At 44.1% G+C, this 72,089-nt stretch overlaps 3 protein-coding genes across 8 annotated transcripts in view; all 3 read left to right on the forward strand.

Annotated features, from left to right (window-relative positions):
• Nucleotides 1-10,267: 10,267 nt before the first annotated feature.
• LOC143109138 (GRAM domain-containing protein 4-like) lies at nucleotides 10,268-52,811 on the forward strand. Of its 6 annotated transcripts, none has more exons than XM_076271784.1 (20): nucleotides 10,268-10,530; nucleotides 14,382-14,598; nucleotides 17,711-17,825; nucleotides 34,365-34,485; nucleotides 35,310-35,368; nucleotides 38,649-38,787; nucleotides 40,538-40,563; nucleotides 40,880-40,971; nucleotides 41,846-41,937; nucleotides 42,448-42,496; nucleotides 42,693-42,764; nucleotides 43,222-43,265; nucleotides 43,520-43,629; nucleotides 44,791-44,945; nucleotides 45,497-45,514; nucleotides 47,358-47,505; nucleotides 47,760-47,853; nucleotides 48,010-48,100; nucleotides 48,294-48,362; nucleotides 49,453-52,811. In XM_076271784.1, the coding sequence occupies exons 1-20, from the start codon at nucleotides 10,502-10,504 to the stop codon at nucleotides 49,558-49,560; spliced, it is 1,848 nt and encodes a 615-aa protein (XP_076127899.1). In that variant the 5' UTR covers nucleotides 10,268-10,501; the 3' UTR covers nucleotides 49,561-52,811. The 6 variants fall into 6 exon arrangements, with proteins under 6 accessions (XP_076127899.1, XP_076127932.1, XP_076127916.1 ...); XM_076271817.1 differs by having other exon boundaries at nucleotides 10,268-10,378; XM_076271801.1 differs by having other exon boundaries at nucleotides 38,652-38,787; nucleotides 49,453-52,810.
• A 9,182-nt stretch (nucleotides 52,812-61,993) lies between these two features.
• On the forward strand, nucleotides 61,994-63,859 carry LOC143109182 (shaker-related potassium channel tsha2-like). The gene has a single exon (XM_076271840.1). It carries the CDS (start codon nucleotides 61,994-61,996, stop codon nucleotides 63,422-63,424), a length of 1,431 nt encoding a protein of 476 aa, XP_076127955.1. The 3' UTR covers nucleotides 63,425-63,859.
• Nucleotides 63,860-70,914: 7,055 nt separating this feature from the next.
• Nucleotides 70,915-72,089, forward strand: part of kcna1a (potassium voltage-gated channel, shaker-related subfamily, member 1a) — a 1,476-nt gene continuing 301 nt past the window's right edge. The window contains exon 1 of the mRNA XM_076271830.1: nucleotides 70,915-72,089. This exon is cut by the window's right edge and continues 301 nt beyond it. Within this exon, the coding sequence (XP_076127945.1) occupies nucleotides 70,915-72,089 (1,175 nt within the window).

Consider the following 72,089-nt stretch of genomic DNA (forward strand, 5'->3'; position numbering starts at 1 on the left):
CGTCCTACTATCAGTCCCTCTTGAGAAGACCGAATAGTTAGGAAGGTAAAGTTAGTTACAGTAATCAGTTAAACATAACCATGCACAGCACATTCAATCCAAATGTGTCTTTGGCAGGACTATTCAAATAGTGATTTGCATTTAATGTCTGGTCATGTTTGAATTCTTATTTATTTATGTTGTATATGTGACATGAAGAAGTGCTGAACTTTTTTATTTTTCTTTCATCTGAATATCAGGACATTTTCATATAAATGTGCTAAACATGTAACTGAACATGCTAAAGAAGCATCCCACAAGGCTAAAGGAGTGATTGCATCAGCAAAAGAACCAAATGGCACAGTCAAAAATGTACATTATAAACTCGTCAAACTATTTTTATAAGCCTATGGATAGTTCAGTCCTCAGTAATTGTAGGAGTCAGCTGCTAGTGATAGGCCAAGATTTGTTCAGCATTCTGTATTTTGGTTGCACATTTAGATTATTTGTGCTCTGTGCTTCTGTAGGCCTTTTTCAATACAGTGTAGTTTGACTGAAATAGATATTATACAGAGAAATATAAATTCCCACCTGCCCTATCAGTTTTTTAAACCCTTAATCCTGAAGCCTTTTGAAATGTCAGTGAGTGCCAACCAGTTATCTATTACTGTACCAATGCTGTTTCATAAACCACAGTGTTCTTGCTTAATAGAGACATTTTTGAAAGCTGATTCCAACTCCATTTTTATCCATCAATGCAGTGATGTATTAGGTTAAGCCTTGACAAGATTTATTATGCTTATTATTACCATGGAGACAGTGTTAAAAATGATTAAGCACACCACGGTGCCTTCGTCATATTAAGTCTGCCGCTGAAAGTGCTTTCTTTAGATCAAGCACCCCAAAAGGAGTTAAATCCTCCCTAGTAGAGTTCCCTAGATTACTAGAGCTCCCTAGTAGAGATCCCTAGATTAGTAGAGCTCCCTAGTAGAGCTCCCTAGATTAGTAGAGCTCCCTAGATTAGTAGAACTCCCTAAATCCTCCCTAGTAGAGCTCCCCAGATTAGTAGAGCTCCCTAAATCCTCCCTAGTAGAGCTCCCCAGATTAGTAGAGCTCCCTAAATCCTCCCTAGTAGAGCTCCCCAGATTAGTAGAGCCAAAGTCCTTTTAGGCAAGTCCCTCCACTCAGCGGCCATTTGACAACGCTTTTTGGGCACTCGTCGGGCATCCATTTCGGCAGAAATGCGCGTGCGCAAGGCTTCACGACACCAATCTTGCTCCATCGGCGAGTTCACAACACATGATTGGCACGATGTCTTCACAACACACCATATGAGTGGCTCAATGTATTCACATGTCGACGTTTTGCTGAGGAAGGGGTGGGATATTTGTAGACAACGGCCATATTGGCGTGACAAACTAGCCCCATGCATTTCTATGGAGTATTTTTTGAGTGCTGTGTCTCCACATTAGAAAGTCTCTGGTAGAGCTCCCTAAATCCTCCCTAGTAGAGCCCCCCAGATTAGTAGAGCTGCGTTTCCTGCTGTCTCGCATCTCCAGTCAAATGTGCTAGCCAATCCCCAGATGTACTGCCAAACCAATATGCTTCTTAGAACTCTTCTCACCTAATACACAAGCTTACATCAACATCTATGTATCAGAAAAATCACTTCAGATGAGTAGGTAAGGGCCAGAAAAATCACTTCAGATGAGGTAAGGGCAAGACCTCTGGGGCTACAGCCCAGGATATGGCCATGATGATATGAAAATGTATCCATACTCAAACATCACACTTTTCTGAAGTCATTGTTGATATTGTTACTTGGATCACAATTTTTATATTTCAGACCATGTATGACTGCAGACACTGGAGAAATACAATACATGTAATAAAAAACTATTTATTGTTTTGTCTTTAGACACTGGAAGGAACACCACTGTAAAATAAAATGGCAAACGTCTTTTCTTTAAGATTGCTCAGTTGCATGTATTTTATTATTTAATTATGTGCACAATAATTTATTGACTAACTTGACATAACAGTAAGCAAAAAGGAAGAGTTACCTTAATTCATAACTGTCAACATTTAGCTTTCCAAAAACGGGAGATTTTTTTTCGGGGGGGGGGGGTGTCAGTGTTTATACCGGATCTGTGTTTGCATATTTAATACGTTTCATACACGTGTTTCAACACTGCATTTCGGTCGTTGCTTTTACCTTACCATTACCTTACGCATGCCAGTTATGTATCCACCAGCTGCCTGCCTGCAGCCTACTTCCAAAACTCCAAAGCTGCTTGCTGTCAGATTTGGTTCCGAGGGAACAAGTTCAGTGTATCAACAACACTCAATAACAGTTTATGTGATGTGTTAATCAATTAAATTCCCAACAATTTCACAACAGCTAGTTCTGGAGTAGGCCATTCAACTAGCCCGCTTGCTTACGACGAGACTCAGGCTGCACAGTCGGCACCCGCTTCCTTATTTGGGTTTTGGGTTGCCAGGTTTTAGCCTATGACAAAACGGTTGAAATTGAAACTAAGTGATCATGTATGTGTAGGGTGTATTTCATACACAATCTGGCAACCTGAATGCATCAATGATTTTAAAATGAAGTTTGATGGCCATGCAAATTACGGGAGTTTTCCGGGAGAAATTACAAAACGGGAGGGTGCTGGGAGATGACCTTGAAATACGGGAGAAACCCGGGAAAAACGGGAGTGTTGGCAAGTATGCCTTAATTAAGTTGCATGGCTGGCCTCATAAGCCGGTGAAGTAGCCTACTCTGTTATAAAAATGGATCTCATCACATCCCCTTGGCTATCCCAGATAGTGGGGGGCCTTAAGCACATAAATAGGTCGTTTCGCGCAATTTCTTCTAAAAGCGCCAAATTTGGCACAGATGTAGCTCAAGTTATACTGAAATGATTTAGCTAGGGCGCCGGAGCCACAGACCCTCGGAGCCAAGATGGCAGCCAATCCAATATGGCCGCTGCCTGAAAAGGGTTTCGACTAGCTTTTAACCACGAGCTACAAATACAATTTATCTACAAGCACCAAATTTGGCACAGATGTAGCTCAGGTCATACTGAAATGATTTAGCTAGGGTTCCACAGCCAGCGACCTTTGGGGCCAAGATGGCAGCCAAATCCAATATGGCCGCTGCCCGAAAAGGGTTCCGACTATAACTTTTGAACCACATGAGCTGCAAATACAAACTTGATGTCTTTTTCAGCTTAATTGCTCATGGGAAACACATATAAATGTTTATATTTATGACCCAGTATATCTGGACCCCTTAATCCTCCAATTCCAATATGGCCTTACACCCCATTGTTTTCGGCAATTTATCTACAAGCACAAAATTTGGCATGGATGCAGCTGAGGGCATACTGAAATGATTTAGCGAGCATGCCGGAGCCAGTGGCCCCTGGGACCAAGATGGCTGCCAAATCCAATATGGCCGCCACCTGAAAAGGGATTACTGTAGGCTGCATATTTTGAACCAGATGAGATACAAATGTAAAATTAATAAATATTTCACCTTTTCTGGCTATGGGAAACACAAAATATATATTTATGATTGGGTATATCTGGACTCTCAAAGTCCCCAAATGCAATCTGGTAAAAATCTCCGAAAAAGGGTTTTGACTACAACTTTTGAACCGAATAAGCTACATATGAAAACTAATTTTTTTTACCATGACCACACATTAAATTACCTAAGCTTTCTCAAAAAATAGAGTCTGCTCTGACCCTTCTTTGGGGCAGCCGTGGCCTACTGGTTAGCGCTTCAGACTTGTAACCGGAGGGTTGCCGGTTCATACACCGACCAGTAGGAACAATTGAAGTGCCCTTGAGCAAGGCACCTAACCCCTCACTGCTCCCCGAGTGCTGCTGTAGCAGGCAGCTCACTGCGTTGGGACACCTGCGCTACTGTGCTTCACCTCACTGTGTGTTCACTTTGTGCTGAGTGTGTTTCACTAATTCACGGATTGGGTTAAATGCAGAGTCAAATTTCCCTCACAGGATCAAAAGAGTATATATATACCTCCAATCCAGTTTATTGTCTATAAGAACCCGCACATATTTGTAGTTCTCAACAACTTCCTCACCCAGTATTGAAATGGTATATAGCTCAGGCCTGGCCCTACGAAAGTCCACCACCATTTCCCTTGTCTTAGCCACATTCAAGACAAGGTGGTTGTTTCTGCACCATGTCACAAAGTGGTCCACCAGTTGCCTGTATTCCGTCTCCTCACCATCACTGACACACCCCACAACTGCAGTCTGTGAACTGTCTGAGAACTTCTGCAGGTGACATGACTCAGAGTTGTCCTGGAAGTCTGAGGTGTACAGTGTGAAAAGAAAAGGAGACAACACAGTCCCTTGTGGTGCTCCTATGCGACTGACTACCTGTTCAGACACACACCCTTTCATTCTCACAACCTGTGCTCTGTCAGTCAGGTAATCAGTAATCCATGAAGTTGTGGAGGTGTCTACTTGCATCCTTCAAAGCTTGTCACATAGCAGCATAGGCTGTATGGTGTTAAAAGCACTTGAGAAATCAAAGAACATGATCCTCACAATACTGCCAGCCCCTGTCAAGGTGAGAGTGTGTTCTATGAAGCAGGTAGATTAAGGCATCCTCCACAACCACCTCTGGACGGTATGCAAATTGTAATGGGTCCATGTAGTGGTCACCTGTGGTCTCAGAAGATGACCAACAACAGTGTTTAGCCAACTACTTCCTTTCCTACCAACTTCCTTCCTAACCAGGTGTACTTTTTTCTATAAGTGTTTTGTTCTTATGACTACAATTGTGAGAGAGACCATGAGAATGAGAATTCATGAGAGAGCAAACAGTTATTGTGTGCACATCCCATCTTCTGGCAGGTGCAGGACAAATTAAAACGTACTCAATTGAAAAAATATAATGTCTACAACACTGCTTTTGACTCCCATATATTTAATGCACATCAGGCAACGTTTCGACCCTGCTGGGTCTTCTTCAGGCAAAAATTCATGAGAGCGACCATGAGAATTCACTGTTGTTATTTTTATGTTATTGCTGTTTTTTTGATATGCTAAGCAAACCTTTGAAGAGTTTTGGACAAATTGACTATATTATTCTTTTAACAATTTGACATACTATAAATATTGCCTTGCAATAATAATTATGTCTTATTCTTTCTTATATGATTACATTTCGAAATGTATTCACCTGTGGTACACTGAAAGCATTCCACTTTTATAAGGAAATTAATCCACCTTGAGAATAACCTTCAAAGTTGTGGTAAAAAAAGATTTTCAAACAAAGTCTTGAAAAGAATACAGGTTCCAGACTTACACAAGCATATATAAATATGCCAATGGACTTCCTGTGGTCAATAAACTAAAAGTAGACACAACATCCTCATTTGTAGCGCATTTGGTTCAAAATTTGAAGCCAAAACCCTTTTTCGGACAGCAGCCATATTGAATTTAGGGAATTTGGGGGGTCCTGATATACCCAATCATAAATGTAAGTATTCCTATGGGTTTCCCATCATCAAAAAAGGTCAAATAGACATCAAGTTTGTATTTGTATCTCATCAGGCTCCAAAGCTATAGCCGAATCCCTTTCAGGCGACAACCATTTTGGATTTGGCTGCCATGTTGGTCTCAGGGACCATTGGCTCGGGCGGCCTGGCTAAATCATTTCATTATGCCCTCAGCTGCATCTGTGCCAAATTTAGTGCTTGTAGATTAATTTGCTCAAGCAATGGGGTGTAAGGCCCCATACTACAGCCAAAACTGCTTTTTTGGACAGCGGCCATATTAGAATTGGAGGAATAAGGGGTCCAGATGCACCGGGTCATAAATATTAACATTCCTATGTATTCCCCATGATCAATTAAGCTGAAAAAGATATCAAGTTTGTATTTGTAACTCATGTAGTTCAAAAGTTATAGCCGGAACCCTTTTCGCGCAGCGGCCATATTGGATTTGGCCGCCATCTTGGCCCCAAGGGCCGCTGACTCCGGCGCCCTAGCTAAATCATTTCAGTATGACCTAAGCTACATCTGTGCCAAATTTGGCGCTTTTAGATGAATTTGCGCGAAAATGTGCTTAAGGCCCCCCACTAAGAGGAAGATTCTCTAAATATCCCTAACCCTTAAACTGACTCTATAAAAAGCCTTGTGAAGAGCTTTCAGTGCTCTGTAATCAGCTAAGTGAAAGTTGTGGTCAGTTTGACAATGGAGGTTAAGTCAGCAAAAACAGTTAACATTGCTGACATCAGCTTCAATGATTATTTATCTCATCTTTTGAAGTAAGGTTTCATGTTAATTCCTGGTCTGACAATGGCTTTTCGAAATAAAACAGTTTATCAGGCCTATTTATATTGACATAGGCCCGATACAAATCGAAGTATATTTAATTTCAGATTCACTCTATGCTTCTATGGACTGTATGAAATACAGATACAGTAACCTTTACTGAACACATTAAATACCAAAAGCTTGGTCTATGTCTACTAGTTCAGATGCATAATAAACTTTACTGAACACATTAAATACCAAAAGCTTGGTCTATGTGTACTAGTTCAGGTGCATAATAAACTTCAGTGTAACAAATAGGGCATTTGGATATGTTTTTAAAAAATTGCAACAAGAACACAAAGCAGTTTGTGGAAGATTTAAACTGTAACAAAGAGCAAAGGGTTAAAATTCTTAGTACAAAATGAAGAAGCCATTGACTGAACATTATCTAAACTCATTGCATTGATCATTACGTATCAAAGGTTAAAGAAACTGCACTGGCTTCTGGTTCAGTTGATTTGTCCTTAAATAGCCCCTCTTTGCTTCTCAAGAGTACTGTACTGCACTGTTCTCCCTGAAATGGATCCCCGAGATGACATTTCCTCAGTACCGTAAGTGGTATGATAAATTATGATTCAACTGATGGTAGATGCTATACACAATTCAGTTGAATCTAAATTCTCAAGGCTATATGTGTTCTGTGTGTTTGTGACTTTATATGGCAGGTTAGATCAGTTTGATATATTTTGCCTGCTATGATGACTTCTACCAAGAACAGCTTTTAGATGACACACAAGCAAGCTGGAGCAGCCACCCAGTGCTCTAGATGGACACTCCTCACAATGCTCTGGTCAGCCACCCAGTGCTCTAGATCAGTGTTTCCCAAAGTCTGGGTCGCGACCCACGGGTGGGTCGCAGGAGATTTTATTTGGGTCGCCAGCACAATTTATGTTGTGTTATAGGCCTAACTGATACCATTTGTCATTTGATACCAGGAAAGCTAACAGTTTTCTATTAGGATGTATTGTTAACTACCACAGTGTTTCTCAAAGTGTGGTCCGGGGACCACTGGTGGTCCGCAAGCTATCCCAAGTGGTCCGCAGGCAGACGTGGTAAAATATAATATAGATGAGTTGTTTGCCATATTAAACCAACTTGTATGTAAATCTAAACAGTTCTGCAACACTGCCTATGTAAGATATGCCCGTTTAAATCATATGAATCCTCTGACACAATAAGCAAGGTGCAAAGACAATAAGCAAGGTGGTGGTTCAGTGAGTAGGCCTATTGTGTACTGTTGAAGTAGGTCTAATCTTTAGCTAAGTGGTCCGTGAGTTTCTTTTTATTAGTTAAGTGGTCCTTGGTCTGAAAAAGTTTGAGAAACACTGAACTACCACAGTCACGGTCATAAAAGCTCATGAAACTGGCGCATGAAACTGGGGGACGAACGCATCGCAGAGGGGGTGCCAGCATGGATATCTACCTCTCAAAATGAAACCGTTATGTGGGGCGCCTGCCACGTACCTCGCAGTTGCAAACTGCAAGGGACATGAATCCGCCTATTTGCACGAACATTAAAGTACCAGCTCCTCAACTTTACCGATTCAAATCTAGTGACCGCGCTGTCAACTAAAGCAGACATCCATAGACCGGACATAAGGCCATTAAATTTGCATACAGTTTCGATTGCAGATGCAATCTTTAAAGTTAATAGCAACCTCCTCACATTCTTATTTCTGATTTAAAATGCACAACAGTGCATTATAGTCTACAATTTAAATGGGCATTTTAAACACTATTCCTCTCGTTTTCTACCTCGCTAACTCCAACGTAAAGGCGCATTCTTCCGGCTATTGCGCAAACGCCTCTTGTTCTGATATAACGACTATACAATATAATATAATACAACAATACAATATAACGACTTGAGTTATTTGTTGTTTACATTGGAATTGACGTCAGTGTTATGGACCAATTTGTCTGCAACGCAACGTAGCCTACAACATTTTTTTTTTTAGAAATACAGGAACAGCTTACTATGCTGACGAATGACGACTGCACAACATGCAAAAATTTCCCCTACTCTCGGATGCGCATTAAAACGTATCTTTTCAGTATTAATTTCCAACTTTTCACGCTGATGGTGCTCAAAATACAACACAACCGTGTTCAAAGCAAGGATCCTATAGCAATGTATGATTGGGGGAGGCATAGAAAAGTTGGAGAACCTGTGGCCTAAAACAATATTGGTGGTTGCAGGGTAGATTTGAAGTGAAATGGGTCGCGATGGTCTGTCATTTTTAAAAAGTGGGTCGCCAGAAAAAAAGTTTGGGAAACACTGCTCTAGATGGACACTCCTCACAATGCTCTGGTCAGCCACCCAGTGCTCTAGATGGACACTCCTCACAATGCTCTGATCACGGCTGTAATTGTTAAGGCAGCAGAGATGAAAATATTGGCCTAGCCTACTTACTTGCGCTCAGTGGTCTTAGTTATAGTGTATATCAAATGGTGTTAGTTATAGTGTATATCAAATGGTCTTAGTTATGGTGTATATCAAATGGTGTTAGTTATAGTGTATATCAAATGGTGTTAGTTATAGTGTATATCAAATGGTCTTAGTTATAGTGTATATCAAATGTGTTACTGTAGTTATAGTGTATATCAAATGGTGTTAGTTATAGTGTATATCACATGGTGTTAGTTATAGTGTATATCAAAGGCAACAAGTTGAAGCTGTAATGGAGTAGTGAAGGGAAATATGGAAATGTGGAAGTGCATGCTGGATATAGCTGTTTTGGGGGGAACCACTTCAGAGGAGCATGTTTCATTGCCTATCACCACTGGATCATGGGGGTGAGAAGGCATAGACTAGACCACAGCATGTTGTGAAACAGTATTTTATGTATTGTGCCAATGCATAAACTATGTTTCAGTGATGTAGCAGGGGGGTCACTTGCGCTTCAGCCTGGTTGGTGCTCACGGAACAGGACGCAGAAGTCAATGAGGAGACCCAAGGTCTATCTAGGACCAAGGAGCAGGACCGGAGCACACAAACCTTTTAGTGAATTTTATTAGTGCAAAACGACTAACGTTTCGATGCCCATGCGTCTTCTTCAGACTCAGAGTCAGTATGTTTCAGTGATAGTTACAGTGTTGACCAAATTAATAGAAATATCCATTCCTTGGATGCTTTCTGATCTACAATGGTCTGAAATGCATTGTAGTCTACAATAAAATAAAATAAACAAATAAACTAAGAAAACCCTAAATTGTCAATAATTTACTACTAACACTGTAGGGTAGGCTACCTTTGTCCTTCTGAGACAGTATTTGAAGGTCGAAAGGCATCTGCATATGGCCGTCTTCAGCAGAACTGTGCAGGGTCCAGGATGGATTAGATTGACCAGACAAGAGTTAGCCAGGACAGGAGTGCTTCATGCGCATGAATGACGGTGAATACAGATTACTGATGTGGCCTGCTCAGTCACCAGGCCTCAATCCAATTGAGCATCAGTGGGAAGACAAGGCATGGGGCTCTCAGAGGTGAGGTGAGGTGAGGGCCGCAACATAACCATACTTGCATCACTCTTGGGAGCATTACACATTTGGTGTTCCTCTCACACAGGCTTGACGAATCAAGACTGCTTGCAATGATCTATTATAGCGATTATCATATGCATTCCGTCAACATAACCGCAATTTGAAGTCCACATTGTTAAAATGCTGACAGGGAAACGTCGAGCGAATCTGCTTGATTTAATCAGCAGTGTATTTCCATGCTTGTTCAGAGGTTAATATTGATGTAGACTTTAGAACTTATACCGGTTTGTCTATTTAATAGGCTAACATTCATGCAATATATCTTGGCTGCTTATGATTATGCTACATTATTTATAGAGGCTGTTTACGGGCCTAAACGTTTCCTTAATAACTTCATAACAATTAACGTCCCCTTTAAGAGACTCAGTCGCTGACATTGACGAAATTTCCTGGTGTGAAGCTGGTATGTCTCTGTGAAAATCAACAACAGATAGAAACAGGTTACTCGCAGACTTGGGTGGACTTCTTCTAAGACTATTCAAGACAATATTGAAAAGGTAAACGATTAGAAATAAAAACGAACCGAGGTGCTTGAATGCGAGAGGCCGACTTACAACGCATTTCTCCGCGTGCTCTGAGCTGGCTGGCTGGCTGAAGGGGGCGAACCTCGCTTACTGTTAATGAAACTTTGTTTCGAATTTCGGCCTGGGTAAGAGCACATTTAAAAAAAAAACAATCTTATTAAATCTTTTGTGGAATGTTTTGTCATTTGTAGTTCTATTTGAGTGTTGACAGAAAACGCAAATATGCTCGTTGCATGGACAATGCAAACCAGTGTTCTGTTGTAAAGTAAAATGTGGCGCATAAATTAATACCTTTAAGGGGTGGGCTAGGCTATGTAGGATTAGCCTACGATGTCACTTTTACCTGTAGCCTTCCTGTACGTTCAGTCTACGATAACGTTACTTCCTTCATCTGGGTGTTTGTTACAGTGTGTCGTAAGGTTGATCCCAAGCCAACACCTACTGTTGCGCGCTTTGTTATCTCGCACCGTCCCATGCGATGTTGGCAGCTGCTTGAATATTTGCAAGATTAGGAGGCATTGCTGTTCAATAGCCTAGTACTTTTTAATATGACGAGGACAACAACGACAGTGTGGTGACTCCGGGTTAGTCAGACTCAGTAGTCTAACAAATTGACAGACACAATGGGGGTTCAACTGCCACGGAACATCATCGGAATGGCAGTCTATGGGCATTGGGCACAGATACGGTTTTAACAGGTAGGCAGTAATGAATATTTTTAAAAGATATTTTGAAGCCTTTGTAACATTCATTCTAAACAGTATTGTGTCTGGGCTCTTTTTTGTCATTTTTGTTTACGATCTGGATTTATATCCACCAGTGAGTTCATTCTATAAGCTTACTCCTATGGCGCCGTGTTCGGTTCAGCAGATCGGTGGCTTTCATTAATAAAACATGAGAATTCTATGCCACAGCCAGACGTAGCCTATATCTAGAAAGGCGAGGCAAGATAATGAATCAATGTAGCAGGTAAACGGAAGTGCCAGACACAGTGAGAAGGCAACAGGGCAACGACTTCATTCGCCAATTTGTAGACTGGTATCCTTCAGTTTGAATTCTGCTGCTACACCTCACAAGAGCGGGAGACCGTAGAGATTCAACTGAAGGACACCTGCAAAGCTTCGCTGGAGGGGGCAGGGTTCAATGAACCCATCTCACACACCGAGTTCATCGATCCATTCGCTATTTTGTAGGCTACTGCAGGATTAGGTTGTTGATTCATTTCATGAATGTTAAACGCCCCAGTGATGGAGTTCCTAACATGGCATGCTTATAGTATCTGCTGTCTATTATTAGCCTATGCTTCATCTGCACCCCACCCACCCACTCTGACGGTTTAAGACTTGCTCCATCTCTCTTGGCATTCCCATACTCAATTGCTCAACTGTGTAACTTGCATGACATGGGCTTGCAACTAAAAGCAGATTTTGGGTTTGAGTAGTCCTTTCTCTCCATGTCTCATTTGGTCTTTCTGGTGTTCTCATCCGGTCTTCCCTCAGTACTTCTGCGCTTCATTCCGTTTAAGATGGAGCTGCAGCATATCAGCCCTTTCTCATGCTGCAGAAGTATCTCTCTCGGACTAGTTATACCAGAGTAATTTATTCATTATATCAGCCCTTTCTCATGCTGGAGAAGTATCTCTCTCGGACTAGTTATACCAGAGAAATGTATTCATTTCTGCAATACAGTGCTCTTTCTGCTCTATTAGAAGCAGGCTGGGGCGGATGTGTGGGTTTGAAGTGTGTCTCTCTGGAGTCGGCTCTTTTCTACAAACACAATAAGCACGTCTCTGGTGGCATGCAGTCCATCTGCACCGTCCAACTGCTTTGTTTGTGGGCCTTTTCTGTGAGCCCGTCTGGCTCCAAGCCGGTTATGGTGCTGCAAGAAAAAAACAGTATGAACGGATAATGGGTTTCCCTTCCAGTGGAATAGTAGACTGACAAAGGATTAAGCAAGCAGCTTCAGTCTCAGCACCATCCCTTTTTAGTGATGGCACCCTATTAAAAAGCTGCAGTTTTTAGTGATGGCACCCTATTAAAAAGCTGCAGTTTTTAGTGATGGCACCTTATTAAAAAGCTGCCGTTGATGTGCCCTTCTCGATGAATATACCTTGTAAAGTAAACCGCAAGGAGACGCTTTGTGTAGGGAGTAGGGGAGTGGTGATTTGAAGAACTGAAGAGGTGAGTGTGCAGGACGAGCTGGATGAGAGGGTTTGTTTGGATGGTATTTGGTGGCCGGCCGTGCTGAAGCCAACCCATAAGGACTTGGTGGCACAGGGCTGAAGCTAACCCATAAGGACTTGGTGGAAAAGCAGAGGTCTGTGATGTAGCCTAATCCGTAACTGTCAGCTCAAAAATGGCTTCACAGAGTCACAAAGATTGAAATGGTCGTGTGAACTCCGCCCACGTTTCCTGTTCATCGTTTCCTTTGATGTTTTGTGTGCATTTTTGAGCACCTGCAGGCATAATTCAGTGTTTAGGTTGCAAAGCAATTCATGTTCAGTATAATGAAAATATGGAAAGTAACAATTTCTAAAGCACCTCCATACCATCATGATTTTACTTCTCTGAATGTCTCTGAAATATATGCACATTCACAGGCCACAAAGCAGCGTGGTTGTGAATCAATGTTCCGTAGATGATTTGGTTAAAGGCCTGTGGATGATGAACCTCATGAAAGGACTTTAATCAGACCAGTGGGAAGTCCCTCAGTCCGAAGCACTTGCTGCCGTGTATAAGCATGCCGTGGAGTAATTAGTGACTGCTCGCTGGAGGTGCTGCTTTCTGCCCATTGCTGCCCGGCCTGGTCCTCTCGTGGTGCCCCTCTGCCAGCATGTCCCTCTGTGCCCCCCTGCAAGGCCGGTCCTCTGTGGCCCACCCTCTCACTCTCTCTCTCGGGCTGGGGAGGTCATCGCTGTTGCCCACCCACCCTCTCACTCTCTCTCTCGGGCTGGGGAGGTCATCGCTGTTGCCCACCCACCCTCTCACTCTCTCTCTCGGGCTGGGGAGGTCATCGCTGTTGCTTTTCATCTGTTGTGTTTTCACTTTCTTCTTTCCTCCCCTCCCTCCCTCCCTCTTGCTGTTCCCGAGGGGGGCGGGGCTTGAGGCCTGCTGGGACCAGGACCCCCGGCCTGCCGTCTGACCTACATACAGAGCAGGGTGCCAGGCCAGTCCCCAGATCATTCGAGCCCCACGTCACAGAGTTTCTCACTCTGTTTCTTTCTTTCAGTTCCCCAATCTCTCTGTGACATTCTCGGTGCCCCCCCCCTCTCTCTATCTCTCTCTCTCTCTCTCTCTCTCTCTGTAGCTCTGTCTTTCTCCTCATTCTGTCTCTCTCTCTCTCTCTCTCTCTCTCTCTCTCTCTCTCTTTCTAAATCACTTGGTGCTGCATTTCTGTCTTTTTTTTTCTTTCTTTTTTTCTCTTTTGCTCTCTCCCTCTCCGCTTCTCCCTCTCCGCTTCTCCCTCTCTTGTTGTCTCACACACTCACTCTGTGCCAAGTTCACACGGCTCATTGTGCCCTCTAGGAAGGGCTGTACCACTTCAGAGAGTCTGAATGCAGTGGCTTTGAGACAGGGCCTACAGTGTGCTAGTCCTTGGTACTGGTAACTCCTAGAGGGAGGATTGTGTCTCTAGTGGAACAGAGCAGGACAGCTCAAAGGCTGTCTGGGGACTTGCTACACTCTAATGTCTGTCTTTACTTTTGTTTCATTTTTAGTTGTCTTTATTTGGATTGTAAACAATAGCCCATGGTAGGTTTAATCCTGGAAACTATGCTGTGAACAAGACTTTTCAACAAGAGCTTGCACACAATAACTTTCAATTCATGCCACATGCCACAAATGCTGAGTTTCGTATAAGAATCAATATAATAGTAGCAAGTAGCTATTGACATTGTTTACATTCATTTGTGGATTGCCTGCTATCTCATGGAACCAGCTGAGTAAATGTGACATTTCATCTCTTGTCTCCCCCACAGGATTGTTGTCCGCAATGTTAAGATAAAGACGAGAGGATCGGTGTTAAAGATGCTGAAGCGCCTGGACAAGATCCGGTTCAGAGGGCAGAAGCGTGATGAGTTCCTGGACCTGGCCGAGTCCCCCAACGCCTCAGACAGCGAGTGTAACGATGACATCCCCCCGCCAATGATGAGGCCTCGCCACTCCATCAAGGAGACGGAGGAGCCTCGAGACCCTGTGAGCCCCCCCCCCCACCCCCACCCCACCGAGAACTGCTTCCTGTCACTTCAGAACTGTGCCATGCTCTCGACAACTCATGCAGAGAGCAGGACTAACGCTCCCAAAAGATCTCCTAGCTCATTATCTATCACTATCCAGTGATTTCCATTACAGCCTTTTACTCCTCTGGGTCTGTGGAGGCTCTTGTAATGCTTTGAGGCGTCATGGACATGTAGATCAGTCATTTATTACAATCTTTAGGGTACACATGCCCTTCCAAGTTACTATTTGGAGTGTAAAACACCTTAATTGTTCACATTTTGTTTTCATGAATTTCTAAGTTATAGCGCTCCGTAATTAAAAAAGTGATTTTAGTGCATATGAGTGCGATGGTGGGGCATTGCCATTGCGCTGTGATTTTAGTGCATATGAGTGCGATGGAAGGCGGCGGGGCATTGCCCCTGCGCTGTGGTTGGCAGCAGGGCAGCGCTCCTTTTGTTTTGAAGTGCTCTTGACGGCTTCATTAAGTCTGATGGTGTACAGAAGCCACCAGAGGCGCCCGGTTTCCAAGAGCCTCCAGCCAAACATCCCTTTGATGCGTCCCGCTCCTGTTTGGCCCTCCTGCGGGTCTGCATCCAGATGAGACTGGTGGACAAGTGTGTGTTTGGGAGGGGGGGGGGTATTACGGTGGCATGACTGAGTTGAATTCTTCCTGTTGACCATAGAGATGTGTTGTTTCCATGATGATTTGATTGAATGTCCAAAGAAAAATTGAAGTGGTCTCGAGTCCAGCTTCTCCCATTCATTCCATCTCGTATGAGGTTAATGTTTAACAGTTAACAGTATCTTAGTCACACAGCAAGCCCAGCATGGAAAATAATGTCTTTGTTTATGCTACTCGTGAAACTATTTTCCCCATGCTAATGCTTTGCTATAAAATGCAGTAGTAGTAGTTGGCACTCATGCAAAGACCCACAAGAGAGGTGATGGGCCGTACTATCTCAGCTCCACGGTACCCTTTTTGAAGTTGAAATCCTTATACGGTAGTTCTAAGCACAGTTGAAATCCTTATACGGTACTTCTAAGCACAGTTGAAATCCTTATACGGTACTTCTAAGCACAGTTGAAATCCTTATACGGTACTTCTAAGCACAGTTGACTGCTTTTGATTAAGTTGTCTAATTGCTAAATAATTACTAGCAGAGTTAGCTATCTGTGTTTACTGGAGTCCATCTTGGCCTGAAATCTAAGCTTATGGCAGTGGAACGAGGCCATGCAGGTCAGATTAGACGGAGCCACTGACCCTCGTCCAAATGATGCTGATCTCAGTCCACTTTCAGGTGACTTCTGTCCCGTCTGCCCCGATGGCCTCTGGCTGGAGTCTGGACTGAGCCTAGTGAGACATGAAGTGATGACCGAGGCAGGTGCCCCCGCCCCTTGTGTCCTGGTCAGCAGAGTTCAGAGCCGCCACTGGAGGTCCGGCAGGCCTCAGGGTGTCGGGTGTCGGCCTCAGCGCTGTGCTCTTTCAGGCCCCTCCACGCAGGCTTGAGCAGGGGCCCGTACGCACTTCGGCCCGTACGCACTTCGGCCTCACGATTTAACAACATGGTTGTTGTAAGGGGAAAAAAGATAAGAATTGATGTGACGCCCATACTAAAAGTAAACATTATCTTTGTCATGAGTTGTGACCCTCTGAAACTGGAGCACTAATCATAGATGATCTACCTCAGCTATGTGAGACTAGAGGGGTCAAGCAGTGAAACTTGCTTTCTGTCACGGTTTTTAAGATTGAAACATTAAAACTGAAGCAACCTCACCGGCTCCCTGTACTAAGGTTGGGTGATTCAGTATTGTGTGCGAGTCCATTGCCAAGCAGTGTGATGATGGAGTTTAGTCTGATGTAAACTGGCCCACAGAAGGGGGAGTGGTAAAGAGCAAGTTGCAACACTGAAACTTTTGTTATTGTGTTAAAAGGTTGCTCATTGTCATTTGTTTTGTCAGTGAAAGCCATCTGTTGGCACCAACTTTGACTCCACTTTGTATTTAAGATGGGTTATGATTGGAAAGAATGGGGTGGGGGTATGAGCCAATGGGTGCACCACTGACACGGAAGGCTGCCTGCTCTGTCTTCTGTCTCCATGGAAACAGCTCGAGAGATGACATTGTTCCTTTTTTCTTAAAATAATCTCGTACTTCCATGAAGGTGATGTCACTGATGAAAACCGCCCCTCCCACCATCACACATGAGACATTGGAGGCGTCTGATATAAAAAAAAAATCAGTCTTTGGTGTTAAATAATGCATTCTCTCCGCTTTAGGAGCTGATCAGTAACTTATTCCCTCTGATATGTGTTTCACAAAGGACTGCTTCCTGCTAGACTATTATTGTTGAACATTAAGTAAGCTCTGCAGAATATTAAATGTCAAAGGATATGTGCTTTTGCACATTTATTATCAACACTTCCATTCCCAATGTGGCTTTTTTCTGCTGGTTTCCCTGGACTTCATACAGTGCTTCACTTGAATTAAAAACCTGATTTTTGTGATGATCTGTACCCAGGGTGCTGAAAGCAGTTTGGTGGTTGTAAAATATGCTGAAGTTATTTCTGGAGAATGTGTTTTTAGTTATTTTGTTGTAGTCTGTCCTTAGGGCAACCTCTCTCTCATTGTCACTGTCTCAGTCAGCTTACCTGCACTATATGTACATGTACAATACAGTAGTATGTTGACCTGCTATGTAGTCTAAAACCCTATTCACACCAACAACGATAACTATAAATAAATATTGTTCTTGTTAATATGAATGACGATGTTCACACATAAACTATAACGATAACGACATGAAGAACGATATCGTTGGGGATCACTTTCAGAGCGATTTTCAGAACGATAAAAAACTAATAGCCAATCAGAACCCATCGAATTTTAACCGTCACATTCATTAACACAAGGAGAGACCTTGTTTATCGTGGTTCAGTGTGAACGCTTTTATCGTTATGGTTATAGTTATCGTTATTGTTATCGTTCTTTGTGTGAATAGGCCTTAAGACTATTTGCCTTCTTTGTCAGTGGGTTGTGACCAGATGTCTAATGTGTCACGGAAGTAAAGCGTCTCCTGTCGTTTGTGTAGGCTGGACAGGGCTCTCTCAGCATGGCCATCCAGGACTTCCAGAGGACCGACTCCGAACGGCTCAACGAGGTCAAAGGTCACCTGGAGATTGCCTTACTGGAGAAGCATTTCCTGCGTGAGTACCTCAGACAGCCTCCATCCTTGTTCCTCTCTCCTGAGGTTGTGTGGCTGGCAGTGCGGGGTTACTGTGGCAGCTGGCGTCGGCCAGACAAATTGAACTGTGTGGCACAGCGGAGTCAGCGCTACAAGGGAATTCTGGGGCATTTTTATGAGACGCTTCAGTGAGTGGACGCAGTCGCCTCCGGCTCCTGTGACTGAATTGGACTCCAAGTTGATTTCTGCTCTGAGTGGATTAAGTCAGCACCAGCAGTATCTCCCTTTGACACACTCAAGGTTATCAGTGTCCAGTACGGTCCTCAAAAACACCTGTGCATTACACAGGCATGCACAAATGTCCAGTACTGTCCTCAAACACACCTTTACACAGGCATGCACAAATGTCCAGTACTGTCCTCAAACACACCTGTGCATTACACAGGCATGTACAAATGTCCAGTACTGTCCTCAAACACACCTGTGCATTACACAGGCATGTACAAATGTGGCCTCTTGTACTCTTTAGTGCAGCTCACTCTGAATGCCCTCGCATGCTGAATGCACACTCTACATTTACAAGATTAATTCAATATAATAGTTTTTGTTCTTAAACACTATTTCATTTATGGCTAAATGATGGTGGTTATAATATGTTTGCGCTTAGCAACACAACACAAGTATGTGGGGCACGTTTATCACTGGCTATTGAAATCTCCCCTGCATAGCAGAGCTGTACTTGGCATATGCAAGGATGACGTGTCCACTCCTCTTTGGTCATCTGAGTTAGCGGCTGAGATATTTGTCATTGGTGTGACATTTAATTTAGTGGGCCCTGATTGCTCTAACAGCATGGACTGTGTCCGAATGTTCCTGCAGAGGCAATGTGTTTTAATTAGGCAGGCAGTGGTTCCTCAACGATGGCATCGTGTCAGAATTACTTCAGTATTCCGAAATTTCCAGCCGAAGCTGTGTGATTTGAAGGGCTTTCATATGATGGTAGTATGACTAAAAGCTGTGTTGTATAGATTTGAAGGGCTTTCATATGATGGTAGTGTGACTAAAAGCTGTGTTGTATAGATTTGAAGGGCTTTATATATATATATATATATAATATGATCTATCATAATATGATCGTGTTGCACTTACTGAAAAACACCTTCATCTTCCTGTCAGAACGTTCATGTTCTACCCCCATCTGCCATTTTGTGGGGTAATTACTGTGCCGCTCCGCTCCCCTGACCTGTAGTGGGCTGAGTTTGGTGGCATTATGTGGTGAGCACGGCCAGCTTTAATTGCTCTTAGTTAGACCTTTTCAGACCACGGCCACTGAAGTCTCCCTTTGTTTGTGCAGACAAACGTACATAATCTCTTAGACTGGCACAGGCTAAGCTGACCAAAGCCAGCGATTAGCTCTGCGGCTGTCACTTACAGATGAACACACACATACACACTCTCAGATACACACACACACACACGGTATATAGACCCACAAACAAGCTTCATTGCCTGCTCTTTTGCAGAATTAGTTGCAGGTCACAACATATATGCACTTGGCAGAATCTACTGTAGCTGGGTCATTCTACGAAAACGTGCCATTTTATGTCCCTCAAACAAAAGTGTCTTGCAAAGCTGAATTAACAATATTTTTTTCATAATTATTTTATATTTTAGGAAATATAATAATGGTAAAAATAAATTATTTACTTTTTAAGAATACATCTTTTTTTTAAAGGATTTTAAGCACTTTACGTATTAGAAATATTGCAAAAGCTGTAAAAATGGCTTGTCCCTCGGTATGACTTGTCTAGTATCACTGGCTATTTAGGATTAAAAAAGTCAAATTATCATAAAAATAAATACATGTACAAAAAGCCTCAAGTGTTTGTTCATGGATCATTAAACAATTTTATTTGGAATGTTTTTAAAATTATGAAAAAATCAACATTTTACATTTGTCCCCATGTTGTCGTCAACCCTGTTACTTTTGGATAAAAACCCCTTTGGAGAAAATGAACTGTGCCAAAAGTTACATCATTTTCAGGAAGTGATATCCCCTGCCTTCCAGGAAGTTAATGGTGAAAAGACCAGAAAAGTGTTGCTCTCTTTTAATGACTTTTATTACGGTTTTGCTCCGTCTGACAGAAGGGGACAAGCTAGTTTTGTCAACCCTGTTACCACAAAATCATGCATTAAAAAATAATTTGATTGAAAATGTAAATGTAAATATTTAACAGCATTTTAACCTCTCTTGAATGCACACTAGTAATGGCTGCCGATTTCATCAACCCTCTTACTGTCAATCCTAAAATCTAATAATTCATGTGTTCAACTCCAGAATTATTTATGTAACACATAATTATTTGTATAATATTCATGAATAGTTACAAGAGCACTCATTATTTTATAATAATATATGTTTTTTTTTTGGTAACAGCTAGGGTTGACATAGCACACATACCTCCATTGACTATTTGTTAAAGTAAATAAATAAATAAATAAGATAGCCTGAGATGGCACCGCATGTTTTTCTGAGAGGTAAGAATCTACTTCATCCAAATAGGTGCTTCAAGATTTTAAAAACAGTACTTTGAAAATTAGATATTTTGAATGCAAAATGGCACGTTTTCGTGGAATGACCCAGCTACATATGCTGACATGTTAGGGCATTTCTGTCTCTTGAGAACACCGGTAAAAATGTTCACACGCAACCTATTAACCAGCCTTGTACATAATCTGTAATGGCAGTAGGGCTATAACGATATACGATTCGAAACCGAAATCGCGACATTCATATCCACAATACTGTGTCGCAGTGTGAAAAGGCAGAATCGCGACACACCCTTTCTAGTGTTTCACGCAGTGCTTTGCAGCTTACACGGCTGCAAAAGCAACCCACATCTCCCGCTTTACTTATCGGTAGCCTACATTGTCCAAAAACAAATAAATAAATAATAATTTCATACCTCTCCTTGCTTTCATTGTAGACTATGTGTGCAACTTTACCAAACTGTATAGAAGTAAACCCCCTCTCCTTGCCCAGCTCTCTCTCGCGCTCCCTCCCTCTCACTCTCCCTCCCTTTCCTGCTCAATGAACACACGCGACTTAAATAAAACGCATAGAAGACGACTAGCTAAATTACTATTAAATCCGCTTAGCATCATTAGCATGCTGCACATATTTGTTTAAAACTCTTGCATTGAAGTTCACTGATCATCTCAATACCAACGTTTCCCAAAAGGGCCTGTCCCAAGGAGAACAAACACAGATGGGGAAACTGAACAGTCCAATCAGTAGACTATGATAGGCTAACTAGGCTAGCCAACTATGCTACTTTGTTTACAATATTTCCAGGCTTCAACCAGACAGCTGAATTAAAGAGGTAGAGTTGTAATAAAAAATAGTAGGCCTAGGCTATTAGGGGTTTGCACTGCGTGTCATCAGATCTGGACGTTGCCATATTGGAGATACTCGCCTCATTAGAAAGCATTAGGCACTGAAGTAAATCCCTAACACAGAGCTGCCAACTCTCACGCATTGGCCGTGAGACACACGCATTTGATTAGTTTCACACGCTCACACGCCACCCCCCCGATTTCTATGAAGGTATATTGGGTGCAAAAGTGGCGAGCACATTTAACTGCAGATTTTGCATGTGCACACTAAAGTCGTGAATGTGTAACAGTAAAGTTGTCGTACATATAGGGGCTACGGGTTCACAAATCCTTTTTACAGGTACACAAATCCTATCCTGTCAGTCACAAATTTCAAGAGTCATGCACTCGACACTTTTGCTCCAAACGTTGCAGCGCAGTTGGTGCGAAACACATTTGCACATCCGTGTTTCATAATCTGAGAACATGCACAACATTCGTGCATTTGTAAACCCAAATGTGAACTAATGCATCCGAAGTTGTGCATCTGTGAAATAATTTCTCATTAATAAAATTCTACAGATCGCTTTGATTTTCTTGCACGATTACAAGTCAATTGATACAAGTGCTCGAATCTGCTTCTACGAGTGACGAGTGACTTTTGCTCCTGGCTAGGTGATATAATAGGAGCAAAAAGATTTGTATGTGTGCACGTCGAGCAGTCGATCGAGAAAACAAGGCGGCCGGATCTGGATCCTAGATCGCGCTCAGATTACCATTGCCTGCTCATAAAGTAAGTAACCTCAGCATGTTTCCTTATCAATGAAGGACACACGATTTATAGTTTTTCTTTGTGTTCGAAAATTGAACGATTGTGTCAGATTATGTGTCCTAACGATTTTGGACGGGCAGTGTTATATTTCTGTACTTCTAAACTAGTTATTTATCTAGCGATAGCTAGCTAGCTTGATCTGGCACTGGAGGATTTAGCAAGCAGGTAAGCTAAGCTAAACATAGCTGTCATGATAATGTAAACCAACAAACAAGATAACTTTCTTCATATTATTATCATGTTACTTACCTTATGAGCAGGCAATGGTAGTCTGAGCGCGATCCTGGATCCAGATCCGGCAGCCTTGTTTTCTCGATCGATTCGCTCGACGTGCACACATACAAATATTTTTGCTCCTATTATATCACCTAGCCAGGAGCAAAAGTCACTCGTCACTCGTAGAAGCAGATTCGAGCACTTGTATCAATTGACTTGTAGTCGTGCAAGAAAATCAAAGCGATCTGTAGAATTTTATTAATGAGAAATTATTTCACAGATGCACAACTTCGGATGCATTAGTTCACATTTGGGTTTACAAATGCACGAATGTTGTGCATGTTCTCAGATTATGAAACACGGATGTGCAAATGTGTTTCGCACCAACTGCGCTGCAACGTTTGGAGCAAAAGTGTCGAGTGCATGACTCTTGAAATTTGTGACTCACAGGATAGGATTTGTGTACCTGTAAAAAGGATTTGTGAACCCGTAGCCCCTATTTTGTGTTAACAAGATATAAAAAAATATGTACAACTACAACTTTACTGTTACACATTCACGACTTTAGTGTGCACATGCAAAATCTGCAGTTAAATGTGCTCGCCACTTTTGCACCCAATATACCTTCATAGATTTCTCACGCTGAAGTGTCAACCCGGTCGGTCAGATGCCTGAAAAATTAGTTTAGCTGTTTCTACCTGTTGAGCCACTGATGCTTTCAGAGACGGTGAGAGGGTTCAAGAGCACCCCTGTCTGTGGAATTTTCTAAATTTTCTCTCCTTTGCGATGCTACTTCAGAAGCCATCCCAGGCGCATTTCCCCGGCTTCAGGTATGCTTTGAGTATTATTGAGTATTTTTCACGCTGAAGTGTCAACCTGGTAGGTCAAATACCTGGCAGATGAGGTTCAACTAAACTAAACCTATACATATGATATCACACATCATGTGAACGTGCGGAATCTAAGCTTTCCAATGATATTAGCGCCAAGTTGCTGTGATAAATGGTTCGCGTGAAAATTAACATTGAACCGACGTGCAATTTAGGCTAATCATATTTGCATTTTGCACACAGTGCACACCCATTACTCTCGGTTAAATATCTCACTAACCCTTCACACAACACGTGGCAAACCCAATATCACAATAAACAGCAAACCATACCGAATACGAGGATATAAAGCATGCCTCTGTGCAATAAGTGGTTCCTGAGTAATTCGGTTTTGAAATTGCAACACATTTCTACATAGCCTCATTAGGGCGAAATTATAATGTATTCTAATGTAAACTATTTGTCAGTAGGCTACATACAATTTTGTAAATTGCTCAGCCATAGATTATCCCACTATCATGGTTCTTATATTGTCAAGTTCCAGCCAATCCCACTACAGATAAATGAATATATTTATATTGGCATGCTTCCTAGTGACATTAATGCAAATAATCAAATAATGAGACACACATATTGATTTAAAGCCTGACATAAGCCATATGCAAACATTCACATCATACTTTCCCAGATATGGGTACATGCTGAAAAAGGAAGAGCATGTAGGCTATAGGCTATGGCCATTACAATGACCAATATATTATCTTAAATGAACTAGCTGAATAACACAGGTGACCACTTCTGCATAATTTAATGGAGTGCTGAAATGTACACACATTTTTGAACATTTCTGAACTGTGAAATGTATCATATGTTTTGTGGTTGTGAACTTATTGCAATATCACCATAACTATTCCACCTGTGTGTGCATGGTTATAATTCTGAAGTGCAAAATAGCTTAGGCTACAGCACAAATATTTCCATAAAAATAAGCAAGTCTGACCTCTGAATTTATTTTGAAAGTGCACATTTCTTAAATTCTTACAAAACACCCACACACTTTTGAAAATTGTTAGTTTGGACCCCCACACTTTTGCCGTGCGAAATACCAGTGCTGTTTTTTAGCATCTGTTTAGTGCTTCATTGTCATTTTCATTGGATTCTCCCATTTGCGCGTAAATCGCTCGTAAGCATTCTCCCACACACACAGTGACAAGCGCCAAATCCCCCGCAGTGTTGAAGAGATCCGTCGTCATCGTCACTTTTGATAAGGAAAAAAGCCTTATAGATACGCCAAATAAATAATAACCTATAGGTTTACGCTAGGCTATGTAAAACTCCCCATTAACAGCATCACGTCACTAACCACAGCTAAGACTGCACAATCTCGTATTCACTCTGTTGGATATCTGAAGCCAGTTTGTCTACTTAGATACTGTAAATCCTCAAATTATGGCCGGGGTCTTAAGACAAAGTACAGGCCTTTAGGGCAGGATTGTATTCGAGACAGCCCTTTATTTCTTATGGAGGTTTTATTTAGATAGATAGATAGATAGATAGATAGATAGATACTTTATTGATCCCCAGGGGAAATTCAAATCCAAGTTTCTTGGAGCGGCATACTGGTAGGCCTTCAAAAGCATGACATTTTCGGTTTAGTTTGATATTTAATTTACTTTTGGACTGTTTGATTATATTGTTAAATGTTGGGACTGATGGGCACTGAAATCTGGGGAGGTATTTGATGATCACTATTACTTTCCATGTTGAAAGAGTGTCGGGATTTCAAACAAACCATCCGCTTTCATGCGTTCATTGAACGTCCGTGGTGCTGTAATGGAAACCTTACTGCGTAGCCAAGTAGCCTATATATTGAGTTATTTTTAAATTATGCATGATTTACTTCTTATTAATTTCGTAAGCTGGCTTTATTTTGTTATATAGAAGTATCTAAATAACCTGTTAAAATGTACCAGAATTCAGGAAATTGCATCTAGTCCAAAAAAAGAATTCTGGCGGACCCCCATACCCCCCCGCTGAAATGTCCCATCCACTTTCAGAATGCCTCCGACGCCCATGGTCCTACAGTAGTAGTAGATCCCTTTGATACCAATGTTAATTAAACTCTAGGACCCTGGTCCCAAGGATGGATTACTGCACGGGCCTACCGGGCCCCAGGCCCAAGGTGTCAGGGGGCCCTGAAGCCCAAGCCTTTGCATGGAATCATTGCCTCAATATCAACACATCAGGACGTAGGCTATGAATCTGATTGAATTTAGTATTGGCCATCCCCAAAATGCACCAGAATACAGGAAATCACATCAAACAAATTCAAAAAATTCTGGGGGAGGACCCCCAAACCCCCCTTCCACATATGCGACAATTAGTGGGGAGCCCTTAATACATCTGGGCCCAGGGGCCCGAAAGTTCACAATCCGTCGTCCATGCCTGGTCCCTACACCTGAGAACCACTGATGTACGTTTTTTTTACTGTACTGTAATAATGCTAATTGAGCCAAACAAAAATTTCCGCAGCAAAATTTTGGTTGGCCCCACCAAATCTCACTCCAAGGTTTTTTGAAAAGTTGGCAGCCCTGCTAACATCGTCAAGGAAAATGGTTAATTATTACCGTGTTTTAGGTTGTACCAATAGGTCAGACTGAGAAAAACATCTGGTGTAGGTATCGACTTCCAAAAGTTATTAAAAAACCAGGGAGAAAGGAGAATAATGCCAGAAGTTATCAGAAGAAGGGGGGCGCTTGTGGTCGAACTTGGTACTTCGTCTCCCTCACCCAACTCATATGGATCTGCGCTGCCAATAAACTGTAATTTCTCGAAACATCGCGCCTTTTCTTGTGGTCCAAGTCCTGCCCTATATGCCTTTGCATCTTAGACGCATTTTGATGTTGTTTAGACACGGCTACAATCACGCAAGATATCCAAAGTGCATAATACTCCATTGTACTTCATTCACCGAGTACCGCCAATATGGCCGCGCGTGCTGGGTTACCATGGTTACCGGCCAAAACGTGACGTCCGTGCAAACCCCTAATAGGCTAATCTGCATAAAGTGTGCTGTCATAAATATCAGTCATTGAGAAAAATATTTTTATATCAGGATATAAAATAATAGATATATTATATTGTAATCCTCTGGTGTTCTAAGGGAGGCTATTAAAATGTTATTTAATAAAATGTCTACCCCCCCCCCAAAAAAAAAAATCGAGATTCGTATCGAACCGTGGGTCAAAAATCGTGATACAAACTGAATCGTGAGCCCTAAATGGCAGGTTTTTCTTCCATGTCTGACCCCTGCCAAACACGTAAATGCAGCCTTTTCTCTGTTCAGCTGCAACATCACGAGACCCTGATGAGATCAGTAGCCGCCTATTTAGTCTATGCAGCCATCATGCTCCCGACCTTTAGGCATGGTAGTGGGTTCTATTTTTAAACGTGTGTGTGTGTGTGTGTGTGTGTGTGTGTGTGTGTGTCACCTCATTGGTGCTGGAGGGGCTTGACTGTTGTAAAGGGTAGCCGGGGACCTTGTTTCTGGGCTGTAAAGTGCAGACAGTCTGTGTACACTGCAAAAAGTGATATCTTACTAAGTTATAATCTTATATTAATATAAAAAATCTAGTTAGTATTGTTTTTAAGTATAAAGATACTTACTTTTGAGCTTTTTTATTTGGCTTAAAATAAGTCAAAATCTTAAATTAAGACATAAAAAACAAGCAAATTTATCTGTCTAGATTAAGTCAATTTGTCTTAAAATTTGTCTTAAATCTTAAATCTCATCTCAAATTAAGGTACTTCTTAATCCATTGGCAGATAAATTTGCTTGTTTTTTATGTCTTAATTTAAGAAGAGTTTGACTTATTTTAAGTCCAATAATCTTACAAGAAAGCTCAAAGTTAGTATCTTTATACTAAAAACAATACTAACTAGATTTTTTTTATCTTATTATAAGATTATAACACTTGGTAAGATATCACTTTTTGCAGTGATTAATAGTCTGTCTCAGACGCACCTATATGCCCCCCACACACACACACACAAAACAGATGCGCGGTGCATGACTGACTGCATAGCTGCTGTGTATTCAGCCCAACGCTGCAGGACTCTCATGGGCTGGGATGGCCTGAGGTTTGCCTTGCAGTCAGAGACACAACTGGTTCTGTGGCATCGTGTGTCCACACCTCACCTTTGCTAAACAGGAATCTTGCTCTCTGTAGCCCTCTGGGCTGACCTGTCCAACCCTAGCTGAGATGAAACAGACCTGCAATAACAAAACCAGAGGATCAATATACTGTAAGCATGATGATTTGTCTGGATTTTACAAGAAGAACATTTGTTATGTGTTCACAGGCACCTGGAATGGAGTGTTCTTGTATTTAGAGCTAGCTGCTATGTAATGAAATGTGTTTGGCAGGATCATTACTTCGTTTGCATAGTCTATCTCAGTAACATATTTGACTGTTGTACAGCAGTAGGCCAACATTCCTGTGGTCACCGCTTTGCCTGGGGCCCGGCAGCACACCCTCCCTACTGTTCTGTGGCCGTGAACCGTCACCGAGTCTCCACGCCCGCAGGGACACACGACGCAGCGTACAAGAGTGGCCAGTAGCTTACACAAAATGACTGCTGTAAAGGCACGCTGCAGCCCCCGACATCATATGGCTCCAGAGTGCTTTAAATGACGCAACCGAGCCCGAGGAGGGACTCACGAATCACAGGAAGGAGTGAAGGGGCTGGAGCTGAAGGCTGAAGGGTGTTTGTGTGTTTGTGTTGGCACTCATTCGTTGCCAATGATTAAACGTGGCCTCGAGATTAAGTGGCACAGTATTTGCTCTGGGCGTGTTCTCCCACCGGAGGATGTGTAGCCTTGCAGTGGCCGTTTAAATCGGAGATAAGACCCTCAGCCCTTAGATAAGAGGTTGGCGTGGGTTTCCAGGCCGGCTTGCCACTGGTCGGCCTGCCAAAGAAACGACATTAACATGAACAGCAGCAGTTTCTCAACAGCGCTCTGGTCTATCCGTTGGACATACGGCCATATCAATATTGTAACCTGTACAGAAGTATGGTTGGACATACGGCCATATCAACACTGCACTGTAACCTAAAGAAGTATGGTTGGAGAATGTTTGCTTGAATTCTTGAATTTACCCTTGGGGATCAATAAAGTATCTGTCTATCTATCTAGCTTTTGCCTCTGGCCTTTTTGGTTAAATACACAAACGATGCATACAGTGTGTAGTACATTGAAATTCATGAGTAAAAATTGTTGACCAGTTACTTGGCCAGTTGAATACTGGCCCAAACACTACCTTCACTGGTTCAGTTACTTGGCCAGTTGAATACAGGCCCAAACACCACCTTCACTGGTTCTTTTTGAGTTTTTTGGAAGAGAGGCCTCCATAGTCATGTGCGCATCATAAACAGGGCTACTGGTCATCCATGGGTGGTCACCATTGTCTGGTTCCACTGGGTTAGAGGCAGGCATGGGTGGGTGGCCATGCATACAGAAACCGGCCGCTGTTGCCTGACTAAAAGGGTCCTGTATAGTGTGTTAATTGCATAAACGAATGACCCACATAGTTATGTCCCCAGCTGGCACTGTGAGCAGGTTTGCATGCATCCCAGAAACATGTGACATCTATTCAGGGGAAGCCGAATTCATTAAAGCTGAATTTGTTATTAAGTGAAGCGTCTTTGCTGAGCTTGTCTAGATCTCGGATGGACAGTGTTCCACAGCGTGTGCTCCCTGGCTTGTCTAGATCTCGGATGGACAGTGTTCCACAGCGTGTGCTCCCTGGCTTGTCTAGATCTCGGATGGACAGTGTTCCACAGCTTGTGCTCCCTGGCTTGTCTAGATCTCGGATGGACAGTGTTCCACAGCTTGTGCTCCCTGGCTTGTCTAGATCTCGGATGGACAGTGTTCCACAGCTTGTGCTCTGGCTGACTAGTTGCATTTGTTCTGAGGGGCCATCGTGGGATGAAGATGCTCTGTAACTCCACACAACTCTTTGACTGATGTGCTTTTCAGCCAGCCATGATGTTTAGACTCCGCTAAGATTCAAAGTGTATCAGCTTCCAGTCACTGGTCATTTTTGCAGTTGGGCCCGGGTCACCAAACGTTTATTGTACTAAAGCAGAAACCTTTCTGTGGTAAAACACAGCCTGGGTCAGTAACGGTCCCTTCTTTTATTCCAGTCAGGGCTGGAGTGGTCTTACAGGCAGTATGAATATTTATAACCGGTCACCACGCTGCCAGTGGGCCGCAGGTTGTGTTGCTGTCCTAGCAGTTTTGCTAATTAGACCAACTGCCCTCTTGTCACACCAGCGGCCATCCTTTTAGTCCAGTACAAATGTGCTTTGAAGACTTCATGCATACCAATCGCTACCAAGGAGGAACAGGGAAGGGCTTCCGTACGAGAATACTTTGCCTTCTCATTTGTGCAGTATGTTGAACATGATCATGAGTTTATGCAAAGTTGAGAAACCACTTCATAGCTCAGCATTTGCATGTGGTTAAATTCATTTGATTATCTCGCTTTTCTGCGAATGATCAATGGGTCTTTACAGTACTGTTCAAATACTTCTACATGTAAAGATGTGTGTGTTCTACACATCTTAAGTGCCTGTAGTCTTGCAGACACTAACATGTAGCCAAGTTAAAGTCTTGGTCTCATTAAGGAGCCTAAATGGACCTTGTCCAACCCACACACATGCCACTGTGAACTGAGGGACAGCACTGACCATGAGTCTTCTATCATGTCACTGACACATACCACAGAGTTATGCAGAGCAATGGATTTCATACTAACATCTCCCTGTGATGCTCGTTCAGTTCTTGTACTGACTGTTCCAGTCTCTCTCTCTCTCTCTCTCTCTCTCTCTCTCTCTCTCTCTCTCTCTCTCCCCAGTTTAATTCAATTCAAGCTTTATTGGCATGACAAATATTTCTTTGCATTGCCAAAGCAGGACATCAAACAATACAATACAGAACATACGATAGATAAGACATTTATACATATAAACGTGTGTTTGTGCTGAAAATGGTAGGTATTTCATGTGTATAGTGTGTATAGTGTCTAATCACTGTCCCTCGCTCTATGGCATTCAGTGACATATTTAGCAGCAAGAGCTGCTGTCTGTCCTTGCTGTCCAAGTAAGACAGGCAGTACTTCCTGTTCTCCCAGGTTTCGGAATTCCGGGATTAGGTTGGTAAATTTATCGAAGTAGGTATCTCTAATAAATTCATATTTCTTACATTGAAGAAGAAAGTGCACCTCCGTCTCAACCTCACCTGTCGTACAGTGACCACAGACTCTTTGCTCTCTTGGCAACCATGACTTTCTTAGTCTGCCTTTTTCTATGGCTAGGCTGTGGTCACTGAGTCTGTATTTGGTCAGGATCTGTCTCTGCTTTATATCTCTGACAGTAGAGAGATATTCTTCTAATTCATATTTAGATTTTATGGACCGATAACATTCTAGTTTGGGACTTGTTTGGAGATGCATCCAGAATTTAAGTGCTCTCTTTTGTATGTTGATGGCCAATGGGAATCTGCCTAATTCTGCCCTACATGCATTGGTTGGTGTTTTCTTTTGGATTTTTAAAATTAATCGACTGAATTCTGCATGTAGGGATTCTACAGGATACCTGTCCCATCTAGTGTAGCTGTGCACACTGAGTGGACCCCATACCTCACTTCCATATAGCGCAATAGGCTGGATAACACAGTCGAATATTTTGCACCAAACTTTAATTGGTATGTTTATGTTCCAGAAGTTTCTTTTTATTGCATATAGCGCTCTGCGAGTCTTTTCTTTTAGAGCATTCACTGCCATGCTAAAGCTCCCCGATGCAGTTATGATCAAGCCGAGGTAAGTGTACTGCATCGTGTGATCTAGGGCGGTGCTGCCTAGATCTCTCTCTCTCTTTCTCTCTCTCTCACTTTTTCTTTCTCTCATGTAGCACTTCCACATTCCACATTCTCTTTCCTCCTCTGATGTCACGTAATCTCTCTCTCTCTCTCTCTCTCTCTTTCTCTCTCTCTTGCTCTCTCTCTCGCTCTCTCTTTCTCTCTCTCTCTCTCTCTCTCTCTCTCTCTCTCTCTCTCTCTCTCTCTCTCTGGGAGTGAGTATTGTGATCCATTCACTGCCCAGCTGATATGATGCATTGTGACATGGTCTCACTCTCCACAATGCTGCGTTCAATAGCAATTACCCCAGCTTGGGGGGGTGGGGGGTGGACGGGGTGGCGAGCAGCACTTTAGCAGGGGCCAAACTAGCCGAGTGTGTGGGTGTGTAGTGGGTGTGTAGTGTACACAGTGAGGCAGAGGTTAGGCCAGGACAGATCTGACCACTACTGCTCATGCCCTGTGGAGGTCCTGTTAGCACTGGTCTATGGGTTAGCACTGGTCTATGGGTTTGTAATGCTGTAAGCCTATAGTACAGTATACCCCCAGCCATCATCTCTGTGGGGAGAGAGGACCTTTGAGAACTGTTACAGCAGTAGTTTGGTGTAGAATTGACATGCAAAGGGGTCATAGCTGACTGAGTCTGTTTACAGTGCAAGCCACATATTTACTCTGAGCTTCAGAATCATGTTAACAGTCCCTGTGCTAGGAGTTCCCATGGCTCATGACCTTTTGATAAAGTCTCATTCAAACAAGGACAGTCAGGGCACTTCATCATGTGTGGGGATATCCCCGTCTCCTCCTCATCGACGCCTCTCCCTCCCCAGCCCTGGGGTTGTTCTGATGGGGGTGTGAGCGGCAGGCAGCATGTGCAGTGTGTAGGGATATATATATATATGTGTGTGTGTGTGTGTGTATGTATGTATGTATGTATGTATGTATGTATGTATATATATATATATATATATATATATATATATATATATATATATATATAAAGCAAGAAGCGTCTGTGTGTCTATGGCACGCATATCTCACTGACCGTTTGTCAGACTGATTTCAAACTTGGCAGGTGTCTTGCTATGGGCATGAGTAAGTGCAGTGCCAATTTGACGTTGTTTGAATAAGAAATGCAAAAGATATCATTAAATATATCGGTAAAAGAAGCACATTGGCTTTCGCCGCTAGCCACTCCCCCTCCCACACACCACTGTACTGTAAGCTACCAGTGAGTATAGAAGCAGGGCTTTGGCAGAGCTGGATCAGTGTAAGTTACACAGGTAAAAACGTAACATGTCTGACCTCAACAGTACAGTGAACTCCGCGGATTTTGCAACAACACGCCAAGACACACAGGTATGCAGTGGCTCTTCAAAATGACGTAAAAAATGATGTGCAATAAACGGACACTTCGAATAGCCCAGGCTACTTTGGACTGTCTTTAAACTTTGAATAAGCAAACGACATTTCCAACTGCAAGGTCTTAAATTGAAATGAGCGATAATGGTCCCGAATTAAAGAACGTCTCAGAATGCCACACATGTTTTCTCGATCATCAAGTTATTCAATAGGCTAAGCATATAGCCTTGACTGAAAACAGCTGTTAGGATTATGTAATTTTAATTTGTAAAAAATGTCACATGTAGCCATGCTTAAATTCTGCTCACTTCACATTTATTATATTATTATATTATCTGTAGGCCTATTCATTATAAAGAATGCTTACCTGGAATTATGTTTTTCCCTACTCTATTTTCTAAGCAGGCCTACCTGCAGGCATGTAATTGGGCTACAGGAATAGCATGTTTGAACGGGCACTGCACTAGTGTGTATGTATATGTATATATATATATATATATATATATATATATATATATATATATATATATATATATATATATATATATATATATAATGTGTATGTATATGTGTGTGTGTGTGTGTATGTGTGTATATATATATATATATATATATATATATATATATATATATATAATGTGTATGTATGTGTGTGTATATATGTGTGTGTGTGTGTGTGTGTGTGTGTATATATATATATATGTGTGTGTGTGTGTGTGTGTGTGTGTGTGTGTGTGTGTGATGGAAAGCACACATACTGCTATATTGAGATCCACTCCTGTGCCTTCATGAGCGCTCCACTCCTGTGCCTCCATGAGCGCTCCACTCCTGTGCCTTCAGCCCAGTCAGGCAGCGGGATGGCAGCGGGCACTGAAACCCTCTCATGTGAACATGAGATGTCAGTTTGTGGAGGAACCGTCGAGCATCTTGAGGGAGACCTTGGGGAGAGCGACGTTCCTGTGCCCGCCACACCACATCCCCCTCTCCCACTCAGAACAAGGTGGTGTTCGAGAGGCTGACTGAGATGCATGCCATGTGGAGCCTTATGAGATGCATGCCATGTGGAGCCTCATGCTGACTGAGACGCATGCCATGTGGAGACTTATGAGACGCATGCCATGTGGAGCCTCATGCTGACTGAGACGCATGCCATGTGGAGACTTATGAGACGCATGCCATGTGGAGCCTCATGCTGACTGAGACGCATGCCATGTGGAGCCTCATGCTGACTGAGACGCATGCCATGTGGAGCCTCATGCTGACTGAGACGCATGCCATGTGGAGACTTATGAGATGCATGCCATGTGGAGCCTCATGCTGACTGAGACGCATGCCATGTGGAGCCTCATGCTGACTGAGACGCATGCCATGTGGAGACTTATGAGACGCATGCCATGTGGAGCTCATGTTGAAACCACCCGTGCGTGTTGCACTGAGAGGACTCGACTGCTTGTTTATCTCTGACTGGCTGCGTCCTTATGCCGGGAAGTCCTCCACGGGCACATAAATACTTCCTGCTCCTGGAAGGACTCTGCTAATGATCCAGCAGACGAAGACCCTGATGGCAAAGCAGCAGATGTTAATATTTAATAGCCTGTAAACAGGTTGGAGAGGCTTTTTCCTCTCTTATGACGCATCCCCTCCTCTCACAAAACCACTTTCTCTCCCTCCCCAAAGTGTTGAGCTGCTTCTGTGTCTATAGCCTGTCTTTGTGAGTCTGGCTAGAGAGGGAATCAGGGTTTTGTGATCTGTCTTTGTGAGTCTGGCTAGAGAGGGAATCAGGGTTTTGTGATCTGTCTTTGTGAGTCTGGCTAGAGAGTGAATCAGGGTTTTGTGATCTGTCTTTGTGAGTCTGGCTAGAGAGGGAATCAGGGTTTTGTGATGGAAAGCACACATACTGCTATATTGATTTCCCCTATTAGCATTCCATCTTATTTCCATCTTATCCATATTATTATTTTTTCATTTGATATGACCTCAATGACCTGATCATATGATTTGACTGAAATCTTGTCTGTGGTGTTGATTTAGAGGAAGAGCTGCGGAAATTCAGAGAAGAAACCAACATCGAGACGTTAAAACAGGACCTGGAAAAGGAGCGACAGAGAAGGCTGGAGCTGGAACAGAAACTAAACCAAGTTCTCAAGCCAAGGTATGATCAGCTGTGGAGTCCCCACAAGGTATGATCAGCTGTGGAGTCCCCACAAGGTATGGTCAGCTGTGGAGACCCCACAAGGTATGGTCAGCTGTGGAGTCCCCACAAGGTATGGTCAGCTGTGGAGACCCCACAAGGTATGGTCAGCTGTGGAGACCCTACCATGTAGAAATGCTGTTGACCATCACTGCAACAATGTAGAAATGCTGGTTACCATCACTGCAACAATGTAGAAATGCTGTTGACCATCACTGCAACAATGTAGAAATGCTGTTTACAATGTAGAAATGCTGTTGACCATCACTGCAACAATGTAGAAATGCTGTTGACCATCACTGCAACAATGTAGAAATGCTGTTTACAATGTAGAAATGCTGTTAACCATCACTGCAACAATGTAGAAATGCTGTTAACCAGCATGGTTAACCATCACTGCAACAATGTAGAAATGCTGTTAACCATCACTGCAACAATGTAGAAATGCTGTTGACAATCACTGCAACAATGTAGAAATGTTGTTTACAATGTAGAAATGCTGGTTACCATCACTGCAACAATGTAGAAATGTTGCTTACCATCACTGCAACAATGTAGAAATGCTGTTTACCATCACTGCAAAGGCTTCTAAATATACCACACCAAGCCCACAGCTAAACAACACAGGATTTGTAGAAGACACAAGAGGACAGGTTGAAGATAATCACAAATTGTTATTTTATTTCAGTTTGCCATTTTTTAATGTGCTCTGCAACCTGCTGTTAGTTCCTATAGACCGTGTAATGCAGATGAGCTATTTAAAGGTTTCCTCTTGTTGGTCGCAGAGTGGAAGATTCCCCACCACAGCCGCCTAGAGCACAACCTCCTGCTGCAAACGGAACAGGTCAGTCATCCTCACTAGCACTGAGAGTTTCATTTGCTGCTACCAATCTAAAAGATATGCCAGGCCTTGCTTTTGCTGCTACCAATCTAAAAGATGCCAGGCCTTGCTTTTGAAACGGAAGGATGCGAAGGTGTTGGAAACAACTGTCACAACTAGACACATACACACACTCTTCATACACAGGCACAGTCGCGCACGCACGCACGCACGCACGCACGCACGCACATACACACAAAAGACACACACACACACACACACACAAAACACACACACACATACATACACTCTTCATACACACACACACACGCACGCATGCATGCACATACACACAAAACACACACACACATACATACACTAAACACACACACACCACACAAAACACACACATACACAAAACGAACACACACACACGCAAACTACACAAAACACACTCACATACACATGAACACGTCACTTCACCGGGTGTCCCAAAAAGAGACCGAACAGGGAACGTTCTCTTAGCTCCCTCTGAGTCTGTGCAGAGCTGTTCAGAAGAGATCCAGATAGATCTGTCCACCTTTCTGAGCCTGGTCCATGAGTGTGTGTGTGTGGGTGTGTTTGTGTGGGTGTGTGGGTGTGTTTGTGTGGGTGTGTTTGTGTGGGTGTCCATCCCTCCAAGGAGAAGTCACAGAGACGAAGATGAATCTCATCTCACTCTTGCATTACATTTTTTTTTCTCATGACCCTTGAGACAGAGTGCTAGATTGCATTTCTGAGACTCAGGTACACACACACAGGTACACACACACACACACAGGTAGGTACACACACACAGGTACACACACACGTACACACACAGGTACACACACAGGTACACACACGTACACACACACGTACACACACACGTACACACACACAGGTACACACACACGTACACACACACAGGTACACACACACACACAGGTCTGCTTCCTGCACTGGCCTCCTCTACACACCCCCCCTACACTACATCTACCCCCCCCCCCCTACACTACATCTACCCCCCACACACACTACCTCTACCCCCCCCCCACACTACATCTACCCCCCCTACACTACCTCTACCCCCCCCCCTACACTACATCTACCCCCCCCCACACACTACCTCTACCCCCCCCCCCTACACTACATCTACCCCCCCCTACACTACATCTACCCCCCCTACACTACCTCTACACCCCCCCCTTACACTACATTTACCCCCCCACACACTACCTCTACCCCCCCCACACACTACCTCTACCCCCCCCTACACTACATCTACCCCCCCCTACACTACCTCTACACCCCCCCCTACACTACCTCTACACCCCCCCCCCCTACACTACATCTACCCCCCCCTACACTACCTCTACACCCCCCCCTACACTACCTCTACACCCCCCCCCCCTACACTACATCTACCCCCCCCTACACTACCTCTACACACCCCCCCCTACACTACATCTACCCCCCCCCACACACTACCTCTACCCCCCCCCCCCTACACTACATCTACCCCCCCCACACACTACCTCTACCCCCCCCCCCCTACACTACATCTACCCCCCCACACACTACCTCTACCCCCCCCCCCTACACTACATCTACCCCCCCTACACACTACCTCTACCCCCCCCCCCTACACTACATCTACCCCCCCTACACTACCTCTACTCCCCCCCCCTACACTACATCTACCCCCCCTACACACTACCTCTACCCCCCCCCCCTACACTACATCTACCCCCCCCCACACACTACCTCTACCCCCCCCTACACTACCTCTACCCCCCCACACACTACCTCCACCCCCCCCTACACTACCTCTACACCCCCCCCTACACTACATCTACCCCCCCTACACTACCTCTACACCCCCCCCCCTACACTACATCTACCCCCCCCTACACTACCTCTACACCCCCCCTACACTACATCTACCCCCCCCCCTACACTACATCTACCCCCTACACTACACCTACCCCCCCCTACACTACCTCTACACCCCCCCCTACACTACATCTACCCACACTACCTCTACACCCCCCCCTACACTACATCTACCCCCCCCTACACTACCTCTACACACCCCCCCCTACACTACATCTACCCCCCCCCACACACTACCTCTACACCCCCCACCCTACACTACCTCTACACCCCCCCTACACTACATCTACCCCCTACACTACACCTACCCCCCCCTACACTACCTCTACACCCCCCCCTACACTACATCTACCCACACTACCTCTACACCCCCCCCTACACTACATCTACCCCCCCCTACACTACCTCTACACCCCCCCCTACACTACATCTACCCCCCCCTACACTACCTCTACACCCCCCCCTACACTACATCTACCCCCCCCCCCTACACTACCTCTACACCCCCCCTACACTTCCTCTACCCCCCCCCCCACACTACATCTACCCCCCCCTCCACTACATCTACCCCCCCTACACTACCTCTACCCCCCCCCCCCCCTACACTACATCTACCCCCCCCCTACACTACATCTACCCCCCCTACACTACATCTACTACCTCTACACCCTTCCCCCCCCTACACTACATCTACCCCCCCTACACTACATCTACTACCTCTACACCCTTCCCCCCCCCCCCTACACTACCTCTACACCACCCTCCACTACCTCTACACCCATATATGGAATGATATGGAATTCTTGAATATAATATATATGGAATTCGAATTCTTGTTACAGTGTCTTCTTTTGTTCAAGCATTTCTGGTTGTTTTGTTTATAGTATACATTCATTTTGCTTGTTAGTATCTGGTTGTTTTACTCATAGTAGCCTTCTCTGGTTTCCCCCTATAACTATACTAATCTGGTTCTCCTTTATCTCCTATAGCTATACTAATCTGGTTCTCCTTTAACTATACTAATCTGGTTCTCCTATATCTCCTTTAACTATACTAATCTGGTTCTCCTTTAACTATACTAATCTGGTTCTCCTATATCTCCTATAGCTATACTAATCTGGTTCTCCTTTAACTATACTAATCTGGTTCTCCTATATCTCCTTTAACTATACTAATCTGGTTCTCCTATATCTCCTTTAACTATACTAATCTGGTTCTCCTTTAACTATACTAATCTGGTTCTCCTTTAACTATACTAATCTGGTTCTCCTATATCTCCTATAGCTATACTAATCTGGTTCTCCTATATCTCCTTTAACTATACTAATCTGTGCAGCTAGTTGTGCAAGTGCACTGATGTATCTTTCTTCTCCCTCTCCCCATCCACCAGCAGCAGAAAAACACAGAGAGACCCTGAGCTCTCGACTGCTGAAGTGGATGTACGACCGCTTCGGTGTTTACATTGAGGACTTCCGCTTCCAGCCAGAGGAGAACACCGTCGAGGCGGAAGAACCGTTAAGTGGGAAACGGTAAGAAGGCAGACTGCCACTGCCCCCCACACACACCACCACCACAGTAGTTATGATGGAATACCCAGCAGCACATGTGGCCAGGTCAGGTTTGGATTGGATGGAACTTCTGACTCATGATGAGCTCATGTTCACCCGGTGAGCCCAGTGGACCATATTTCCTTCTTGTCCTCTGATCCCCCGCCCCCCGGCCCATCTGATTGGAGCATGGGGGGGGCAGGGGTAGTAGTCATCAGGTTAAATGGCTCTGCTCAGCAAAGGGTCGTCAAAACGGATAGCTCCTTAATGGTGCTGGGGGCCGGCGCAGGTCCATTACTCACTAAGCCGCTGACCAGGCGCGGAGGACCACACCACAACGGAGGAGTCCAGCCGGGTCAGATGAGCTCTTGGAGTCCAGCCGGGTCAGATGAGCTCTTGGAGTCCAGCCGGGTCAGATGAGCTCTTGGAGTTCAGCCGGGTCAGATGAGCTCTTGGGCAGAGTGGGAGTGTTTGCGAGGGTGGGATTTGGTAGAGGGGCGCCAGGGATGATTTGGATTGTGTCTGCTCCCCAGTAGTGTTGGGGTGTGAGGTTTGTGCCCATAAAAACAAATCCTGTGTGTCTGAACTGAGCTGGGTTTTGGGGCTCGTTGTTGTGTGGTGCAGTACTGCGATGCAATGCTGGGTTTTGGGGCTCGTTGTGTGGTGCAGTACTGCGATACTGTATATCAGATTCCTTCTCGCTTTGGTCAGGCCCACATCTAAAGCCGTTTGATTGGAACACGTCCACTAATGGTTGACACTGTTCCCGAACCCGTCTCAAGCAAGCTGTCAAGTTCATTTTTTTCAGTCTCTAGAATTCTGCAATGTGCGTGAGAGGAAGTGAAAAAGTAGTTCTCCCATCTCCAGTGATCTCCAAACACCCTCTGTGTCTCTAAAACAGCTAGCATCTAACCTGACTCTCGCCAGATGAATTTCGTTCCGCCTAGCTCCGCCTAGCTCCACTCACATCCATCTGGGACCTCTTCCATTGAGAGTGATTTCTGCACCAGATTGTATGGTAGAGCCAATCAGGACGCAGGGCGGGAGTTTCATAGACGTGACGTAGCGTAGAAGCGACTGCGAGACTGTTATCAGCGTCACGGGTTGGCTTTGATGTGAGTGGTTGAAGTAGCACGTCAATAGATGACGGACAAGTGGCTTATCCAATCATATGCAAGCATTTTTTGATTAGGCCCAGCCTTCTGAAGCAACACTTCAATGGATTGATCCCAGATGGATGAGTGGAGCTAGGCGGAACGAAATTCATCTGCCGAGAGTCAGGTTAGCTACAGTGATCTCCAAACACCCTCTGTGTCTAAAGCAGCTAGCATCTACAGTGATCTCCAAACACCCTCTGTGTCTAAAGCAGCTAGCATCTACAGTGATCTCCAAACACCCTCTGTGTCTAAAGCAGCTAGCATCTACAGTGATCTCCAAACACCCTCTGTGTCTAAAGCAGCTAGCATCTACAGTGATCTCCAAACACCCTCTGTGTCTAAAGCAGCTAGCATCTACAGTGATCTCCAAACACCCTCTGTGTCTCTAAAACAGCTAGTCGAAGAGACCAGGGACAACTCTTTTCATGGCGAGCTGCTTCTGTCTTTGCCAGAATCACTGAATGACACAGGATCGTTGAATAGGACCACTTCTCCTCCTCTATGCCCGTGGAGGTTGGGATGCAGTGGGCTCCTCACTCCTCCTGACCCTGCCTGTTTTGTTCACTCTCTTTCAGGCTGACGGAGAACATGCGGCGACTCAGTGAGTATTAGTTCTGCCTGTCTGTCATGCCCTACTCTGTAACAGGAGGGAAAAGTCTACTTTTGTGGGTAATGTCAAGTATATTTGAATGGTACAGGTTGCTGTTTTGGTGTAAAAACACCATTTGGCCTCTAGACTGGCAGTAATGATGAAATGTAACAGTTACACAGAATTAATCTAATTTCATATTTTGACAACAAGAACTGCAAACTATGCCTCTTATGTTCTATATGTGCCTATATGCTTTATGTTTGTAGTTTGTGTGTTTTTTAGATGTGTTTGTGTGTGTGTGTGTGTGTGTGTGTGTGAATCTCAGAGCGAGGTGTCAAGCCTGTGACTAACTTCATGAGGAACCTCTCTGCCTTATCAAGTTGGCACTCTGTGTACACGTCAGCAATCGCCTTCATTGTGAGTGTTGTTGATATACCCACACGCCCCCCACGATATACACAATATACCCACACGCCCCCAATATATACACAATATACCCACACGCCCCCCACGATATACCCACACGCCCCCCATGATATACACGATATACCCACACGCCCCCCACGATATACACAATATACCCACACGCCCCCCACGATATACCCACACGCCCCCCATGATATACACAATATACCCACACGCCCCCCACGATATACACAATATACCCACACGCCCCCCACGATATACACAATATACCCACACGCCCCCCCACGATATACCCACACGCCCCCCACGATATACCCACACGCCCCCTACGACCCCCCACACACCCCCCACAATATACCCACACGCCCCCTACGACCCCCCACACACCCCCTACGACCCCCCACACACCCCACACACCACCTTTAGCTGCTCCATGTCTCACATCTCTGTGCATCGGTACGTGAATATCCACTGGACACACACACCACTAGCCTTTTCACTGATTAGCTCTCTGCGTCCACTGTTTCAAAGTGACCAGGACACACACACCACTAGCATTTTCACTGATTAGCTCTCTGCGTCCACTGTTTCAAAGTGACCAGGACACACACACCACTAGCATTTTCACTGATTAGCTCTCTGCGTCCACTGTTTCAAAGTGACCAGGACACACACACCACTAGCATTTTCACTGATTAGCACTCTGTGCGTCGGTACGTGAATGTCCACTGGACACACACACCACTAGTCTTTTCACTGATTAGCTCTTTGTGTGTCTGGTGTGCTAGTGACTACTCTCACTGAATCTTACTCCACATCCTTCTAATGTTCTTGACATGTGACCTGTCTCTCTCTCCCTGTCCAGATCTACATGTATGCTGCGTGGCATGGCTGGGCCATCCCCATGTTTCTATTCCTCGCTATCCTGAGGTTGTCCCTCAACTACCTCATCTCCAGGTACACTAGCTACATGCACAAACACTCATTGGTGACAAGCCCAAAGGGGAAGATCTGCTTATTTGTCAGATTAAGTGGTTTTTAACTGTAGGATATTTCACTGTGGATTCAGCTAGAGCCCCCAGTTCCTACATTTATCTCCAACATTACTGATTATATTCTACAAGCACCTACAATGTGTGATGAACACAGCTAATAGTCCTGTACAATGTGTGATGAACACAGCTAATAGTCCTCCAGATATCAAATAGATCTGGTTTCCTACAGCAAGTCTCTGGCAGTGAGGAGGTGGTCCAGGTGTTTGTTGAGCAGTGAGGAGGTGGTCCAGGTGTTTGTTGAGCAGTGAGGAGATGGTCCAGGTGTTTGTTGAGCAGTGAGGAGGTGGTGAGGAAGTGGTCAAGGTGTTTGTTGAGCAGTGAGGAGGTGGTGAGGAAGTGGTCAAGGTGTTTGTTGAGCAGTGAGGAGGTGGTCAAGGTGTTTGTTGAGCTCATTTCCTGTGCTGCTCCTCAGGGGTTGGAGAATCCAGTGGAGCATCGTGCCTGAGGTTTCAGAAACTGTGGTAAGACACCATGATCATCGTCATTTGTTTTATTGTTGTTGTTTGTGTTGCTACTAGTTCTATTTTAGTATATGAAGAGCTTAATATTGTCTGCTTTTATGAGAAAAGGTTAAGTTAATTGGTTAATTTAAGATCTGGATGAATGTTGGATTTAAACCAACACTGGTTGATCTTACCTGATCTGTCTGTCTACAAGGAACCACCAAAGGAGGACTTGACTGTTTCTGAGAAGTTCCAGCTTGTCCTTGATGTAGCTCAGAAAGCACAGGTACGGATGGGGAGAGGGAGGTGAGATGTGCACAGGTACGGATGGGGAGAGGGAGGTGAGATGTGCACAGGTACAAATCGGGGGAGGGAGTGGAGGTGTGCACAGGTACAGATGGGGAGAGGGAGGTGAGATGTGCACAGGTACGGATCGGGGGAGGGAGTGGAGGTGTGCACAGGTACGGATCGGGGGAGGGAGGTGAGATGTGCACAGGTACGGATCGGGGGAGGGAGGTGAGATGTGCACAGGTACGGATCGGGGGAGGGAGGTGAGATGTGCACAGGTACGGATCGGGGTGGGAGGGGTGAGGTGTGCACAGGTATGGATCGGGGGAGGGAGGGAGGGAGGGAGGGGGAGGTGTGCACGGTGGTCTTGAGTGATGGTCCATGTGCATCGTGTGGCTGCTCTGCTCACAGAGCCACTTCAGAGCTGCACTCACTGCCGTTGTGTTGCTTGACAGAACCTGTTTGGAAAGATGTCTGATGTCTTGGAGAAGATCAAGAAGTGAGTTAACCTTTTCCAAAATACCAAAACCAAATGTTTTTTTTTTCTCCATCACATAGTTTACTGTTGAACTTACTGGATCCAGATAGACTTGCTGTAGCCGGAAATGAGCTGAAGATTCTATCTAGTGTCAGAGTAACAGACAGACTAGGAGAATGTTTCTCCACTTTTTCTGTAAACTGCTTTGAGTGATACACCTGGTAAATGTGTGTGTGTGTGTGTGTGTGTGTGTGTGTGTGTGCTTGGTTCACTAGTCTCTTCATGTGGGTGCAGCCTGAGATCACTCAGAAGTTGTACGTGGGTCTGTGGGTGGCCTTCATATCTTCCTGTCTGCTGCCCTACAAACTACTGGGCTTCATTATGGGTGAGCCGCTGTCCAACCTCGCGCTGTGCTGCGCTGCACGACACGTCCACTCCATTTGAAGCACTGCGCCTCTGTTCCCTTCAGAAGGAAGCCCGAGGAAACGACACACTTTGAGTTTCTCCTTCCTCTGCCACATGAGTCTGAGCTTGTCTGATGCTTAGAGGTGTAGTGTGTAATGAGGTTGGGGGTGGGGAGGACCCTTAAAGCCCAACTAGCTCAACTTCCTGTTTTTCTGCTATCACAACCAAACACATATCATATGATATGACTCCTGAATGGAAGCATTAAATACAGAAATGTAATTATTGTTAATGAATGATCTGTCAATCTGCTGTTAGTAACTTAAGATCCAACCCTTTACAAAGTCAGCTGCTCTGTTAACTATAGAACATCAGACACTGATGATCTGCTGAATTCTTTTGCGGCCTGTGAAATAGTTCTGAGTTGAGCGGCTTTACTGAACAAGGTTGTGTTTTATTCATCCTGCCTCCTTAGACACCAGACAGTCAACATGCTCCATCCAGTTGTCTCCTTTGAAATAACATTCATTCTCTTTCTATCTCTCTCACACTCTCTCTTTCTATCTGTCTCTTTCTTTCTCTCTCTCTCTACCTCCCCTCCTCTCTCTCTCTCTCTCTCTCTATCTCGCTCTCTCTCTCACTCTCTCTTTCTATCTCTCTCTCTCTTTCTTTCTCTCTCTCTCTACCCCCCTCCTCTCTCTCTCTCTCTCTCTCTATCTCGCTCTCTCTCTCACTCTCTCTTTCTCTCTCTATCTCTCTCTCTTTCTCACTCTCTCTTTCTCTCTCTATCTCTCTCTCTCTTTCTCTCTCTCTCTCTACCCCCCTCCTCTCTCTTTCTATCTCTCTCTCTTTCTATCTCTCTCTCTCTTTCTATCTCTCTCTTTCTTTCTCTCTCTCTACCCCCCCTCTCTCTCTATCTCTCTCTCTCTCTACCTCTCTCTCTCTCTCGCTCTACCTCTCTCTCTCTATCTCTCACTCTCTCTTTCTATCTCTCTATCTCTCTCTCTTTCTCTCTTTCTCTCTCTACCCCCCACCTCTCTCTCTCTCTATCTCGCTCTCTCTCTTTCTCTCGCTCTACCTCTCTCTATCTCTTTTTCTCTCTCTCTCTCTCTCTCTCTCTCTATCTCTCTCTCTCTCTCAGGTCTTTATGCCGGCATTAAGTTCTTCATCATCGACTTCATCTTCAAGAGCTGTCCAAAACTGAGGTCCAAGTATGACACCCCCTACATCGTCTGGACCAGCCTGCCCACCGACCCTCAGCTGAAGGACCGGAACAACATGAACCTGTCCAGACGGGTGAGTGTGAGGGAGTGTCACGTTTTGAAGTGTCTTTCTCCTGATGACCTTGATGTCTAGTGTTTGTCCTCTAACATGGGGCATTAGCTGATTTGCTGAATATTTGAATGTTCAAGTGTACAGTGCACATGCAGTGCAAAGCTGGCTCAGCACGGTAGAACCCTGTGGCCTCTCTAGAACTCTATCTGTGTGTGTGTGTGTGTGTGTGGGGGGTGTGGGTGTGTGTGTGTGGGTCTAAAAAAAGCCCAACTGACCACGCTTTCTTCCGTTGCAAACGCGTGAATTTCATACATGATGCATGCTTCCACTAGAATGTATATGAATTTCATACATGCTTCCACTAGAATGTATATGAATGGTTGTTGTTCATAAAGTAGGTCGATGATGTGTGTTAGCCAGTGCACTCCACACATTTGTTCTGATTTGAGTTGAGTTTGCTTTGAGCATTTCAAATATAGAGGTGTGTGTGTGTGTGTGTGTGTGTGTGTGTGTGAGGGTGTTTTACCAACTGTGTGTCACATGACTGTTTTGCTGTTTTCTCCCCATCTCAGCTCTCTGGGTTTGAGAAGGTAGGCTTCTGGTGTGACCCTCAGTTTAATAGCACCTGCCTGCCTTCTGGCACCTCTGGCTGGCTTGTGTGTGTGTGTGTGTGTGTGTGTGTGTGTGTGTGTGTGTGTGTGTGTGTGTGTTTCAGATACAAAATTGATGGTGTAATGTCCATATACTCACAGTTTACTAAACTTGTGGGTAATAGGAATAAATTCCTCTTTTGCCTTTGGTCTATGATGATTGGGGTGCTTGCGTGTGTGTACGCGTGTGTGTGTGCGCGTGTGTGTGTGCGCGTGTGTGTGCGCGTGTGTGTGCGTACGCGTGTGTGTGCGCGTGTGTGTGTGCGCGTGTGTGTAGATAATGGCTGATCGTGGGCATAGCTGAAACTTGGTGTAGGTGGGTGTAGGTGGGTGTAGGTGGGCAGTAGTTGTAGTGTGGTTGGGTCTCACAACAGCTGAGCACTTTTCCAAAGGTGTGTGTGTGTGTGTGTGTGTGTGTGTGTGTGTGTGTGTGTGTGTGTGTGTGTGTGTGCTTTTCCAAAGGTCTTCATTTGGAATCTCACGTCACTTCATGCTGCATGAATGGACTAGTCTTTGTATTCCTTCTTGCAGAACAAAACTTTCTGATGTGAAGCAGATGGAATTGTGTCTGTTCCATAGGAAGACGGCAGAAATTTGGCAAATACAAATTAATTATGTGTAATGATCTGTAGTGCAACAATACGACTGAAATGGGCTCAGCTATTGTGATATCTCATAATGTGAGTGTCCCTTTTTCTATTGAATCACTTCTACATTAGTCTGAAGCGAACTGCTGATCAGAAATAGTAGGATTTGGTAATGTTGAATGTTGCACGTGAATATCAGGGGCCTCTGTCTTTAATTCAGCACTGAATCTGAAAAAAGCAGCACTGACTTGGATTAGAACAAAGGACAGAGAAAAGTCCCAACATATGCGGTGATGTGTTAAAGGTGGTTCTGAAATAGTCCTCCAGCTGGACAAGTGCCCATTGCCTTGCTGCTCCATGGCCTGGAGAGAGAATGGCCTTGACATTTCAGAAAACATTAACCTAAATATAGATTTTGCTTTGCATGATTCCACCCAACACTGTAAAAATTGCTGTTGAAAGGGTGTGTGTGTGTGTGTGTGTGTGTGTGTGTGTGTGTGTGCGCACTTTCCACATGAGAACAGTTCAGTCACTCTTCAGCAAATCCCCTCATCCAGTGCCCACTACAAGAGCACTGTAGTCAATTCTGCTACATCAGGCTTATGCAGAAAATGGATTGACTATCCCGCTGTGACCACTGCACTGCTGACTGTGTGTGTGTGTGGGGGGGGCGGGGGGAGGGGGGGGGCATGGTTCCTCCTGTACTCTAGAGGGTTATCTGCATTTCTAGATCTAGGATTTGTTTTCCTTCCTAAAGACACCAGTAGCAACAAGCAAACAGTTACAATGATGACCTGTGTCCTAGCTCTAGACATGTAGATAGCCTCTAGACATGTAGATAGCCTCTAGACATGTCGATAGCGTCTAGACATGTCGATAGCCTCTAGACATGTAGATAGCCTCTAGACATGTCGATAGCCTCTAGACATGTCGATAGCCTCTAGATAGCCTCTAGACATGTAGATAGCCTCTAGACATGTAGATAGCCTCTAGACGTGTCGATAGCCTCTAGACGTGTCGATAGCCTCTAGACGTGTCGATAGCCTCTAGACATGTAGATAGCCTCTAGACATGTCGATAGCCTCTAGATAGCCTCTAGACATGTAGATAGCCTCTAGACATGTAGATAGCCTCTCCCTTAGGCACTCTGTGTCTGCTGACCGCAAGAGCCAAACTCTGACCTCTGCGTTCCTCAGGTCCACCCCACGGTTGCCCGGGGCAACCTGGCGGCCAGCGGCGTCCCGGTCGGCCTCAGGGAGGAGGACGGCGGCCGCATCAACAGCACCAAGAAGGGAGCCTTCCACGAGGTTTTCAACCTGCCGGAGACAGAGCGGCCCCTGCAAGGTGCGCAGCCTGGCATAGCATGGCACAGCCTGGCACAGCATGGCACAGCATGGCATAGCATGGCATAGCATGGCACAGCATGGCACAGACCCACTGGGGAGCTGCTGAGGACCGCTGTGTGTGTTTCCTCACTGACCTTTGTGTTGTGTGTGTGTGTGTGTGTGTGTGTGTGTGTGTGTGTGTGTGTGTGTGTGTGTGTGTGTGTGTGTGTGTGTGTGTGTGTGTGTGTGTGTGTGTGTGTGTCTTCTCCTCAGTGTGTGACAACGGGTGGCGCTGCTGCTTGATTAACAGGGACAGGAAGATGCCCACTGACTACATCCGGAATGGAGTTCTGTATGTGACAGAAAAGTGAGTTCTGTTGTGAATTGTTAAATGTCTTGAGTTACACTTGCAAACATGAACCAAATGTGTATGTGTGTGTGTGTGTGTGTGCACTTTGTGCACTCTCAATCCCCTTCGCCTCCTCATCTAAGGTGTGTGTGTGTGTGTGTCCCTCATACCCAGTTACCTCTGCTTCGAGAGCTCCAGCTCCAGATCGAGCTCCTCAAAGAAGAACAAGGTCATCAAGCTGGAGGACATCACAGATATCCAGAAGGTGACCTCTCAGCTCTCAGGACATGTTTGGGCTTCACTCTTCTACTTGTTGGACTGTTGACAGAATGTTGTGTTTGTTTTGTAACGTTGTGTCTGTGTTGCAGTACAGAATGTTGTGTTTGTTTTGTAACGCTGTGTCTGTGTTGCAGTACAGAATGTTGTGTTTGTTTTGTAACGCTGTGTCTGTGTTGCAGTACAAAGTCCTGTCTGTGCTGCCGGGGTCTGGAATGGGGATCTCCATAGCGACTCCATACACACAGAAGGTAAGAAAGTCATTTGGAGTCATGAGTCGGTGAAAATCCCAGGTGAGCTTCACCCTTGTTACAGTAGCAACCACATTACTAGATTAAATGTTTGTGTGTTTTATTTACTAGATTAAATGTTTTACTTATTAATTATTAGTTATTAGATAGATGCAGGTCTGTTGTTCCCTTTTAGTAGAGTTTTACTTTGAGTCATACGATACGATACGATACAACTTTATTTGTCAGTTTGTGCTGAAATTCTTTTTGCATCCCTGGACAGCTCATTTAATTATAGGGGGACAGCATACAAAGGACAGAAACAATACATACATGTAGATATACACATAGGACATAACACATCAACAGACAAACATGAAACTTGCCACACATGACAGAATGGCACGTGGAGATTAGTGGTTCAACTCAGTCAGCCCCACAGTCAGCTGTGATCAAAGGAACAATTCCCACATAGCCGGCACCACACTCAGGCAGCGGCATTATCTGAAGGTGATACCAGTGAATTAAAAACAAATCTTTAACTGATGTTTAGATCAGCGGCATTCCTGTTTGTAGATAGAGGAGCATGACCATGCCAACACAACCCCCAAACATGACCATGCCAACACAACCCCCAAACATGACCATGCCAACACAACCCCCAAACATGACCATGCCAACACAACCCCCAAACATGACCATGCCAACACAACCCCCAAACATGACCATGCCAACACAGCCCCCAAACATGACCATGCCAACACAACCCCCAAACATGACCATGCCAACACAACCCCCAAACATGACCACTACGCGTGACCATTGTGTCTGTTTCCGACATTATTGGTACCCAGTGTTTTGAAACTTGACAAAAAGGGGATTTCCTTCAGAACGCATGGGACTGCACTATGTAATGTTGTCATGGGTTGGAGCTTGACCCTTTTAGTACGATTCAGACATGATTGAAACTTGACAAAAGCTTCATTTTGTTACTTTAATGAGCAACTAGAAGTGTTGTAACTCGGCATCCACAGACTGAATTCTGTATATTTGTGGAGCAGTGCCGTGACCTCACCATCCTCTTCCTCGTCCCCATCCTCTTCCTCCCCAGCCCCTGGTGTTTGGTGCCATGATCCACAGAGACGAGGCCTTTGATGCCATCTTCACCCAGTACGTGAAGATCGTCCCCCCCGCAGGCGCCACCAACCCCGAGCACTAACCCACAGCCTGCCTCCACCACCAGCCACCAGCCCACGACCCCCATCACACTGGAGCAACCCCCCCCCCCCCCCCCCCCCCTCCTCTGCCTGGGCACAGAGGGCCTGGCGTCCCTCCTGGAGTGGGCAGTGTGTGTAAGAGCGTCCCTCCTGGAGTGGGCAGTTTGTGTAATAGCGTCCCTCCTGGAGTGGGCAGTGTGTGTAAGAGCGTCCCTCCTGGAGTGGGCAGTGTGTGTAAGAGCGTCCCTCCTGGAGTGGGCAGTGTGTGTAAGAGCGTCCCTCCTGGAGTGGGCAGTTTGTGTAATAGCGTCCCTCCTGGAGTGGGCAGTGTGTGTAAGAGCGTCCCTCCTGGAGTGGGCAGTGTGTGTAAGAGCGTCCCTCCTGGAGTGGGCAGTGTGTGTAAGAGCGTCCCTCCTGGAGTGGGCAGTGTGTGTAAGGGCGTCACTCCTCCCTTCCTCTCCCACTGGACAGAGAGCACACCGGGAAGACCAGCCTGGACTTGTTAGTCTCCCCCACCAGAGTGTGTTTTTTTACTTGTGCATTTTATGTTGTGTCTACTCTGCTTTTTTGAGGGGAGAATATACATGTTTTTTTAACGCCGGGCGGTTAGTCTGTGTCTTAACATTGCAATGCCATAACGGAATAAGGGGGCTGGACCCTCTGAGCCTGTCTGTTGTCCTCCTATTGGTCTTTCTCTCCACACACGTGTCATGCAGGTCATACGGTTTGCAGTCTCTGTGTCATGCAGGTCATACGGTTTGCAGTCTCTTTCCCCTGTTTTTGTCGTCCTTACATGTATGTTGAAATCACCACTAGCCTTCTTAGCCTTGCCCTGTAATACCTCCCCATACACAGAGCACTTTTTGGCAGTATGTCTTTGTTGAGACATGAGTAGGCAGGTAACATGGTATTATGGTAACAGTACGAGCAGCATATGGCGTCTTGAGCAGGAGCACTGAATGTAAAGGGCACGTATGTCGCTCAGCCTCAAACATCTCCAAGTGGACACTGGCCGTACTAACTACACGCTGATCTGGAGTCAGCCACCCTACTTCCCCTCTGGTCTGTGCCTCATACACTGGTCCCTGGACAGAAGAGAATGGTGCCCACTGCAACTGTTAACCATAGCACATTGAAACTGTAATTGAATTGCACTATTATTTCAAACTGCCAATTCAAAAGTCCACATATTACAACACAGTGATTTGTTTAGCAGAAAAGCACAAGTGGGCATTGAAACGACCGGAGTGGGTGCACACAGATGTCAGTTCTGTCTGTCAGTTTGCAACCCTGTTTAACAGAACAGCGTCTGTCAGATTCAGTCATTCTATACCCTGGCTTACAGGGTTTATGGGTTAAGGGGATCTCTGATATTTTGATAGTATAATTCTATTATTTTCTGCTTTTTTTGGTATTATTCTCATTCTATTTAAGGAGAATGGAAGTGCCCTCTGTTCTATACACTCCATCGAATTCCACACTATGGAAGAGGAATGTATTCCCATACAGCGGCTTCCCGATGGGATCAAAGAGCTGGACCTGTTTTTGTTTTATTTGCATTCACGCTTCCGATGCCAAACCATATGTTTACTAACTTTTGTTTGACAAATGGCTACAAAATTGGTAAAAAAAATGGTTGGGAAATGGTTGGGAAACGGTTGGGAAATGGTTGGGAAATGGTTTTCATGTCTGACTTGGAAAGCCTTACTGTCTCTCTCAGCCATCGTGGTGTCTTGTCTGTCGTACTAACAATCCCTACATGTTCATGCCCTGTCTCTCCTGTCAGAGTAGCCAAACATAAGGGAGAACTCCATCACACAACATGGAACCTCTTCAGTTGTGCCTGACCATAATAGACGTGATTCTAATTCCCTGATCTGATACATTATAAAGGTGCAGTCCTAGCACAAAAAGTGTGGGGTGTTGAAGTAGAACTAAAGCAAGGTATCTCATGCCCACAGTATGCATTGCTGAAGGGTTTTGTTCTGGTGTTGGTAATGTATTTCATGTTCATTGGTAGAAAAAGTGGTTCCCGTTTGCTCAGCTAATCACCACTAGGAAATAAAGGTACCTGGTCTCACTGCCTTGATCATTAATTAACTGCAAATGCCTTGTGTGTGCTAGAATGGGATGCATAATTACTTGAAAGTACTAAATGGAGTAAGTGATGAAAGCTAAACATCTAACCAGATCTGCTAGAGGCACATTCTAGGGATACATGTCATTAGTTCTGACATTTCTTTTTCTTTTTGCCTTTTGTGATAGCAGAATGTACAGTGTGTCACTGTCAAGTATGGTATTTATTTGTTTGCCAAAAGTCATGTCTTTTTTTCCCTCATTGCCATTGGTCCTTGGCTTTTAAAATGTTTTGTTTGTGTGGTGGTCTGGCTGGATGCCCTGAGCACTCCGGGGCTGTGAAGGCCAGTCCCCCTCCCCTTGACCTTAGTGAAAAATGACCACTCCCAGATGCATCACAGTGCCGCAGTTCCCACGTGTGAGCGACCAGGAGAGGGCCCTGTTGCACTGATGCTCTCAAGAAATTGGGCCTTGGTCATGAAGCGCTCATCCGGATGGTCCTTAGTGTTCGATTTCAGAAGCTACGGAACCCAAAATTATATTTGTAGTTCAAAAGTCTCTAATTTGCAATTGGCTTTCCCCCCGTCACCAGTAACTAGTGACCTCACATTTTAATTGCCCAAGTCATTTGGTTTTGAATGTAAGGCATTGGACTTTGGTCGCCTGTAGATGTCACATCTGTTTGTTTCTACAGCCAACCAAAACACCTGCCATGGGCTTCAAATGGCTCAATGGGCAGGTGAAGCCTTGGCACAGTATTTAGTTTGCTCATGTTTGTTCCTCTTCTTTTAAACTTAAACAAATGTTCTATCTTTTCCAATGTTTTACAGTGATCATTTATCAGATAAAACGTTTGTGCAGACATAACCACCATAATCAGAAGTTTATCCAAATGATAATCCTGCATGAAAACATGTCTGACTGTGTTCATAGACTATGTGCGGATCATCAATGTGCGTCGCCTCCACTAGCCCCCTCTCCCCATTCTGCTGTTAATCCTGAGTTTTTGCCTTACCTAGCAGAGATGGGAATAATTGTTTCTATACAATGCTAAGCTTCTTCTACGACTAATGCTGAAAATACTTTATAATTCATTTAGTGTACAGTAAAGAAAAACCCTGTAAAGTTTTTAAAGAGTTATGTCTATTGTAAAATAAATATGTACATTTTTATTTAAGCAAAATAACTGAATTTATTTGTCTTCTTTTAAAAAAATTTTTACTCTATGCACTCTTGCATTCTCATTATTTCTCACTAGAGGGCGGTACATTTTTGTTTTATATCAGATAATCTCTGATTTCATTTGTTAGTTCTGGGCAACTGCAGTTTACATTCAGGTATAATTAAAAGCAAAAGTAACAGAAATCACAAGGAAATTGCAAGAAGTTAATGTAATTATGAATATAAATCTGGAAAATCTATATTGTTCCAAACCTGAGTCTGTGGATGCACTTAGGAAATGGCAGATACTCCAGAACCCGATCAAATGAGTCAGAGCCAGAGAGGAGCACTTCCTCTTAAACGTACATGCTCGGAGGACTTCTCGCTAAGCAGACAGGATATTGAAGCCATTGTTAGGCAGACGGTATTGATGGCGTCGTCGTATCTGGACTCCAGATCGGTGTCCTCTGGCAGAGCCCTTCCTCTTGGGACAGGGCTGTTTGGGAGGGCGAGGCCTGCTGGGCATCCAACCACCTGTGTCGACCGACCTGGGAAAGTCACCTGTGTCGACCGACCTGGGAAAGTCTGGAGTTTAGATGCTATATTCCCATGTATTATTGGGATTGCTCATTTACTCATAAACTTTTATCACCACAGCATATATAGGTGAGTAGAAGATATTCCTGACAGTTGATTTCCGTAACATGTTAGTTAACAGAGTGAGGATCACCATGGTAACAAGTTTAATAAGCTTGGTCACTGTGTAAAAAGACTGGAATATTCTTGAGGAGAGATTAACTGTGGGGTAAAGGAAAATATATTAATCCTGGCTCTATCTGTCCTATACTTTTTATTTAATATATTTTTTTGTTTGTTACACTGTACCGTCCTTATATATCCTTCTCATCATCATCCATCATCATGATTATCAGATTTGTAATGTTTCATCAAGACCCCTTCAGCCTACCTGCACACAGACACAAAACTCAAATTCAACACCACTTTCATTCTCTTTAACAAGATTCAAGATTCTCTTGAAACAAATCACAACATCCCATCAAATAATTGTCAAAACAGTTTTCCCCTGATTTTTCCTCCTCACAATATCCTCTGCTTTAGTATGAAATATAACTGACTGGTCTTACTAGGCCTAAAAGTGACAATGAGGTGAGATGTGTTTGGCACATGTTTGACATGACAAAGAAATGAAACATTAACCATTCAAAAGGGCTGTTATAAAAGTACTTCTAAAGAGGGACTGTTAAAATCGCCTTTTGAAGGCTGTTGCTTTAGAAAACAGGAAAACATATATTCTACTGTGATGTACCAACCAAGAAAGTAGGCTGCCTGACATACTTATACTTATATCCCATGACCAAGGACCACCCATCCTAAAAATCCTAGTGAGAGTCCTAGGATGAGATTAGACTGTACAGTCTACAGTTAGGATAATTGTTTTTTTTTTTTTTATATGGGTTTCAGCTGTCCTCAACGGCTATTAACGGCTCTGGTCCTCAAGGTTTTATTGTGACATCTAGTGGTGAGATGTCATAGTACATCCACATACTGCATGTGGATACCATACCTTTACCATAACAAAGGTGAATGCTTCTAATGCAAAAACAAACGTATATTGTCTTTGATTAGCACCTTAGCAAAGGGTATGTATATGCATTCCATGAAATGACCGCTATGGGAATTCAACTTCTGTTGCGTTCTTTTTTTGATTTAGTACTTTAGTACTCTCAACTGAGTCATTTAGATGCAGGCTGCACAGCAGCCTGTAGCTTGATTAGTGAAGTGCAGTGGCTGATGGGAATAGAACACGCAGCTGAGGAGTGGCAGGGGCCCACACACACACACACACACACACACACACACACACACACACACAGAGTCATCCAGTGACTACAGCCCAGCTATTTATAGGAGTGCCTGTGTTTCCCTGAAGAAGTGCTGCGCGTTTCACACACTCTCTCTCTCTCTCTCTCTCTCTCTCTCTCTCTCTCTCTCTCTCTCTCTCTCTCTCTGCTAGCTTCAGTTACAGGGTGCTCTGGTGTTTGCACAAAGTATAACATCCCAGCGGGTGTACAGTACACTCCCACACACACAAATTTGATTCATTGTCCACTAAAGTTTGAAATGGGAAATTGATACTTCTCTTTAATGGTGCTGACTTTAATTTGAATCAACAATTAATTAGCAAAATAAATCATTTATCATGAATTATCCATTACATTTGATTAGAATGAAATAGAATTACCTAAAAATGCCTCTAGGTTTTTATCTAACTCCTGACTGCCAGTTTTATTTAAAACCTAGATACTGGTCAGTAGTCACTATTTTTGAAATCAGTGAAGTTGGCTCTTTGACATCAGAGGCGACATTAAACTGTGTGCATTCAGACACACATGAACTGTTAAACCTTCTTTGACATCAGAGGCGACATTAAACTGTGCATTCGGACACACATGATCTTTGGCATTGTTTTGATTGCATCCTGCTTTAGCCATTGAGCAGCACATTTGAATGGTTGTAAAGCATCTTTGCTTAGTCAGCCCTGGTTTGCTCTACGGGTCACCTGTGTAGGTGAACCCTGGACTACAAACTAAAGTGCTGAACCTCCCGGAGGTTGTAGCTGTTCTACGTTTGAACACTGATGGGATTCGAATCATCTGTCCCTTGAGCAGAGTTGGTTGTTTCTTATACTTCTGATATACAGACAGTTCTATCCATGTAGAATTCCACACATGCACGGATAGAGAGGAGCAGTATTCGCATTAAACATTAATAATAATAATAATAATAATAATATGTTTGTTTTATATAGCACCTTTCTCAAACCCAAGGTCGCTTTACATAGTAGGAAGGCAGGGAAACACAACAACAAACAAACAAAACAATACAACAAAATAAAAATAAGCATTGTTTCTCTAGGAAAAGGGCTCAGAGCCTCCGAGAGACTCGCATGGAGCCGTGGATTTGATTGTTATCGCCATGGGAACCCCGCGGTGCTGAGTGCACATCAATGGTGTCAGTAACAGTGGGCACCACCCTGACCAGCAGGGAGCCCCATATGGGCCTGCACATGACCACCCTGACCAGCAGGGGGCCCATATGGGCCTGCACATGAGTCATGACCAGCAGGGAGCCCCATATGGGCCTGCACATGACCACCCTGACCAGCAGGGGGCCCATATGGGCCTGCACATGAGTCATGACCAGCAGGGAGCCCCATATGGGCCTGCACATGAGTCATGACCAGCAGGCAGCCCCATATGGGCCTGCACATGAGTCATGACCAGCAGGCAGCCCCATATGGGCCTGCACATGAGTCATGACCAGCAGGGGGCCCATATGGACCTGCACAGTTTAAGTATAAGTATATATACTCTTTTGATCCCGTGAGGGAAATTTGGTCTCTGCATTTATCCCAACCCGTGAATTAGTGAAACACACTCAGCACACAGTGAACACACAGTGAGGTGAAGCACACACTAATACCGGCGCAGTGAGCTGCCTGCAACAACAGCGGCGCTCGGGGAGCAGTGAGGGGTTAGGTGCCTTGCTCAAGGGCACTTCAGCCGTGCCTACTGGTCGGGGTTCGAACTGGCAACCCTCCGGTTACAAGTCCGAAGCGCTAACCAGTAGGCCACGGCTGCACATGACCACCCTGACCAGCAGGGGGCCCATATGGGCCTGCACATGAGTCATGACCACCCTGACCAGGGAGCCCCATATGGGCCTGCACATGAGTCATGACCACCCTGACCAGGGAGCCCCATATGGGCCTGCACATGAGTCATGACCACCCTGACCAGGGAGCACCATCTGGGCCTGCACATGAGTCATGACCACCCTGACCAGGGAGCCCCATATGGGCCTGCACATGAGTCATGACCACCCTGACCAGGGAGCACCATCTGGGCCTGCACATGAGTCATGACCACCCTGACCAGGGAGCCCCATATGGGCCTGCACATGAGTCATGACCACCCTGACCAGGGAGCCCCATATGGGCCTGCACATGACCACCCATATGGGCCTGCACATGAGCTTCATGTGGTCATAGAGGAGCACACACAGGAGATTTGTGCAATGGGACTGGATCTCTGTTGGAAACCTATACAGAACTCATGTTTGTATTAACAGTGCATACAAATGAAAAATTCTAGCACTGTTTAGTACAACAAAGGGTTGTTGTTGAAACAATGAATCAATCCTACAGTATGTCTCCAAGTCTCTATCAAGGTCAGTCAAAGTAGGCTTCTTTGCACATACATTTACACACACAGTACCTTCTATGCACATACATTCACACACACAGTACCTTATATCCGTTACATTTGAGAAAATACATGGGCAAGGCTGCAGACAAATTCCCTTACACAACTACTAACACTTGTGTACACTACTAACACTACTAACACTTGTGTACACTACTAACACTTGTGGCCACATGCTTGTAAGTGCACTAGTGTGGAAAAGGGCCATAGTGAAACACACCATGGAAGAGTAAGACCGCTTGGTGAAGAGCAAGACCGCTTGGTGAAGAGCAAGACCGCTTGGTGTGCACCGGACTGCCGAGCAATGCCCTTTATACTTTACAGGGTGTTCTGTGGATAGTCTTCCCAGGCCCTGGGGGCTCGGGGATACCGCTGTAGACGGGCTAATGCTGTCTACTAAAAAAGGACAGTGCTTAATGAAGGACTGAAATCAAAAACCGGAAAGGGGCCGGGGGGGGGGGGGGGACTGGGGGGGCCGCAGGGCTAGATATTCTGAGGAGCCCCGCCTTTCGGATCTTGGGTGTTCAGTTTCTCCCTCTTGCTTCATGCATGGTTACCGATCACTGAAAACATGGCTATCAAACTCGCCTTGACAGCCGGCTAAAATTGGTGGCAACGAAAACCCTCGGAACTGCTGCTATGTTGCCCCACAGGGTAGGGTTACGGCGGGAGGAAGCCTTGATGTGAAACACCTCAGAGAGAGGAGGACCGGCACATTGCACAAGGGCTCACGCTCACACACACACACACACACACAGGGGAAGTGGGCCTCACACTCCAGGGGCAAATAGGGCTCACGCTCCAGGGGCAAATAGGGCTCACGCTCCAGGGGCAAATAGGGCTCACACTCCAGGGGCAAATGGATCCCACCAACAGGTGCTGCTTCTGATCACCCCAACACATTCACACTACAAATGATTGGTTAGAGTTTGGTTAGAGTTTGGTTAGATGGTTCGATTTTCGCCCCTTTAACACATCCATACTCCTGTGCAATAACGTATATGATGAAGGAATAGACAGTGTGGTTTGACTTGGCAACTCATTTGATTGCTTGTGCAAAATGATCAATAAGTGAGTTGCTCCTGGCCTCAGCTGAAGGTCAGAGGCGTATCTTTTAGGTGTGGCGTTCTCAATGAATGTTAATAAACGTCCATCACAGGTGAGCCGACACTCTAATGCCTGTTAATGGGAATAGGGCAGCCGTCCTCTTTCAGCAGATTACCACACATCAACGCATCCCCATGTGTGTGTGTGTGTGTGTGTGTGTGTGTGTGTGTGTGTGTGTGTGAGCGACTGGAGCTTTCATCACCCGTCTGCTGTAGTATGTGGACGCCTCGCCAAGTCCCCCCCCCCCAGCTGATTTCATGTACAACGCCACGGCTGGCACAGGCCTCGCTTGGCCCCCGAGGGCCTCAGCTAGAGCTGCTGACTGCTGGCTCTCACACCTGCATAATTCGATAAGGCCTTCCGCACGAGCATGCCTTCCAAAGCACCGACACACATCCACACACACACATCCACACACCCATCAAATGTGTGCAGGTTCATTACTCCGCTCCTTGGGCACAACACACACGTGTGCGGGGTCTCAAATGATGCACATGGCGGAAAAGGACAAATGACAAGCGTGTCAGTCACAACACCAACCCCGGGGCTATGCACTCGTGACCTAAAAGGGGAAGGAGGAAGGAAACTCTCACACACACACACACACACACGCACGCACACACGCACACACACACACACACACACACACACACACACAGGGGAATGAGGAACTCATCTGTTCTATGTTTAGATTTGCCAACATTTTGACTGTACACATACCACCATTAGAAAGTAAAAAGTACAAAAAAGCACAAACTAACCCCAGAGAAGGCTCATGCTGTCAATGTTTAATGACATGTAAAGACTTGTGTTGTGATAGTGTTGTGGAATCTAAATAGCATTTGCCAGAGTGTCTCGTTGTCAACGTTGGTTGCTTTCACAGGAAATAATCATTCACGGGAATGTCTCCTCACTCAGAGATGTGGCCGTGCTTCAGTATGTGAAGGACATTGTGGGAGTTCCACGGTTCTGTTCTGAGCATGATATCCTGTTGCGGTGGGAGTGGCCTCTAAGCGTGGTGTGCTGCGGTTGTCCATTAAGGCTGGTCAGTCCTCACAGTTCCTCTGGGACTCCCTGGGTTACCTGGCACGGTGGAGTGAGCAACTGAACGCTTCTTAGACCTGAAAGTGTTAATGCTACTGTACATGGGAATGGTACTTCTTCCACATAAAAACAAACTACAGAATACTTTTTTTTTTTTTTTATAAATTCTTATTAATAACTTTGAGGTAACAGGCATATCTATGGGTGCTACATGGGGTGTACGGACACACAAATACAAAACATTGTCTTTTAAATGGCAAAAGGACTTCAGTGAATGTCAGCGTATGAGAAACATAGCCATAGCCATAGCCAAAACCAAACATATCTTTTGTCACTTTTAATGCAACATTTTCTATAACATTTCATTGTTTTAGTTGTTTCCCTGGAAACAATGACATCCTGCCATCTTGACCCAGACAGTTGTTTAGTGACTGAAGAATGCTAACAAATTATCATCGGGCGGCAGCATGTCCTGACACTGATATCTGACACTGACATTCAACACTAGCAACTAGCGGCAGGGCTTCCTGGTCTTAACAGAACCGTTTACTGGATTAGGCAAGGCAGATCTTTGGGTTTGGAGCAATGCCTTTCACCTTTTACCTTAGGGAGTCAGGGACTGCCAGACTAACAGAGCTCTCACCTGCAGTCTGGCGTTTGGTAGATGTGCACCGGATGCAGAACTCGGGGGTTGAACTCCTAAATCTCTTTTTATTAGTCCATCATTAGCCTTTTCAGGACTATTTATTATTTATATGTTTATGGTATTTGTTTATTTTCATTATTGATATTTGATATTATTGTAAGTACTACTATGCTGCTTAATGTTGGCTTCCAAACTTCTAATAATTATTTAGTTTTTACTTTATTGTAAGGTTCCGATTCTGTAAGTTGATTTGGACAAAAGTGTTTGCTAAACACAATAACCACAGGCAGTATGATTGGGTGGACACAGCTCTATGATGCATTCAGTTCAGTTAGAATATTAGTCATTATGTTCCAAAGCGAAACATTTCAGGGGAACTATTTTACTGCACTCTCTTTCCTTTAGTTGTGCTTCTACATGGAGCTTTAATGCAGTGGTTCTCAAACATAAAAAAATATTGGAGGGGTCGCGTGATGATTTGCAGTCTGGATTAAAGACATTTTTAGTCAAAGGCTGCCATTGACATAATGCCTTTGATGTTGACATAGCCTACCTATGAGAGAAGACATTTTCTGCCTCTACTTCCAATGCCCATCTCACAACATTTCTAAACCAAATTCCACTGGTTAGAGAGAAGAGGGTCGTGAGAATTGGCCCATGTTTTTTGGGGGGTCGCCAGACAAAAAGTTGAAGAACCACTTTAATGTGGCACTAAGCTGTATTTGGAATCTTATTCAAGTTACAGAGAGAGAGCTTTACTGTGTCGGCCTGGGAAATCATGATGGTAACAGTGTGTTTTAAGACATCAAGACATAATGGTTCCATAATAAGGTAACTTAAGTCAGAATGACTAGAGATGGCGTAGTAAACACCCCATGCGCTGATTCAATAAATCTAATGGGGAACATTCTGATGCAGACCATGAGTATCGGTTTACCAATCGTGTTTTTGCCGATAGTAGATGCCATGCTCTGTCTAGATATCCACTTGCAAAACGTTGTTACTTTGATGTTGGAAGGATATAAAATCTAAATTTAAAGTTAGCTCTCTCTCCTCTTACAAGTTAAATTGAGTATATCCTATTTGTGGAACAAAACAGAAAGGCAAGAACGTCAATGGAGGTAATATCTGCTGCATTCCAAACATAAACTGTACTTTTGGGAGAAAAACTAAATGATTTAGTGACATAATGTTGCACGAGGAATAATATCACTAGTTAATATCCATATCTTATCTAATATGACCCCAAAGAAAGGTTACATTGAAGTGTCCATGTTCCTGGTTGTAAAATTGAATCCCGTAGGTGCTTGGAATGGGAGTGTTATTTTGGCTTCCTGAAGACGTTATCCTTGGTGGATACTCAGATGTCAGTCAAGCCAGCAGTTTCCACTGCCATAGCCAGGACTGACAGACTTTCTGCATTAAACTATGCATTGCTATCCACAAGATCCAATACCAAGTGTTGATCTTAAAATCTGTGGTCTTTGGAAAACATCTTACAATATTTTACAAGATAGTATAAAGTCACTTGCTATTTGATTTATTAATATCTAAATACATTTTCAAAGTGTTCTTTTTTGAATGCATTTCATTTCAGCTATCTTCAGCATTTACCTCAACCATTTTTAGATTCCCAAAATCAAATCCAACATTTTGATCTAACGTTATATTCCTAAAATATAATTAAGGGATGGTGAAGAGGTATTAGTTGTAACTTCTATTTAAAACTGTTTTACAATACTAATGTATTGCCATTAACAGTTATGATAACTTCTGTACTGACAAGTGCTCAACAAGGAGGCGTCAGCATGTCAATCAAATCGGGGAGGGTTCAGCTGTTTAAAGCACTGTGTGAACCCCATATCCATTCATGCTTTTCTCCGTGCGCAACCGTTGTACACAAGTCCTATGCGAAAGCAAGTCGTGAGACATGGTTAAGAGGAAGTAAAACGCAAGAAAAGAAACATTTGTAACCTGCTATACGTGGGTTGAATTCACTCAGCCCTTGTTTCGACAACAGCCGCCAAAGTGGCAGGTTTTGCAAAGAGTTGGTGGGGTGAGGCGTACGGGCTGGGGCCGTTTCGAAGCGACTCGCGTCACCCTCGGGGGGCAAAGATGACAGTGGTGTGCCCAGAGATCCGTGATGAAATTCTGACGGTGAACCCAATGCAAACAGATGGAAGCGATTTGGAGCGAGGAGACCAGGAATGTAGCGAGTTGGTGGTGATCAACATCTCTGGCCTGCGTTTCGAGACCCAGGTGAAAACCCTCGCGCGGTTCCCGAACACTCTATTGGGGGACCCTCGTAAAAGAATGCGGTATTTTGATCCAGTGAAAAATGAGTTCTTTTTCGACAGGAACCGACCCAGCTTCGATGCCATCCTGTACTTTTATCAGTCTGGAGGGCGTCTCCGGAGGCCTATCAATGTGCCGGTTGATATGTTCATGGAAGAAATTAAATTTTACGAGATCGAAGATGGTGTGCTTGACAATTTTATTGAAGACGAGGGTTTGTCAAAAGAAGAACAACGACCAATGCCATCAAACGAACTTCAGCGTCAAATATGGCTGATGTTTGAATATCCCGACAGTTCTGGAGCGGCAAGGATTATTGCCATAGTCTCCGTATTGGTCATTTTGATATCTATTGTAATATTTTGTTTGGAAACGTTACCAGAGTTCAGGGAAGAAACCAGTGTATTCAGTAACCACCTTCTGAATGGGACAACCAATGAGGAAAAGCACAATCCGTTCACAGATCCATTTTTTATATTGGAGACTCTCTGTATAGTGTGGTTCTCCTTTGAATTTGTGGTGAGATTCCTGGCATGTCCTAGCAAGACTACTTTCTATAAAGACATCATGAATGTGATTGATATTGTGGCTATTGGGCCATATTTCGTTACTCTGGGCTTGGAGCTGGCAGAAACCCAAGGAGGCCACCAACAGGCTGCGTCATTAGCCATTCTGAGAGTTATCCGGTTGGTGAGAGTGTTTCGCATCTTCAAACTCTCCCGCCACTCCAAAGGTCTCCAGATTTTGGGGCGGACCCTACGCGCAAGCATGAGAGAACTCGGTCTCTTGATTTTCTTCCTCATCATTGGCATCGTATTGTTCGCGAGTGCAGTGTTCTTCGCAGAAGCTGATGATCCAGCAGCTGGATTCCCGAGCATCCCTGATTCGTTCTGGTGGGCAGTTGTGACTATGACGACCGTGGGCTATGGAGACATGAGCCCGGTGACCATTGTAGGGAAATTAGTAGGATCCATGTGTGCCATTGCTGGTGTGCTAACTATTGCCCTACCCGTACCTGTCATCGTATCAAATTTTAGCTATTTCTATCGCAGGGAAAACGATAAGGAGGATGATAGAGAATACGTCCATGTCACATGCGCTCGGGAAGGGTCATTTTATGTCGAAGTGAAGGAAAACGATAGTAAGCCTTCTCTCATTCATGCTGAAATGATGGAAGACGATTTGGATACATCTAGATACATCAACCTCGGTTCTCTGGAGACTTACACTGGGAAGCTGACAGATGTCTGAGCGTACAAACAACTCTTGGATGCTTCAACTTTTCTGTTGAAGAATTAAGTTTTGACTTTTGAAATGTATTATATTCTTTTCCAAAATTATCTGAATAATTTGATTTATACACATATATTCAAAAAAACTCACAGATTACAAGATCGAAAGGTGAAAATCGCATGTACCGTATCCTGTGTGTGGCGTCATATCCTATGCCCACCTGTCCTGTGCAGAACCTTAGTTGGCTGAATGGCACTGAAGCTGTTACCCTAATGTTTTCGACAGACCTATAACCGACATTGTGAGGTCAAAGTGGAACCGTTCAGCTAATGTGAGAGGAGGTGGTGTTTAAAGGTAGCATAATAGACTAACCACCCGTGGGCCTACTGTACTGGCTGTCTAAACACTTCTTCGTCTGACGGTGTCGGAGCGCCATTGTGTGGTGGAATGTTGAACAGCAGGTACAACCGACACGCTTGAACTTTCCTGTGCAGCTATCCTTAATTTGATTAATAGTGTAAGCTGCAGCTCATTTTAGAATGTAACAAATTACAATAACGTGATAACGTTATATAACGTGATGACTATCGCAAACATAGTCTGAAGAAAATGTCTCTGGGATTTTTACAGACTGTGTAGACTTTTCAGGAAGTAGGCAATGACCTATACAACATCTAGCCTACTTGACTGCGTGTTATAGTTCAATTGCTGTGCACGAGAGAATGTATACCTGTTACTGTGGTGGATATGCTAAACACTTTTTGACAGTTATATATTTTTTTCATTACTTAATAATAACTGCCTCTTGAACATTTAGGGGGAAGGCTAATGTAAAACTTAGCAATAATTTGTGGATCAGGGTTAAATACTGTGGCCTAACAAATGTATCTCCAAACGTGAAGTAGCCTACCAATGCGTTTTTGTAAAATAGCCTAATGCATCTTGTAAATTGATTTTATTTCTATTTTTCAATGTAATTTGTACAGTTAAAGTAAAGAAGACCTAAAGAAGCCCTTTCAATAATTCCACATGGTGCATATACATTCTTTTAACATTCTTGTTTTGTCCATCATGCCCATATCAGGGTTTTATATTAATATTATTTATTCACGCTATACATATGCATAGTAACCTACTCATGTTACATACACATTGTTGTGATTGTTTAGATACAGTGCAGAGTACTCTGTTACGGAACAGCTAGTGCATTAATGTGCTTAGTCATGTGATATACAACTATATACACATCACTAGTGATGTTTTGACCACTGACTGAATAAGTTGCCATTCAGTCATTGTGTTCAGCTAAATGTCTCAGGTCTCTTAATGCTTGATAACCCTCAGATGAAAACACTGAATAGTATAAGTCCTGGATTGGCTGAATCAGTTATATGTGTCTAGTCAGGGGCAAAATGGGGCCTGGAGAATGCCCTATTGCGGGTCCAGATCAGTGCGTTGAAATGTGTCTTTAATGAAAGATACAGCTTTAGCTGATGCGGTTATTAGATACAGTATTGGGATTGTATAACTTCTTCCATAAGAAAGCACTGTCTGGAGAATAGGACTGGTGAATAAGAAGCCGTAAGTTCCTCCATAAGAAAGCACTGTCTGGAGAATAGGACTGGTGAATAAGAAGCCATACGTTCCTCCAGAGCTCTTAACAGGTTTCTTAGCACTTATTACATTTGAAAGAATTATGCACCTACTAATGTAATACACTTTCTAACGCTGCATTTGCACTTTACAATGATAAAAAGGAAATTGACATTGACAGAGGGACATTTCAATATAAAATGTTAAACAAACATCTGATCACTCTCCCTCAGCTAAAGCTATAAGGTTATATTTTGCCCAGTAGTGCAGTTCATATCTATTTATTTCCATCAGCAGTAATTTCAATGTCAGAGGCCTTTGCGTCATGCTTTAGTCATACCTTATTTCAGTGTGCATATTGGAACACTAACCACTGTGCTAATCAGCAGAAAATGTATACAATGTGTCCTATGCATAAACGTATACAATGTGTCCTATGCACAAATGTATACAATGTGCCCTATGCATAACTGTATACAATGTGTCCTATGCATAAATGTATACAATGTGCCCTATGCATAAACGTATACAATGTGTCCTATGCATAAAGGCCTTCATAAGTTTGTACCTGAATGCTGATTAGTTGAACTCAGCTAAATGAGTTGGCACTGAAACACATCACTTTTGCCTTGACAACATAATGTGTGTAAAGAACAATTTTTTCTAAAAATGTCTGGATGTACTATTTTGATAAATAAATATTTTCTCGTTTTACCATTTGTCAATTCGTGCATTTCCTTGCAGCAGAAAACAGTGCAAAAAGGCTGCCTTCTCTGGCTGCGACCACACTGCCTGCTCTAGGTGTTGACATTCACAGCTTGGTGGATTTGACAGTGACCAAGTGTCGGGGTAATGGCTGTCCATCTGTCTGGTAATGATGGCTGTGGCTGCAGCGGGGACCTTCAGGGAAGATGCCGACGGGACACTTTCCGTAAGAGCGGTCTGCATGACTCAGCAGCTGCAAGCTGCTCCATCTGACACCCTCTGATTCTGTCTCTGCAGCGGACGGACAATGATCCGAGCAGTGAGAGCATTTCAGGGTCATTTTCTCTGACGTTGTACCAGTCTGTTTTGCCAGGATAAACAGTCTTTTGTGAATCAGGCTTTCTCTCTACCAAAGGGCAAAGAGAGTGCCTTACTTACATTCATTTCTAACCTGGAAAGGACTATTTGTGGATAGACTGGACACGCTCTTTAAAAAGACAGCGGTCAGTTTGTAATTTATTGGAGTCATCTAAGGAGTATACAGCATACGAGTCCACTCCACTGGTGTTGTTATAAGACACTGTGATGAGTGCTGGTGTTGTTATAAGACACTGATGAGTGCTGGTGTTGTTATAAGACACTCTGATGAGTGCTGGTGTTGTTATAAGACACTGTGATGAGTGCTGGTGTTGTTATAAGACACTGATGAGTGCTGGTGTTGTTATAAGACACTGATGAGTGCTGGTGTTGTTATAAGACACTCTGATGAGTGCTGGTGTTGTTATAAGACACTGTGATGAGTGCTGGTGTTGTTATAAGACACTGATGAGTGCTGGTGTTGTTATAAGACACTGATGAGTGCTGGTGTTGTTATAAGACACTGTGATGAGTGCTGGTGTTGTTATAAGACACTGATGAGTGCTGGTGTTGTTATAAGACACTGATGAGTGCTGGTGTTGTTATAAGACACTCTGATGAGTGCTGGCAACATCTATACAAAGTACTGAGCTCCAGATTTGATTATCAATCCCAAAAAGCATACACCACAAACAATTCTTAAGATAAAGAGAAAATAAATGATTCAATAATGACAAATGATCAAATAAAAAAATCTGAACATCAAGTGTATATCAGTGCATTGCAAATATTAGTTTTTAAATACAAGGAGTCTATAGAGAAACTTAAAGATGATAAAATAAAAATTTGATAACAAAAGAAAATGCAAAATGCTACCTGAAAACATATTAGTCCTGGCCTATGACACCTGATCAAGACACATAAAACCATTGTACACTACAATACCGTGTCTTGGTCTGACCATTACATAACATATGCATTACATAACATATGCATAAATCATAGGTTAATCCATTTAACCGTTACATATACACAGAACCTCTCAGGTGGTGAATCTTTTATTATGCAATGAGAGTGTTAGAATGAGGATAAGTGCATAATACAACATAACATGATGCAATGCTTTGTGTTTTTGTTTCATTCTCACAACACTTAGTCATACCAACATTACAAAATGAAGAATACTCCTTCAATGAAACACTTAGTGTTACAAAATGAAGAATACTCCTTCAATGAAACACTTAGTGTTACAAAATGAAGAATACTCCTTCAATGAAACACTTAGTGTTACAAAATGAAGAATACTCCTTCAATGAAACACTTAGTGTTACAAAATGAAGAATACTCCAATCATTGAAACCCCATGCGGAGCCCATGGCACAGAAGAGGGCTGCTGACAGGGTTGCTGACGTGCTCATATTCCTCAAAATAAACCAGCAAGTTCCCAGCGTCCCATTTTCTCCACTGCTCAAGACCCATTGTTCAGTATTTGTGCCTATTGTATTATGTAACGGGTCACTTTCCTCTGGCTTCACACTGGCCACCATAACTGCCTCAGCTGTGGAACTGGACCTAATGCTGCTGTGATGCTGGCCACCATAACTGCCTCAGCTGTGGAACTGGACCTAATGCTGCTGCAATGGCATGGCGTTCTCAGAGGGGCCATAGCATGTCAACTCCTATCAGTGGTCTTATAGCATGTCAACTCCTATCAGTGGTCTTAGCAAAATATATATGAAAAAAAAACAACATATATGACCTGCTTTTTGTACATTATCAGGGTGCTGCACACATCAAATGATATACTGTACATTCATTCAGTGGTGCTAAACCACATTGTATTTTTACAAGTTTTAATATTTTAAAAGCGCTTAGGATCATAGTGAAGCATTTAGGATCATAATGAAAAGTATACCATAACAGACATGACTAGGTATATAATTTCAGACATGGTGACAAGGCAAGCCGAGTATGTGTTCTTTATGTTGTCATTATGCTTCTCAGATGATTGGATACTTGCTAGAGAAAATCAAGCCCAACAGCTGCACCAATCCTGTCACCTGATAGAGTTCAGAAACGTACCAAAGCATAACCTGCCCAGAATGCTTTCCTCTCCACTATCAGAGTATCATCATAGTATTGATAGAAATGTACCAAAGCATAACCTGCCCAAGATGCTTTCCTCTCGACTCAAAGTATTATCATAGTATTGATAGATTGACAGTGCAAAGTATTATCATAGTATTGGTAAATTGACAGTGCAAAGTATTATCATAGTATTGGTAAATTGACAGTGCAAAGTATTATCATAGTATTGATAGATTGACAGTGCAAAGTATTATCATAGTATTGATAGATTGACAGTGCTTGTCCTCTGGCCAGCGGCACTGAAGATTTGGCCAAATTAAGTTATATACAAATACAAATAAATGATTTCATTGCCCTCATTGCCACAAGGGTCATAGCTGCTTAGGTGCTCAGTGCTGCAAATAGTTCATTTTGGAATGCTGTATATATTTTTGAATTACACTGGTGTGCATGGGTGTGTATAAAGCATGTAGGTGTGCATGGGTGTGTATAAAGCAGGTGTGCATGGGTCTGTATGTGTGCATGGGTGTGTATAAAGCATGTATGTGTGCATGGGTCTGTATGTGTGCATGGGTGTGTATAAAGCATGTAGGTGTGCATGGGTGTGTATAAAGCTTGCTACTTTAATGTACATTTAGATCTGCCGATTAAATACTCTTGATTTTACTTCAGAAAATCAACATTTTGGCTCCATCTACTGGCTTACAAGCGCTGGATAGTTCTTCAGGTATCTGCAATATTCCACTGACCTTACGGTCATATTGAGAAACTGATCGGAATACAGATAACCGATGCCGGTGTGAGAGAACCGATGCCGGTGTGAGAGAACAGAGGGAGGGCAAAATGGTCTGTTTCAGCACCATGGACAGCAACACGCAAACGTTATCTCCTCTCATAAACTAGGAGAAACTCAAGTTTAGATATAGTGCACATTTTATTATATGGCTATTCTAATAGCAATTTAAACACATAGGAGACATAAATGAAGGACTGCTTAATTAACTACCCTTTGATAAGTTCTTATTTTGGCTGTGATCTCTCGCCTTCTCTCTGTCTTTCACGCCCACCGTCTCTAACACACCCACACCCACACACCCACATACAAACATACACACAGGAACCACGTAACGAACACGTGCAACTGGAAAAGTGACTAGTTCAGAATTTCCAAGTCACTGACAGATCGTCCGATGCGGCACTGTGATTCCCGGCATACCCCCGAAAGCGTCCACTGCTGTGCTTTAGCATACCGCTGTCTCTATAATGTAAATATTGCTCAGGGTGTGTTTAATACCTGCACGTAAGCGGCGGATTAGATACTGCGCCAGTGCTGGCACATAAATGCTCTTGTTTTTGTGGTGTGGAAGGAACTTGTGGCAACGTGCGTTAGTACAACCGTTCTGCATTGCGTCGAATACCCTCCCCCTCCTTCTCTTTCTCAAAAGCTCTCTCCCCCTCTCCCTCCCTCCCACTCTCTCTCTCTCTCTCTCTGCCCCCTCGCATGTTCAACACAGCACAATGTACTGGTGCACATTATTAAGGAATTATTTTTTTCATCCTCCTATTGATTCTCCACTTTAAGCATCCTTCATCTCCACCCTTTGACAGTATGTTGAGCTGCAACAGACCTTGCTCGTCATCTTGTCTACTCGTAAGAGCACATTTTGCTGATGCGGTAATGTCTGGAAATGGCAGGGGTTCGCTTATTGCCCCTTAATGTATCTCCCCCCTGAGTTGCAGCATTAGAGTTCCTCGTGCAGTGGGCTGTAAGCTATTCTAGCCGCACTTGCCGCTGCACTATACCAGACTGGACGTTGCGGCTTCAGCATTATTTTACATTGCAGTGTCCAGCCTTCGTCAATATGACTTTTTTGCTTATTGCGGGATGCAAAGAGTTTGATTTTAAGTATTTTGAAATTTAATTTATTTTAGTTTCTGAAAAATAACTCGTGGAAGGACACGAACATGCCATGAACTTCAACCAGGATTACAGGCACTCAGAGAAGCACGACTCCGAAGAGATGTAAAGTGTCCATGTACCCTATAGATATCCATACACAGGAGAAAGGGAGAATCAGCGTTGGATGAGTGCACCAACGGACGCATTCCAGCAGTATCCCTAAAGATCAAGCGGAGGTAAGGTATGCATGCGTGTACTTAGTCGCTCACATGTTCATCCGGTCATTAGCGTGTATACTTTACAGCCTTAAATGTCTACAGAACTGCAGTCACTTTGGATTATGCTAGGTGGAGAAGGTTATCGGAGCTTCCGTGGATTGACACAATCAAGGAGATTAGATGCTAAGGAATAATAGGCTACCTGACATAACCTTTTCAAGATTATTTGAATATTAGTATGTCTTTGCATAACGCACAGCAATTAGAATAGATGTTCTTCCTGGGTGAATAGGCTAATTATGTAAATGCGAGAATAATGGCAACAAGCAAAGTAACATTAAATAAATAAATAATACTCCATAGAGTGAAATTGCTGAGTTAGCAAATATTGCTGCTATTCGATCCATTCGCTCTGACTGGGTGACAGAGGCAGCAGCAGAAAGGTAGCAATGGTCGAGTCAGCGAGAACTGCAGTGGGGCCGCACTGAGGCCGAGGCAGCTGTCCCCTCACCCGGGGACCGAGGCAGCTCAGAGGGGTGGGGAATCTCGGAGGAAGGGGGAGCATTTCTTATGGGAAATTGTCTGGTTTGTCAAACTAACCGCAATCCCGCAATTCCTGCAGTGTTCCTCCCACGCCGACCTGCAGGATGACCGTAGTGCCCGGAGATAACATGGATGAGACCTCAGCTGTGCCCGGGCACCCTCAGGACGCCTATCCCCCGGACCACGATGACCACGAATGCTGTGAGAGGGTGGTCATCAACATAGCGGGTCTGCGCTTCGAGACCCAACTTAAAACTCTCTCACAGTTCCCTGAGACGCTGTTAGGTAATCCCAAGAAGAGGATGCGCTACTTTGATCCCCTGAGAAATGAGTACTTCTTCGACAGGAACCGTCCTAGTTTCGACGCAATACTCTACTACTATCAGTCCGGAGGCAGGCTGCGGAGGCCGGTGAACGTACCCTTGGATATGTTCTCAGAGGAAATTAAGTTTTACGAACTGGGGGTCGACGCTATGGAGAGATTTCGCGAGGATGAAGGCTTTATACGGGAGGAGGAGCGCCCTTTGCCAGAAAAGGAGTTTCAGCGACAGATCTGGCTACTTTTTGAGCACCCCGAGAGTTCAGGGCCGGCCAGGGGGATTGCTATTGTGTCTGTGATGGTCATTTTGATCTCCATTGTCATATTTTGTTTGGAGACTTTACCTGAACTGAAAGAAGACCCAAGGGGTCGTATGGAAACTGTGGGCAACACCACTTTCTATTACAAGCCAAACATCTTGACCGACCCGTTCTTCATTGTGGAGACATTGTGCATCATATGGTTCTCGTTTGAACTGATAGTGCGCTTCTTTGCCTGTCCGAGCAAGGCGGCTTTCTTCAAGAATATGATGAACACTATCGATATAGTGGCCATCATTCCATACTTTATAACACTGGGCACAGAGCTGGCCGATGATCCTGAAAATCATGACGGAAAGGGTGAACAGGCGACATCATTGGCCATACTCAGGGTGATACGTCTGGTGAGAGTGTTTAGGATCTTCAAGCTGTCAAGGCATTCAAAAGGGCTGCAGATATTGGGACAAACCCTTAAGGCCAGTATGAGGGAGCTCGGATTGCTCATCTTTTTCTTGTTCATCGGAGTCATCCTGTTCTCCAGCGCAGTGTACTTTGCAGAGGCCGAAGAAGCGGAATCGCACTTCACAAGCATACCGGACGCTTTCTGGTGGGCCGTGGTCTCCATGACCACAGTCGGCTATGGGGACATGGTTCCAGTGACCATAGGTGGCAAGATCGTCGGTTCCCTATGCGCCATTGC

Source organism: Alosa pseudoharengus, unplaced genomic scaffold (genome assembly GCF_046254945.1).
Source record: "Alosa pseudoharengus isolate Yale_2024_CS ecotype anadromous, Long Island Sound unplaced genomic scaffold, YU_APseudo_1.1 YU_APseudo_1.1_scf_10, whole genome shotgun sequence".
Classification (NCBI taxonomy): Eukaryota; Metazoa; Chordata; class Actinopteri; order Clupeiformes; family Clupeidae; genus Alosa; species Alosa pseudoharengus.

Coding starts and splice junctions, on each gene's coding strand:
- LOC143109138 (XM_076271776.1), top strand. CDS start 11,072: ATGGGCATTGGGCACAGATACGGTTTTAACAG. Junction 34,486..35,309: donor AACCAAGTTCTCAAGCCAAG/GTATGATCAGCT, acceptor TGTTGGTCGCAG/AGTGGAAGATTCCCCACCAC. Junction 47,854..48,009: donor GTTCTGTATGTGACAGAAAA/GTGAGTTCTGTT, acceptor CCTCATACCCAG/TTACCTCTGCTTCGAGAGCT.
- LOC143109182 (XM_076271840.1), top strand. CDS start 61,994: ATGACAGTGGTGTGCCCAGAGATCCGTGATGAAATTCTGACGGTGAAC.